General features: G+C 44.9%; 2 protein-coding genes across 2 annotated transcripts; one reads left to right on the top strand and one right to left on the bottom strand.

Moving 5' to 3' along the window:
* Positions 1 to 28,173: 28,173 nt before the first annotated feature.
* On the bottom strand, positions 28,174 to 29,042 carry LOC109738128 (uncharacterized). The gene has a single exon (XM_020297225.3). It carries the CDS (start codon positions 29,025 to 29,027, stop codon positions 28,464 to 28,466), a length of 564 nt encoding a protein of 187 aa, XP_020152814.2. The 5' UTR covers positions 29,028 to 29,042; the 3' UTR covers positions 28,174 to 28,463.
* Positions 29,043 to 34,245: 5,203 nt separating this feature from the next.
* LOC109738127 (heat stress transcription factor B-2a) lies at positions 34,246 to 35,640 on the top strand. The gene is made up of 2 exons (XM_020297224.4): positions 34,246 to 34,590; positions 34,677 to 35,640. The coding sequence occupies exons 1-2, from the start codon at positions 34,378 to 34,380 to the stop codon at positions 35,376 to 35,378; spliced, it is 915 nt and encodes a 304-aa protein (XP_020152813.1). The 5' UTR covers positions 34,246 to 34,377; the 3' UTR covers positions 35,379 to 35,640.
* The last annotated feature ends 36,449 nt before the right edge of the window (positions 35,641 to 72,089 follow it).

The following is a 72,089-nucleotide window of genomic DNA, read 5'->3' as shown; positions in this document are numbered from 1 at the left end:
TACATCTTTTGGTATTCACACTATGAATATGTGTAACATCATGTTCGAGATTCATCAAGAATAAACCATTGACCAGCGGGGCATGACCATAAAACATATCTCTCATATAAATAGAACAACCATTATTCTCGGATTTAAATGAGTAGCCATCTCGAATTAAACGAGATCCAGATACAATGTTCATGCTCAAAGCTGGCACTAAATAACAATTATTGAGGTTTAAAACTAATCCCGTAGGTAAATGCAGAGGTAGCGTGCCGACGGCGATCACATCGACCTTGGAACCATTCCCGACGCGCATCGTCACCTCGTGCTTTGCCAGTCTCCGGTTATTCCGCAGTTCCTGTTTTGAGTTACAAATATGAGCAACCGCACCGGTATCAAATACCCAGGAGCTACTACGAGTACTGGTAAGGTACACATCAATTACATGTATATCACATATACCTTTGGTGTTGCCGGCCTTCTTGTCCGCTAAGTATTTGGGGCAGTTCCGCTTCCAGTGACCACTTCCCTTGCAATAAAAGCACTCAGTCTCAGGCTTGGGTCCATTCCTTGGCTTCTTCCCGGCAACTGGCTTACCGGGCGTGGCAACTCCCTTGCCGTCCTTCTTGAAGTTCTTCTTACCCTTGCCTTTCTTGAACTTAGTGGTTTTATTCACCATCAACACTTGATGTTCCTTTCTGATCTCCACCTCCGCTGATTTCAGCATTGAATATACCTCAGGAATGGTCTTTTCCGTCCCCTGCATATTGAAGTTCATCACAAAGCTCTTGTAGCTCGGTGGAAGCGACTGAAGGATTCTATCGATGACCGCGTCATCCGGGAGATTAACTCCCAGCTGAGACAAGCGGTTGTGTAACCCAGACATTCTGAGTATGTGCTCACTAACAGAACTATTTTCCTCCATTTTACAGCTGAAGAACTTGTCGGAGACTTCATATCTCTCGACCCGGGCATGAGCTTGGAAAACCATTTTCAGCTCTTCGAACATCTCATATGCTCCATGCTTCTCAAAACGCTTTTGGAGCCCCGGTTCTAAGCTGTAAAGCATGCCACACTGAACGAGGGAGTAATCATCAGCACGTGATTGCCAAGCGTTCATAACGTCTTGGTTCTCTGGGATGGGTGCTTCACCTAGCGGTGCTTCTAGGACATAATCTTTCTTGGCAGCTATGAGGATGATCCTCAGATTCCGGACCCAGTCTGTATAGTTGCTGCCATCATCTTTCAGCTTGGTTTTCTCTAGGAACGCATTGAAGTTGAGGACAACGTGGGCCATTTGATCTACAAGACATATTGTAAAGATTTTAGACTAAGTTCATGATAATTAAGTTCATATAATCAAATTATTCAATGAACTCCCACTCAGATAGACATCCCTCTAGTCATCTAAGTGAAACATGATCCGAGTTAACTAGGCCGTGTCCGATCATCACGTGAGACAGACTAGTCAAGATCGGTGAACATCTCCATGTTGATCGTATCTTCTATACGACTCATGCTCGACCTTTCGGTCTTCCGTGTTCCGAGGCCATGTCTGTACATGCTAGGCTCGTCAAGTCAACCTAAGTGTATTGCGTGTGTTCCGAGGCCATGTCTGTACATGCTAGGCTCGTCAACACCCGTTGTATGCGAACGTTAGAATCTATCACACCCGATAATCACGTGGTGCTTCGAAACAACGAACCTTCGCAACGGTGCACAGTTAGGGGGAACACTTTCTTGAAATTATTATAAGGGATCATCTTACTTACTACCGTCGTTCTAAGCAAATGAGATGCAAAACATGATAAACATCACATGCAATCAAATAGTGACATGATATGGTTGTTGGGGAACGTAGTAATTTCAAAAAAAAATCCTACGCACACGCAAGATCATGGTGATGCATAGCAACGAGAGGGGAGAGTGTTGTCCACGTACCCTCGTAGATCGACAGCGGAAGCGTTATCACAACGCGGTTGATGTAGTCGTACGTCTTCACGATCCGACCGATCAAGTACCGAACGCACGGCACCTCCGAGTTCTACACACGTTCAGCTCGATGATGTCCCTCGAACTCCGATCTAGCCGAGTGTTGAGGGAGAGTTTCGTCAGCACGACGGCGTGGTGACGATGATGATGTTCTACCGACGCAGGGCTTCGCCTAAGCACCACTACGATATTATCGAGGTAGATTATGGTGGAGGGGGCACCGCACACGGCTAAAAGATCTCAAGGATCAATTGCTGTGTCTCTGGGGTGCCCCCTGCCCCCGTATATAAAGGAGCAAGGGGGAGGCAGCCGGCCAAGAGGAGAGGCGCGCCATAGGGGGGAGTCCTACTCCCACCGGGAGTAGGACTCCTCCTTTCCTTGTGGGAGTAGGAGAAGGGAAGGGGGAAGGAGAAAGAAGGAAGGGTGCGCCCCCCTTCCCTAGTCCAATTCGAACCAGACCATGGGGAGGGGTGCGGCCACCTTTTGAGGCCTTTCTCTCCTTTCCCATATGGCCCATTAAGGCCCAATACGAATTCCCGTAACTCTCCGGTACTCCGAAAAATACCCGAATCACTCGGAACCTTTCCGAAGTCCGAATATAGTCGTCCAATATATCGATTTTTACGTCTCGACCATTTCAAGACTCCTCGTCATATCCCCGATCTCATCCGGGACTCCGAACTCCTTCGGTACATCAAAACTCAATAAAACTGTCATCGTAACGTTAAGCGTGCGGACCCTACGGGTTCGAGAACTATGTAGACATGACCGAGACACGTCTCCGGTCAATAACCAATAGCGGGACCTGGATGCCCATATTGGCTCCCACATATTCTACGAAGATCTTTATCGGTCAGACCGCATAACAACATACGTTGTTCCCTTTGTCACCGGTATGTTACTTGCCCGAGATTCAATCGTCGGTATCTCGATACCTAGTTCAATCTCGTTACCGGCAAGTCTCTTTACTCGTTCCGTAATACATCATCTCGCAACTAACTCATTAGTCACAATGCTTGCAAGGCTTATAGTGATGTGCATTACCGAGTGGGCCCAGAGATACCTCTCCGACAATCGGAGTGACAAATCCTAATCTCGAAATACGCCAACCCAACAAGTACCTTTGGAGACACCTGTAGAGCACCTTTATAATCACCCATTTAGGTTGTGACGTTTGGTAGCACACAAAGTGTTCCTCCGGTAAACGGGAGTTGCATAATCTCATAGTCATAGGAACATGTATAAGTCATGAACGAAAGCAATAGCAACATACTAAACGATCGAGTGCTAAGCTAACGGAATGGGTCAAGTCAATCACGTCATTCTCCTAATGAGGTGATCCCGTTAATCAAATGACAACTCATGTCTATGGCTAGGAAACATAACCATCTTTGATTAACGAGCTAGTCAAGTAGAGGCATACTAGTGACGCTCTGTTTGTCTATGTATTCACACATGTATTATGTTTCCGGTTAATACAATTCTAGCATGAATAATAAACATTTATCATGATATAAGGAAATATATAATACTTTATTATTGCCTCTAGGGCATATTTCCTTCAGTCTCCCACTTGCACTAGAGTCAATAATCTAGTTTACATCGCCATGTGATTTAACATCAATAATTCACATCACCATGTGATTAACACCCATAGTTCACATCTCTATGTGACCAACACTCAAAGGGTTTACTAGAGTCAATAATCTAGTTCACATCTCTATGTGATTAACACCCAAAGAGTACTAAGGTGTGATCATGTTTTGATTGTGAGATAATTTTAGTCAACGGGTCTGTCACATTCAGATCTGTAAGTATTTTGTAAATTTCTATGTCTACAATGCTCTGCACGGAGCTACTCTAGCTAATTGCTCCCACTTTCAATATGTATCTAGACCGAGACTTAGAGTCATCTATATTAGTGTCAAAACTTGCATCGACGTAACCCTTTACGACGAACCTTTTGTCACTTCCATAATCGAGAAACATATCCTTATTCCACTAAGGATAATTTTGACCGCTGTCCAGTGATCTACTCCTAGATCACTATTGTACTCCCTTGCCAAAATCAGTGTAGGGTATACAATAGATCTGGTACACAGCATGGCATACTTTATAGAACCTATGGCCAAGGCATAGGGAATGACTTTCATTCTCTTTCTATCTTCTGCCGTGGTCGGGCTTTGAGTCTTACTCAATTTCACACCTTGTAACACAGGCAAGAACTCTTTCTTTGACTGTTCTATTTTGAACTACTTCAAAATCTTGTTAAGGTATGTACTCATTGAAAAACTTATCAAGCGTCTTGATCTATCTCTATAGATCTTGATGCTCAATATGTAACTAGCTTCACCGAGGTCTTTCTTTGAAAAACTCCTTTCAAACACTCCTTTATGCTTTGCAGAATAATTCTACATTATTTCCGATCAACAATATGTCATTCACATATACTTATCAGAAATGTTGTAGTGCTCCCACTCACTTTCTTGTAAATACAGGCTTCACCGCAAGTCTGTATAAAACTATATCCTTTGATCAACTTACCAAAGTGTATATTCCAACTCCGAGATGCTTGCACCAGTCCATAGATGGATCGCTGGAGCTTGCATATTTTGTTAGCATCTTTAGGATTGACAAAACCTCCTGGTTGCATCATATACAACTCTTCTTTAATAAATCCATTAAGGAATGCAGTTTTGTTTATCCATTTGCTAGATTTCATAAAATGCGCCAATTGCTAACATGATTCGGACAGACTTAAGCATAGATACGAGTGAGAAACTCTCATCGTAGTCAACATCTTGAACTTGTCGAAAACCTTTTTGCGACAACTCTAGCTTTGTAGATAGTGACACTACTATCAGCGTCCGTCTTCCTCTTGAAGATCCATTTAATCTCAATGGCTCGCCGATCATTGGGCAAGTCAATCAAAGTCCATACTTTGTTCTCATATATGGATCTTATCTCAGATTTCATGGCCTCAAGCCATTTTGCGGAATCTGGGCTCACCATCGCTTCTTCATAGTTCGTAGGTTCGTCATGGTCTAGTAACATAACCTCCAGAACAGGATTACCGTACCACTCTGGTGCGGATCTTACTCTGGTTTACCTATGAGGTTTGGTAGTAACTTGATCTGAAGTTACATGATCATCATCATTAACTTCCTCACTAATTGGTGTAGAAGTCACAGGAACAGATTTCTGTGATGAACTACTTTCCAATAAGGGAGCAGGTACAGTTACCTCATCAAGTTCTACTTTCCTCCCACTCACTTCTTTCGAGAGAAACTCCTTCTCTAGAAAGGATCCATTCTTAGCAACGAATGTTTTGCCTTCGGATCTATGATAGAAGGTGTACCCAACTGTCTCCTTTGGGTATCCTATGAAGACACATTTCTCCGATTTGGGTTTGAGCTTATCAGGATGAAACTTTTTCACATAAGCATCGCAACCCCAAACTTTAAGAAACGACAACTTTGGTTTCTTGCCAAACCACAGATCATAAGGCGTCGTCTCAACGGATTTTGATGGTGCCCTATTTAACATGAATGTAGCTGTCTCTAATGCATAACCCCAAAACGATAGTGGTAGATCGGTAAGAGACATCATATCTCGCACCATATCTAATAAAGTACGGTTACGATGTTCGGACACACCATTACACTGTGGTGTTCCAGGTGGCGTGAATTTGTGAAACTATTCCACATTGTTTTAGTTGAAGACCAAACTCGTAACTCAAATATTTGTCCCCGCGATCAGATCGTAGAAACCTTATTTTCTTGTCACGATGATTTTCCACTTCACTCTGAAATTCTTTGAACTTTTCAAATGCTTCGGACTTATGTTTCATTAAGTAGATATACCCATATCTGCTCAAATCATCTGTGAAGGTGAGAAAATAACGATATCCGCCACGAGCCTGAATATTCATTGGACCACATACATCTGTATGTATGACTTCCAACAAATCTGTTGCTCTCTCCATAGTTCCGGAGAACGGCGTTTTAGTCATCTTGCCCATGAGGCATGGTTCGCAAGCATCAAGTGATTCCAAAATCCCATCAGTATGGAGTTTCTTCATGCGCTTTACACCAATATGACCTAAACGGCAGTGCCACAAATAAGTTGCACTATCATTATTAACTTTGCATCTTTTGGCTTCATTATTATGAATATGTGTATTACTACGATCGAGATCCAACAAACTATTTTATTGGGTGTATGACCATAGAAGGTTTTATTCATGTAAAAAGAATAACAATTATTCTCTAATTTAAATGAATAACCGTATTGCAACAAACATGATCAAATCATATTCATGCTCAACGCAAACACCAAATAACTCTTATTTAGTTTCGACACTAATCCCGAAAGTATAGGGAGTGTGCGATGATGATCATATCAATCTTGGAACTACTTCCAACACACATCGTCACCTCGCCTTTTACTAGTCTCTGTTTATTCTGCAACTCTCGTTTCGAGTTACTACTCTTAGCAACTGAACCAGTATCAAATACCGAGGGGTTGCTATAAACACTAGTAAAGTACACATCAATAACATGTATATCCAATATACCTTTGTTCACTTTGCCATCCTTCTTATCCACCAAATAGTTGGGGTAGTTCTGCTTCCGGTTGACCAGTCCCTTTGCAGTAGAAGCACTTAGTCTCAGGCTTAGGTACAGACTTGGGCTTTTTCACTTGAGTAGCAACTTGCTTGCCGCTCTTTTTGAAGTTCCCCTTCTTCCCTTTGCCCTTTTCTTGAAACTAATGGTCTCGTCAACCATCAACACTTGAAGTGGTCTCGTCAACCATCAACACTTGATGTTTTTCTTGATTTCTACCTTCATCGATTTTAGCATCACGAAGAGCTCGGGAATTACTTTCGTCATCCCTTGCATACTATAGTTCATCACGAAGTTCTACTAACTTGGTGATGGTGACTAGAGAATTCTGTCAATCACTATTTTATCTAGAAGATAAACTCCCACTTGATTCAAGCGATTGTAGTACCCAGACAATCTAAGCACATGCTCACTAGTTGAGCGATTCTCCTCCATCTTTTAGCTATAGAACTTGTTGGAGACTTCATATCTCTCAACTCGGGTATTTGCTTGAAATATTAACTTCAACTCCTGGAACATCTCATATGGTCCATGACGTTCAAAACGTCTTTGAAGTCCCGGTTCTAAGCCATTAAGCATGGTGCACTAAACTATCAAGTAGTCATCATATTGAGCTAGCCAAATGTTCATAACGTCTGCATCTGCTCCTGCAATAGATCTGTCACCTAGCGGTGCATCAAGGACATAATTTTTCTGTGCAGCAATGAGGATAATCCTCAGATCACGGATCCAATCCGCATCTTTGCTACTAACATCTTTCAACATAATTTTATCTAGGAACATATCAAAATAAAACAGGGAAGCAACAACGCGAGCTATTGATCTACAACATAATTTGCAAAATACTATCAGGACTAAGTTCATGATAAATTCAAGTTCAATTAATCATATTACTTAAGAACTCCCACTTAGATAGACATCCCTCTAATCCTCTAAGTGATCACGTGATCCATATCAACTAAACAATGTCCGATCATCACGTGAGATGGAGTAGTTTCAATGGTGAACATCACTATGTTGACCATATCTACTATATGATTCACGCTCGACCTTTCGGTCTCCGTGTTCCGAGGCCATATCTGTTATATGCTAGGCTCGTCAAGTTTAACCTGAGTATTCCGCGTGTGCAACTGTTTTGCACCCGTTGTATTTGAACGTAGAGCCTATCACACCCGATCATCACGTGGTGTCTCAGCACGAAGAACTTTCGCAACGGTGCATACTCAGGGAGAACACTTATACTTTGATAATTTAGTGAAGGATCATCTTATAATGCTACCGTCAAACAAAGCAAGATAAGATGCATAAAGGATTAACATCACATGCAATCAATATAAGTGATATGATATGGCCATCATCATCTTGTGCTTGTGATCTCCATCTTCGAAGCACCGTGCTCGTGATCTCCATCTCCGAAGCACCGTCATGATCACCATCGTCACCGGCGCGACACCTTGATCTCCATCGTAGTATCGTTGTCGTCTCGCCAACTTATTGCTTTTACGACTATCGCTACCGCTTAGTGATAAAGTAAAACTATTACATGGCGATTGCATTTCATACAATAAAGCGACAACCATATGGCTCCTGCCAGTTGCCGATAACTCGGTTACAAAACATGATCATCTCATACAACAAATTATATCACATCATGTCTTGACCATATCACATCACAACATGCCCTGCAAAAACAAGTTAGACGTCCTCTACTTTGTTGTTGCAAGTTTTACGTGGCTGCTACGGGCTTAGCAAGAACCGTTCTTACCTACGCATCGAAACCACAACGATAGTTTGTCAAGTTGGTGCTGTTTTAACCTTCGCAAGGACCGGGCGTAGCCACACTCGGTTCAACTAAAGTGAGAGAGACAGACACCCGCCAGTCACCTTTAAGCAACGAGTGCTCCGAACGGTGAAACCAGTCTCGCGTAAGCGTACGCGTAATGTCGGTCCGGGCCGCTTCATCTCACAATACCGCTGAACCAAAGTATGACATGCTAGTAAGCAGTATGACTTATATCGCCCACAACTCACTTGTGTTCTACTCGTGCATAGCATCAACGCATAAAACCAGGCTCGGATGCCACTGTTGGGGAACGTAGTAATTTCAAAAAAAATTCCTATGCACACGCAAGATCATGGTGATGCATAGCAACGAGAGGGGAGAGTGTTGTCCACGTACCCTCGTAGATCGACAGCGGAAGCGTTATCACAACGCGGTTGATGTAGTCGTGCGTCTTCATGATCCGACCGATCAAGTACCGAACGCACGGCACCTCCGAGTTCTACACATGTTCAGCTCGATGACGTCCCTCGAACTCCGATCCAGCCGAGTGTTGAGGGAGAGTTTCGTCAGCATGACGGCGTGGTGACGATGATGATGTTCTACCGACGCAGGGCTTCGCCTAAGCACCGCTATGATATTATCGAGGTGGATTATGGTGGAGGGGGGCACCGCACACGGCTAAAAGATCTCAAGGATCAATTGTTGTGTCTCTGGGGTGCCCCCTGCCCCCGTATATAAAGGAGCAAGGGGGAGGCAGCCGGCCAAGAGGAGAGGCGCGCCATAGGGGGGAGTCCTACTCCCACCGGGAGTAGGACTCCTCCTTTCCTTGTGGGAGTAGGAGAAGGGAAGGGGGAAGGAGAAAGAAGGAAGGGTGCGCCCCCCTTCCCTAGTCCAATTCGGACCAGACCATGGGGAGGGGTGCGGCCACCTTTTGAGGCCTTTCTCTGCTTTCCCGTATGGCCCATTAAGGCCCAATACGAATTCCTGTAACTCTCCGGTACTCCAAAAAATACCCGAATCACTCGGAACCTTTCCGAAGTCCGAATATAGTCGTCCAATATATCGATTTTTACGTCTCGACCATTTCAAGACTCCTCGTCATATCCCCGATCTCATCCGGGACTCCGAACTCCTTCGGTACATCAAAACTCAATAAAACTGTCATCGTAACGTTAAGCGTGCGGACCCTACGGGTTCGAGAACTATGTAGACATGACCGAGACACGTCTCCGGTCAATAACCAATAGCGGGACCTGGATGCCCATATTGGCTCCCACATATTCTACGAAGATCTTTATCGGTCAGACCGCATAACAACATACGTTGTTCCCTTTGTCATCGGTATGTTACTTGCCCGAGATTCGATCGTCGGTATCTCGATACCTAGTTCAATCTCGTTACTGGCAAGTCTCTTTACTCGTTCTGTAATACATCATCCCGCAACTAACTCATTAGTCACAATGCTTGCAAGGCTTATAGTGATGTGCATTACCGAGTGGGCCCAGAGATACCTCTCCGACAATCGGAGTGACAAATCCTAATCTCGAAATACGCCAACCCAACAAGTACCTTTGGAGACACCTGTAGAGCACCTTTATAATCACCCATTTACGTTGTGACGTTTGGTAGCACACAAAGTGTTCCTCCGGTAAACGGGAGTTGCATAATCTCATAGTCATAGGAACATGAATAAGTCATGAACGAAAGCAATAGCAACATACTAAACGATCGAGTGCTAAGCTAACGGAATGGGTCAAGTCAATCACGTCATTCTCCTAATGAGGTGATCCCGTTAATCAAATGACAACTCATGTCTATGGCTAGGAAACATAATCATCTTTGATTAACGAGCTAGTCAAGTAGAGGCATACTAGTGACGCTCTGTTTGTCTATGTATTCACACATGTATTATGTTTCCGGTTAATACAATTCTAGCATGAATAATAAACATTTATCATGATATAAGGAAATATATAATACTTTATAATTTCCTCTAGGGCATATTTCTTTCAATGGCCAATATCATTTTGCTCCTTTGATCTCCATCTTCGGGGCACCATGATCATCTTCGTCACCGGCATGACACCATGATCTCCATCATCATGATCTCCATCATCATGATCTCCATCATTGTGTCTTCATGAAGTTGTCACGCCAATGATTACTTCTACTTCTATGGCTAACGCGTTTAGCAATAAAGTAAAGTAATTTACATGGCGTTATTCAATGACACGCAGGTCATACAAAAAATAAAGACAACTCCTATGGCTCCTGCCGGTTGTCATACTCACCGACATGCAAGTCGTGATTCCTATTACAAGAATATGATCAATCTCATACATCACATATATCATTCATCACATCTTCTGGCCATATCACATCACAAGGCACATGCTGCAAAAACAAGTTAGACGTCCTCTAATTGTTGTTGCAAGTTTTTACGTGGCTTCTATAGGTTTCTAGCAAGAACGTTTCTTACCTACGTAAGACCACAACGTGATATGACAATTTCTATTTACCCTTCATAAGGACCCTTTTCATCGAATCCGTTCCGACTAAAGTGGGAGAGACAGACACCCGCTAGCCACCTTATGCAACTAGTGCATGTCAGTCGGTGGAACCTGTCTCACGTAAGCGTACGTGTAAGGTCGGTCCGGGCCGCTTCATCCCACAATACCGCCGAAACAAGATAAGACTAGTAGTGGCAAGAAAAATTGACAACATCTACGCCCACAACTGCTTTGTGTTCTACTCGTGCATAGTAACTATGCATAGGCCTGGCTCATGATGCCATTGTTGGGGATCGTAGCAGAATTTTAAAATTTCCTACGCATCACCAAGATCCATCTATGGAGTATACTAGCAACGAGGGGAAAGGAGTGCATCTACATACCCTTGTAGATCGCGAGCGGAAGCGTTCAAGTGAACGGGGTTGATGGAGTCGTACTCGCCGTGATCCAAATCACCGATGACCGAGTGCCGAACGAACGGCACCTCCGCGTTCAACACACATATGGAGCAGCGACGTCTCCTCCTTCTTGATCCAGCAAGGGGGAAGGAGAGGTTGATGGATATCCCGCAGCACGACGGCGTGGTGGTGGAAGTAGCGGGGATCTCGGCAGGGCTTCGCCAAGCTTCTGCGAGAGGGAGAGGTGTTGCAGGGGGAGAGGGAGGCGCCAGGGGCTGTGGTGCTGCTGCCCTCCCTCGCCCCCACTATATATAGGCCCCCTGGGGGGGGGGGCGCCGGCCCTGGATCCCATCTACAAGGGGGGGCGGCGGCCAGGGGGGAAGCTTCCCCCCCAAGTCAAGTCGGGCGCCCCCCACCCCCAGGGTTTCCAACCCTAGGCGCAGGGGGAGGCCCATGGGGGGGCGCCCCAGCCCACTAAGGGCTGGTTCCCTTCCCACTTCAGCCCATGGGGCCCTCCGGGATAGGTGGCCCCACCCGGTGGACCCCCGGGACCCTTCCGGTGGTCCCGGTACAATACCGATAACCCCCGAAACTTTCCCGGTGGCCGAAACTGGACTTCCTATATATAATTCTTCACCTCCGGACCATTCCGGAACTCCTCGTGACGTCCAGGATCTCATTCGGGACTCCGAACAACTTTCGGGTTTCCGCATACTAATATCTCTACAACCCTAGCGTCACCGAACCTTAAGTGTGTAGACCCTACGGGTTCGGGAGACATGCAGACATGACCGAGACGCCTCTCCGGTCAATAACCAACAGCGGGATCTTGATACCGATGTTGGCTCCCACATGTTCCACGATGATCTCATCGGATGAACCACGATGTCGAGGATTCAATCAATCCCGTATACAATTCCCTTTGTCAATCGGTACTTTACTTGCCCGAGATTCGATCGTCGGTATCCCAATACCTTGTTCAATCTCGTTACCGGCAAGTCACTTTACTCATACCGTAATGCATGATCCCGTGGCTAACTCCTTAGTCACATTGAGCTCATTATGATGATGCATTACCGAGTGGGCCCAGAGATACCTCTCCGTCATATGGAGTGACAAATCCCAGTCTCGATCCGTGCCAACTCAACAGACACTTTCGGAGATACCCGTAGTGTACCTTTATAGCCACCCAGTTACGTTGTGACGTTTGGTACACCCAAAGCACTCCTACGGTATCCGGGAGTTGCACGATCTCATGGTCTAAGGAAAAGATACTTGACATTGGAAAAGCTCTAGCAAACGAACTACACGATCTTTTATGCTATGCTTAGGATTGGGTCTTGTCCATCACATCATTCTCCTAATGATGTGATCCCGTTATCAATGACATCCAATGTCCATAGTCAGGAAACCATGACTATCCGTTGATCAACGAGCTAGTCAACTAGAGGCTTACTAGGGACACGTTGTGGTCTATATATTCACACATGTATTACGATTTCCGGATAACACAATTATAGCATGAACAATAGACAATTATCATGAACAAAGAAATATAATAATAACCATTTATTATTGCCTCTAGGGCATATTTCCAACAGGTGGCGCCCCCCCCCCCATGAGGAGTACGAATTGGACTAGGGGAGGGGGGCGCGACCCCTCTTTCCCTCTCCTTCTCCCTCTCTTTCCTTCCCCCTTCTCTCTTCCTAGTTGGACTAGGAAAGGGGAGTCCTACTCCTACTAGGAGGAGGACTCCCCCCTCCTTGGCGCGCCCCAAGGGCCGGCCGGCCTCCCCCCTTGCTCCTTTATATACGGGGGCAGGGGGGCACCTCTGAACACACAATTGATATACGATCTTTTAGCCGTGTGTGGTGCCCCCCTCCACCATATTACACCTCGATAATATCGTTGCGGAGCTTAGGCGAAGCCCTGCGTCGGTAGAACATCATCATCGTCACCACGCCGTCGTGCTGACGAAACTCTTCCTCAACACTCGGCTGGATCGGAGTTCGAGGGACGTCATCGAGCTGAACGTGTGCTGAACTCGGAGGTACCATGCGTTCGGTACTTGATCGGTCGGATCGTGAAGACGTACGACTACATCAACCGCGTTGTGATAACGCTTCCGCTTTCGGTCTACGAGGGTACATGGACAACACTCTCCCCTCTCGTTGCTATGCATCACCATGATCTTGCGTGTGCGTAGGAATTTTTTTGAAATTACTACGTTCCCCGACAGTGGTATCAGAGCCTGGTTTTATGCGTTGATGCTATGCACGAGTAGAACACAAGTGAGTTGTGGGCGATATAAGTCATACTACTTACCAGCATGTCATACTTTGGTTCAGCGGTATTGTGAGATGAAGCGGCCCGGACCGACATTACGCGTACGCTTACGCGAGACTGGTTTCACCGCTGCGAGCACTCGTTGCTTAAAGGTGACTGGCGGGTGTCTGTCTCTCTCACTTTAGTTGAACCGAGTGTGGCTACGCCCGGTCCTTGCGAAGGTTAAAACAGCACCAACTTGACAAACTATCGTTGTGGTTTCGATGCGTAGGTAAGAACGGTTCTTGCTAAGCCCGTAGCAGCCACGTAAAACTTGCAACAACAAAGTAGAGGACGTCTAACTTGTTTTTGCAGGGCATGTTGTGATGTGATATGGTCAAGACATGATGCTATATTTTATTGTATGTGATGATCATGTTTTGTAACCGAGTTATCGGCAGCTGGCAGGAGCCATATGGTTGTCGCTTTATTGTATGCAATGCAATCGCCATGTAATTGTTTTACTTTATCACTAAGCGGTAGCGATAGTCGTAAAAGCAATAAGTTGGCGAGACGACAACGATACTACGATGGAGATCAAGGTGTCGCGCCGGTGACGATGGTGATCATGACGGTGCTTCGGAGATGGAGATCACAAGCACAAGATGATGATGGCCATATCATATCACTTATATTGATTGCATGTGATGTTAATCTTTTATGCATCTTATCTTGCTTTGATTTACGGTAGCATTATAAGATGATCTCTCACTAAAATTTCAAGATAAAAGTGTTCTCCCTGAGTATGCACCGTTGCGAAAGTTCTTCGTGCTGAGACACCACGTGATGATCGGGTGTGATAGGCTCTACGTTCAAATACAACGGGTGCAAAACAGTTGCACACGCGGAATACTCAGGTTAAACTTGACGAGCCTAGCATATGCAGATATGGCCTCGGAACACGGAGACCGAAAGGTCGAGCGTGAATCATATAGTAGATATGATCAACATAGTGATGTTCACCATTGAAACTACTCCATCTCACGTGATGATCGGACATGGTTTAGTTGATTTGGATCACGTAATCACTTAGTTGATTAGAGGGATGTCTATCTAAGTGGGAGTTCTTAAGTAATATGATTAATTGAACTTGAATTTATCATGAACTTAGTACCTGATAGTATCTTGCTTGTCTATGTTAATTGTAGATAAATGGCCCGTGCTGTTGTTCCGTTGAATTTTAATGCGTTCCTTGAGAAAGCAAAGTTGAAAGATGATGGTAGCAATTACATGGACTGGGTCCGTAACTTGAGGATTATCCTCATTGCTGCACAGAAGAATTACGTCCTGGAAGCACCGCTAGGTGCCAGGCCTCCTGCAAGAGCAACACCAGAAGTTATGAACGTCTGGCAGAGCAAAGCTGATGACTACTCGATAGTTCAGTGTGCCATGCTTTACGGCTTAGAACCAGGTCGTCAACGACGTTTTGAACGTCATGGAGCAATGAGATGTTCCAGGAGTTGAAGTTAATATTTCAAGCAAATGCCCGGATTGAGAGATATGAAGTCTCCAATAAGTTCTACAGCTGCAAGATGGAAGAGAATAGTTCTGTCAGTGAGCATATACTCAAAATGTCTGGGTATAATAATCACTTGATTCAACTGGGAGTTAATCTTTCGGATGATAGCGTCATTGACAGAATTCTTCAATCACTGCCACCAAGCTACAAGAGCTTCGTGATGAACTATAACATGCAAGGGATGGATAAGACAATTCCCGAGCTCTTCGCAATGCTAAAGGCAGCGGAGGTAGAAATCAAAAAGGAGCATCAAGTGTTGATGGTCAGTAAAACCACTAGTTTCAAGAAAAAGGGCAAAGGGAAGAAGAAGGGGAACTTCAAGAAGAACAGCAAGCAAGTTGCTATTCAGGAGAAGAAATCCAAGTCTGGACCTAAGCCTGAAACTGAGTGCTTCTACTGCAAGCAGACTGGTCACTGGAAACGGAACTGCCCCAAGTATTTGGCGGATAAGAAGGATGGCAAGGTTAACAAAGGTATATGTGATATACATGTTATTGATGTGTACCTTACTAATGTTCGCAGTAGCACCTGGGTATTTGATATTGGTTCTGTTGCTAATATTTGCAACTCGAAATAGGGGCTACGGATTAAGCGAAGATTGGCTAAGGACGAGGTGACGATGCGCGTGGGAAATGGTTCCAAAGTCGATGTGATCGCCGTCGGCACGCTACCTCTACATCTACCTTCGGGATTAGTATTAGACCTAAATAATTGTTATTTGGTGCCAGCGTTGAGCATGAACATTATATCTGGATTTTGTTTGATGCGAGACGGTTATTCATTTAAATCAGAGAATAATGTTCTATTTATATGAATAATATCTTTTATGGTCATGCACCCTTGAAGAGTGGTCTATTTTTAATGAATCTCGATAGTAGTGACACACATATTCATAATGTTGAAGCCAAAAGATGCAGAGTTGATAATGACAGTGCAACTTATTTGTGGCACTGCCGTTTAGGTCATATCGGTGTAAAGCGCATGAAGAAACTCCATACTGATGGACTTTTGGAATCACTTGGTACTTGCGAACCGTGCCTCATGGGCAAGATGACTAAAACACCGTTCTCCGGAACTATGGAGAGAGCAACAGATTTATTGGAAATCATACATACAGATGTATGTGGTCCGATGAATATTGAGGCTCGTGGCGGATATCGTTATTTTCTCACCTTCACAGATGATTTGAGAAGATATGGGTATATCTACTTAATGAAACATAAGTCTGAAACATTTGAAAAGTTCAAAGAATTTCAGAGTGAAGTTGAAAATCATCGTAACAAGAAAATAAAGTTTCTACGATCAGATCGTGGAGGAGAATATTTAAGTTACGAGTTTGGCCTACATTTGAAACAATGCAGAATAGTTTCGCAACTCACGCCACCCGGAACACCACAGCGTAATGGTGTGTCCGAACATCATAATCGTACTTTATTAGATATGGTGCGATCTATGATGTCTCTTACTGATTTACCGCTATTGTTTTGGGGTTATGCTTTAGAGACGGCTGCATTCACTCTAAATAGGACACCATCAAAATCCGTTGAGACGACGCCTTATGAACTATGGTTTGGCAAGAAACCAAAGTTGTCGTATCTTAAAGTTTGGGGTTGCGATGCTTATGTGAAGAAACTTCAACCTGATAAGCTCGAACCTAAATCGGAGAAATGTGTCTTCATAGGATACCCAAAGGAGACTGTTGGGTACACCTTCTATCACAGATCTGAAGGCAAGATATTCGTTGCTAAGAATGGATCCTTTCTAGAGAAGGAGTTTCTCTCGAAAGAAGTGAGTGGGAGGAAAGTAGAACTTGATGAGGTAACTGTACCTGCTCCCTTATTGGAAAGTAGATCATCACAGAAATCAGTTTCTGCGACACCTACACCAATTAGTGAGGAAGTTAATGATAATGATCATGAAACTTCAGATCAAGTTATTACTGAACCTCGTAGGTCAACTAGATCAAGATCCGCACCAGAGTGGTACGGTAATCCTGTTCTGGAGGTTATGTTACTAGACCATGACGAACCTACGAACTATGAAGAAGCGATGGTGAGCCCAGATTCCGCAAAATGGCTTGAAGCCATGAAATCCGAGATGGGATCCATGTATGAGAACAAAGTATGGACTTTGGTTGACTTGCCCGATGGTCGGCAAGCCATTGAAAATAAATGGATCTTCAAGAAGAAGACTGACGCTGATGGTAATGTTACTATCTATAAAGCTCGACTTGTTGCGAAAGGTTTTCGACAAGTTCAAGGGATTGACTACGATGAGACATTCTCACCCGTAGCGATGCTTAAGTCTGTCCGAATCATGTTAGCAATTGCCGCATTTTATGATTATGAAATTTGGCAAATGGATGTCAAAACTGCATTCCTGAATGGTTTTCTGGAAGAAGAGTTGTATATGATGCAACCGGAAGGTTTTGTCGATCCAAAGGGAGCTAACAAAGTGTGCAAGCTCCAGCGATCCATTTATGGACTAGTGCAAGCCTCTCGGAGTTGGAATAAACGCTTTGATAGTGTGATCAAAGCATTTGGTTTTATACAGACTTTTGGAGAAGCCTGTATTTACAAGAAAGTGAGTGGGAGCTCAGTAGCATTTCTGATATTATATGTGGATGACATATTGCTGATTGGAAATGATATAGAATTTCTGGATAGCATAAAGGGATACTTGAATAAGAGTTTTTCAATGAAAGACCTCGGTGAAGCTGCATATATATTAGGCATTAAGATCTATAGAGATAGATCAAGACGCTTAATTGGACTTTCACAAAGCACATACCTTGACAAAGTTTTGAAGAAGTTCAAAATGGATCAAGCAAAGAAAGGGTTCTTGCCTGTACTACAAGGTGTGAGATTGAGTAAGACTCAATGCCCGACCATTGCAGAAGACGGAGAGAAGATGAAAGATGTTCCCTATGCTTCAGCCATAGGCTCTATCATGTATGCAATGCTGTGTACCAGACCTGATGTGTGCCTTGCTATAAGTTTAGCAGGGAGGTACCAAAGTAATCCAGGAGTGGATCACTGGACAGCGGTCAAGAACATCCTGAAATACCTGAAAAGGACTAAGGATATGTTTCTCGTTTATGGAGGTGACAAAGAGCTCATCGTAAGTGGTTACGTTGATGCAAGCTTTGACACTGATCCGGACGATTCTAAATCGCAAACCGGATACGTATTTACATTGAACGGTGGAGCTGTCAGTTGGTGCAGTTCTAAGCAAAGTGTCGTGGCGGGATCTACGTGTGAAGTGGAGTACATAGCTGCTTCGGAAGCAGCAAATGAAGGAGTCTGGATGAAGGAGTTCATATCCGATCTAGGTGTCATACCTAGTGCATCGGGACCAATGAAAATCTTTTGTGACAATACTGGTGCAATTGCCTTAGCAAAGGAATCCAGATTTCACAAGAGAACCAAGCACATCAAAAGACGCTTCAATTCCATCCGGGACTTAGTCCAGGTGGGAGACATAGAAATTTGCAAGATACATACGGATCTGAATGTTGCAGACCCGTTGACTAAGCCTCTTCCACGAGCAAAACATGATCAGCACCAAGACTCCATGGGTGTAAGAATCATTACTGTGTAATCTAGATTATTGACTCTAATGCAAGTGGGAGACTGAAGGAAATATGCCCTAGAGGCAATAATAAAGTATTATTTATTTCCTTATATCATGATAAATGTATATTATTCATGCTAGAATTGTATTAACCGAAAACATAATACATGTGTGAATACATAGACAAACAGAGTGTCACTAGTATGCATCTACTTAACTAGCTCGTTAATCAAAGATGGTTATGTTTCCTAGCCATAGACATGAGTTGTCATTTGATTAACGGGATCACCTCATTAGGAGAATGACGTGATTGACTTGACCCATTCCGTTAGCTTAGCACTCGATCGTTTAGTATGTTGCTATTGCTTTCTTCATGACTTATACATGTTCCTATGACTATGAGATTATGCAACTCCCGTTTACCGGAGGAACACTTTGTGTGCTACCAAACGTCACAACGTAACTGGGTGATTATAAAGGTGCTCTACAGGTGTCTCCAAAGGTACCTGTTGGGTTGGCGTATTTCGAGATTAGGATTTGTCACTCCGATTGTGGGAGGGTATCTCTGGGCCCACTCGGTAATGCACATCACTATAAGCCTTGCAAGCATTGTGACTAATGAGTTAGTTGTGGGATGATGTATTACGGAACGAGTAAAGAGACTTGCCGGTAACGAGATTGAACTAGGTATCGAGATACCGACGATCGAATCTCGGGCAAGTAACATACCGATGACAAAGGGAACAACGTATGTTGTTATGCGGTCTAACCGATAAAGATCTTCGTAGAATATGTGGGAACCAATATGAGCATCCAGGTTCCTCTATTGGTTATTGACCGGAGAGGTGTCTCGGTCATGTCTACATAGTTCTCAAACCCATAGGGTCCGCACGCTTAAAGTTACGATGACAGTTTTATTATGAGTTTATATGTTTTGATGTACCGAAGGTTGTTCGGAGTTCCGGATATGATCACGGACATGACGAGGAGTCTCGAAATGGTCGAGACATAAAGATTGATATATTGGACGACTATATTCGGACACCGGAAGTGTTCCGGAGAAGTTTCGGATAAAACCGGAGTGCCGGAGGGGTTACCGGAACCCCCCGGGGAAGTATTGGGCCTTAGTGGGCCTGAGGGGAGAGAGAGGGCAGCCCAGGAGGTGGTGCGCCCCCTCCCATGAGGAGTCCGAATTGGACTAGGGGAGGGGGGCGCGGCCCCTCTTTCCCTCTCCCTCTCCCTCTCTTTCCTTCCCCCTTCTCTCTTCCTAGTTGGACTAGGAAAAGGGAGTCCTACTCCTAGTAGGAGGAGGACTCCCCCCCTCCTTGGCGCGCCCCAAGGGTCGGCCGGCCTCCCCCCTTGCTCCTTTATATACGGGGGCAGGGAGGCACCTCTGAACACACAATTGATCTACGATCTTTTAGCCGTGTGCGGTGCCCCCCTCCACCATATTACACCTCGATAATATCGTTGCGGAGCTTAGGCGAAGCCCTGCGTCGGTAGAACATCATCATCGTCACCACGCCGTCGTGCTGACGAAACTCTTCCTCAACACTCGGCTGGATCGGAGTTCGAGGGACGTCATCGAGCTGAACGTGTGCTGAACTCAGAGGTACCGTGCGTTCGGTACTTGATCGGTCGGATCGTGAAGACGTACGACTACATCAACCGCGTTGTGATAACGCTTCCGCTTTCGGTCTACGAGGGTACGTGGACAACACTCTCCCCTCTCGTTGCTATGCATCACCATGATCTTGCGTGTGCGTAGGAATTTTTTTGAAATTACTACGTTCCCCGACACGAGGATCCCTACTTTCCCGATCATGTGTATCAACTCGATAAGGCACTCTATGGCCTTAAACAAGCCCCACGTGCGTGGTATGACCACCTTACCGAGTTGTTACAAGACCGTGGATTTGAAGTTGGGCTAATCGACCCCACTCATTTTACTAAGAAGGTCAAAGGGGAGTTGTTTGTGTGCCAACTATATGTTGATGATATAATCTTTGGTTCCCCTAACAAAGCTTTCAATGAGGAATTTGCCGCTCTCATGACCTCAAAGTTCAAGATGTCTTCCATGGGAGAGTTGAAGTTCTTTCTCGGGTTCGAAGTGAAGCAAAGAAGAGAAGGAACCTTCATCAACCAAGCCAAATTCACTCAAGACATGCTCAAGAGATTCAAGCTAAGTGATGTCAAGCCGGCTTCCACTCCAATGCCCACCAAGTGCCAACTTAACATTGATCCCAATGGTAAAGCGGTGGATCAAAAGGTATATCGTTCCATGATTGGATCCTTGCTTTACCTTTGTGCATCTAGACCGGATATCATGTTGAGTGTGGGAATTTGTGCACGGTTTCAAGCCGCACCTAAGGAAAGTCACTTTGTGGCGGTCAAGCGAATCTTTCGATATTTGGCTCATACCCCAAACTTTGGCCTATGGTACCCAAGAGGAGCAAACTTCAAGCTTGTAGGGTATTCGGATTCCGATTGGGCGGGGGACAAAGTGGATAGGAAGTCCACTTCCGGAGGGTGCCAATTTCTTGGTTGCTCTTTGGTGAGTTGGTCTTCCAAGAAGCAAAGTTGTGTGTCTCTCTCGTCCACCGAAGCGGAGTATGTGGCCGCCGGCAGTTGTTGTGCACAACTTCTTTGGATGAGGCAAACTTTAAAGGATTACGGTGTCACTTGTGACAAAGTGCCTCTTTGGTGTGACAATGAAAGTGCCATCAAGATCTCTCTCAACCCGGTGCAACACTTCAAGACGAAGCATATTGAGATTCGGTATCACTTCATCCGGCATCACATTAAGCGAGGGGAGATCGAGCTCAACTATGTCAACACTCATGATAACCTTGCAGATATTTTCACGAAGCCTTTGGATGAAGCAAGATTTCGCGAGTTAAGGCATGAGCTAAATATCATTGATTCGAGCAATGTGACTTGAACCCTTGCAGACCTCACCATACTCAACTTGATGTCTAGTTTAGATGTAGGCATGGACATAGGGGGAGTGTTGTTCTCTCAATGAACTCTCCCTCCCCCCATTATGCATAAATTGATCAACTCTTTCACATTAGCCATTTTTATGGTACTTGTGCTTCAAAGACGAGCTTTGGTCATGGGCCCAAGGATAATTCTTCGCGGTGCCATACCAATCGTCTCAAACATAGGTGGCTCCGGCCACCGCCCTCTTCTTTGAGAGGTTGTGTTGAGTGTCTTAGCCCTTGTCGTCTCTTGTCTTCCATTCGTCGTGTCCTTCTTGTGTGAGTTGTCTTGTGTGTCAGCGTGTTGGGTTCCCGTTCGCTTGAAGGTTTCTGTGCAAAGGCCTTGTTTTTCGTGTTTTCGGAAACGTGCATTTTCTTGAGCTTGCGGTACTACCGCGGCACGCCACGGTACTACCGTATGTAGAGCGCATGGTACTTCCGCACCCAGCGCGGCAGTAATTTTTTACTGCCGCCTGGACGAGCGGTACTACTGCCTCGGTGCGATACTTCCGCCCAGGTGGTACTACCGCAATGAGGTGCGGTACTACCGCGCTGTCGAAGGCGCGTGGGGGTTAAGGATGGGCAGGGGGAGTTCTAACTCCCCCATACCCATTCGTTAGTTTTCCCCATGCCGTCTCTCTCTCTCTCTCGCTCGCTCAAGAACGGCGCCGGAGTCCCTCGCCGGATCTCCGTCTCCGGTCGCTCTCCTCGGATTCCGACCGGTGGGATCGTTCCCCACCACTTCCTCTTGCCATGGAACAAGGTTTCTCCCCAAATCCCTCTCTCTTTTGTTCGTTCCTTTGCCTCTAGGTTTTTGGGGAGATGCATATGTTCTTGAGATTTTAGGCCAAATCTATGCAAGAGTAGGATGTAGGAGAGTAGTGTTGCGTAGAAATTATACTTGATATGTTGTCCCGTGGTAGATTTGATCAACCGTAGTACCGCCTCATTTTCGCGGTTGTTCTCAGATTCAAAGTGGTTCGGATCTGATGCCGTGCGGTACTACCGCACCTCTTGTGCGGTACTACCGCGTGTGCGGTACTACCGCACGTCAGGTGCGGTACTACCGCACGAGCCATGGTACTAAAGTCCTACTACCGCCCCTAGCCCCGGTACTACCGCGCCTTCACGCGGTACTACCGCGACTAGGAGCAGTACTAAAATTTTAGTACCGCGCGATCTGGCAGTACTACCGTTGTTGTCCAATCTTCCTCTTGGCAGTTACCACGTATGCTTTCTACATGTTTCCCTTGCTTTGCTGAGGTCTTTGCATTGATTCTTCTCGCTTCTTGTGTGTGCTTTTTGCTTTGTGTCTTAGGTGGTGGCTCCGGTGCTCCTGCTCGTCGTTCCAATCCCAGTCGTGACACTGGCTCCAAGCGTCTGCGCAATCAAGATGAAGCTCCAGAGGGCTCCAGTGCCCCCAAGCGCCATGTCAAGTCCTCCGCTAGCAAGTACAAGGAACCCGCAAAGGGCATGGACGAGATACCTCTTTCTGAGTTTATCTCTAGAAGGCAGATCAACCCGTATGTGAATGCCCGTGCTATCTTCAGAGGCAATGACCTGTTTTGGACCAAGCAGCAGACTCTCATCTACCTGGATGTGATCAAGGCCAAGCAAAACACCTATGTGGAGGTCAAGTGGATTGACATGAATCACATGAGGCAGGACAAGCACCGTGCTTATTTTGGAGAGGCTCTGGACTTGGTGGAGCAGTTTGGCATTGAACATGTGATCTCCTTCCATCTGGACTATGACCCTGAGATTATTTGCCAGTTCTTTGCCTCAGTTCACTTTCACTCTGGGAGGATCGAAGGATGACCTAGATGACCAATGGACGTCAGTTGACTGCTACCTGGAAGGACTTCATGGATTTGCTCCACGTACATGATGAGGGGCTCAACACACTCGTTGGTGTTCGCCCTCATGCCAACCCTGAGTCAGCCAACAAGAACAGGCTACAGCAGTATTATGTTGCGAAGACACTTCCCAGTGGCAAGACGACGTGGGTGCCGCACCCATTTCTGGACATCATGTATCGCATCTTCCGCAAATCTCTTTTCCCTCGCATTGGTAACAAGGACAAGGTACATGCCTATCTGGTGGATATGATGCTCCTGTGCGAGGAGGCGCGTGTGTCTCAGTCTCAACCTCTTGATGTCTCACATATCATGTGGTGTGAGCTTCGGTTCACGGTGTTCAACCGCAAGGTTCCCATCTATGGACCGTACCTGTTTCTGTTGATCTCCAAGACTTGGGAGAAGCTGTTCTCCGGTGATGAGTTCCTTGCTCCAGACTGGGTTCGTCATGAGTCCATCAGTCTCCGTGTCAAGCCCAAGTGGGCCAACACTACTACTCGTGCTGAGGCGACTGCTGCTCAGAGGGCTGTTGATGGGGAGGAGGCTGAGGCGGAGGATGCTGGTGGGGACCGTGCTGCTGGGTTTGCCCCTCGCTCCTCTGAGCCCTCGTGGGCCAAGAAGCTGAAGGACAAGATGAAGACTCTGTTCTGCATGCAGGCAAAGGGGCAGTATAGGACTCACGTTGCTTCCAAGGAGAGTCGCCGCCGCGACAAGAAGATCATGAAGGTCTTTGGTGAGGCAAAATCCAGCGGGTCAGAGAAGCACATCACCCCAGAGGCAGAATGGATGGCGAAGCAAGGCTTCAAGTGGTCTGATTCTGAGGAGGATTTCGAGGAGACCGTCCCCGCTGCCGAGTCTGATAAGGAGCGTGCGAGTGATTACTCCGCTTGAGTCACCACTTGTGTGTAGGTGTCCTCTCTGCCTTTTTGGCGTCTTGATGCCAAAGGGGGAGAGAGTGTAGGATTTGCGAGTCGTTTTATCGTGTTGCTTCGTTTGCGTTTGGTCTGTCGAACCTCGTTTGCTTTGGTTTGGTTTGCGCTTGTGAGACTTTTCCTTCATATGGTGTAAGACATATGCACTCTATCGTTTCTTAGTGAGCTTATGATATTTTGTGCTATTTATGTTATGCTCCTGTATGCTATCTTGCTTAGTGTTAGCCTTTTATTACAAGATATGCCTTGTCTGTAAAATATAGGGGGAGTGTTGATCCTAGTATGTGTGCCGTGCAGTCCAAAGCACCTATCTAGTTTGCACACATCTAGGGGGAGCCCGTCTATATTTTAGAGATGTGGGGTTTGCCTATGCTCTATATCTTTTCCCTTTGTGCAAATCCCGTGTTGTCATCAATCCACCAAAAAGGGGAAATTGTAAGGGCATATTTATCCTTAAGGTGTTTTGGTGATTGATGACAATGCTTTTGCGGACTAATCGCGTGCCTTGAGGTTTTCAGATGTTTCATCGCTAGGCACAAGACGGTTTGGTGCCCCTCTAAGACTATTGAAGACGGCATTTTTCTACGTTTCTTTTCGGTGGAGTTGAGTCGTAGGAAAGCCGTACTATTAAGAGGGGGTCCGCTTCAGAAAGGTTCGGATGGAATCTTCACGTACACGTTTTCTTCCTTCACCACCTTTCCCCTTGCACTTTGGAGCATTCTCCGTTCACCTCATTTCTATGCAAAAAGAAGGATTCCTAAGTGTTGCTGTTCTGGGGCATGCGATAGTACTGCTCTACGGAGCGGTAGTACCGCAGGCCCCTGCGGTAGTACTGCAGGCCCCTGCGGTAGTACCGTAGGCGCCCGCGGTAGTACCGCTCCTACGGAGCCGCACTACCGTGGCCTCGGACCAGACTCAGCTGCTCGTGCGGCTGTAGGGGCGGACGTAATTTTTTACATCCGCGCCCTACGCGGTAGTACCGCCCCATGCCCGCGGTAGTATCGTGTGTTCTGGTCTGGCACAGGCACATGAGCGGAAGTAGGGGCGGATGTAAGTTTTTACATCCGCTCCCTGAGCGGTAGTACCGCATGCCATGTGCGGTAGTATCGTGTCGGATTTTTGCATCGATTGTTTTTCAGCGAAAGTAGTCACGGATGTATTTTTATTCATCCGCGCCCTTCCCAGGCTAGGCCATTCCTGCGTTGCAGTAGTATCGCAAGGGGAAGCGATAGTACCGCCCTCAGCCTCTGTGCTTCAGGCCTGACCTAGTTCCTGCCGTTGCAACGGTAGTACTGCGGTCACTCGCGGTAGTACCGTGTGGCCTTGCGGTAGTACCGCTTGTCAGGGGCGGTAGTACCGCAGGTCGCGGGCTGGTTAAGTGGATAACGGTTGGATTTGATTCCCTACTATATAAGGGGCGTCTTCTTCCTCTAGTTGACTACCTCTTTCATTCCTAAGCTCCATTGTTGCTCCAAGCTCTATTTTCGCCCGATCTCTCTCCCTAGCCAATCAAACTTGTTGATTTGTTCGGGAGTGCTTGAGAAGGCCCCGATCTACACTTCCGCCAAGAGAAATCCGATTCCCCCACTAATCCCTAGCGAATCTTGTTACTCTTGGGTGTTTGAGCACCCTAGACGGTTGAGGTCACCGCGGAGCCATAGTCCATTGTGGTGAAGCTTCATGGTATCGTTGGGAGCCTCCAATTAAGTTGCGGAGATTGCCCCAACCTTGTTTGTAAAGGTTCGGTCGCCGCCTCCAAGGGCACCAATAGTGGAATCACGGCATCTCGCATTGTGTGAGGGCGTGAGGAGAATACGGTGGCCCTAGTGGCTTCTTGGGGAGCATTGTGCCTCCACACCGCTCTAACGGAGACGTACTTCCCCTCAAAAGGAAGGAACTTCAGTAACACATCCTCGTCTCCACCGGCTCCACTTTTGGTTATCTTATCCCTTTACTTGTGCAAGTTCATTTGTGTTTTATCCTTTGGCTTGCTTGTGTGCTTGTTGTTGTTGCATCATATAGGTTGCTCACCTAGTTACATATCTAGACAACCTACTTTGATGCAAAGTTTAATTTGGTAAAGAAAAGCTAAAAATTGTTAGTTGCCTATTCACCCCCCCTCTAGTCAACTATATCGATCCTTTCACACGGTCATCTCCCCGGTCCGAAGATGGAAACTGGCCTCCAACGATCAATAAGCGCGATGATTGCTGCAGCATTGAGGGGTGGCGTCGATCGGGTGACCAACTGAATGAAAGGGAGAAGTCCTGTCTCCCTTACATACAGTGTGTACCGCTCGTCATAGCGCATCCCCCCAAGGTTGACCCCGTGAGACCGAAGCTTCAGAGGTGCAAGCTCCTACAAACAAATAAATCATAAAATTACATATAGGGCATTTATGTTTCAAATAAACACGAAATTCATAACACCGGCCACTTTCATTATTACCCGCTGCTCCACCGACATAGCGTACGACCGGTGTTGATGGTCCCAGTGATCATCGAGAAGCCAAACCATCCTAACAATTTCAAACAAAGCTTTCTTGTCAACACGATTATCTTTTGAATACAAATAAACTAAAGTACGCCTACTATATGCAAAATTCAAAGCATATGTATCCAAAGCATTCTTGTCAATACGAATATAATTTGAACACAAATAAACTAAACTAGACCTACTTCATGCAAGATTAAATACAAATATCTTTTCCATATAAAATAACATGTCAACCTATGTATCCAAACCATATCTTTTCAATAAAATCAACTAAACTAGGGTTGCAAAATTAGGCATCTAATACATGCAAGATTCTAATACATGCAACATTCTAATCTAATCTAATCAAACAAGGGTTCCCCAAAATCTTCAAAATAGCGTACATTATATGGATAGAAAGAAGGGGATCGGAGGAAAGTACCTTCTAGGATGGATTGGTGAAGGAATCCATGGACCAAATCGTCAGGTCTGAAGGATTTGGGAGAGGGGATTGAGAGGGGGAGAGGAGAGGGCCGCCGCCGCGTGTTTCTGTAACTGCTGGTGCAATGGGGTGGGTGGGGGAGGAGAGGGCCGCCGCGGCTGGATAAGTCACAGTGCAGCGCCCGAGCGCTAGGCGCTGCACATTACATGTGTGGCGCCTAGCTCGAAGGCGCTGCACTGATGGGTGCGGGCTCAGGGGCTGCCACGATGGATAGAGGTGCAACGCCTCCGTGCTAGGCGCTGCACCGTAAGGTGTGGCGCCTGCGTGTCGGGCGCCACACAAAAAGGTCAGCCGCGTGAAATAGTTTCACGGGCAGTTTATTATGTGATTTGATTTCGTCCCAGGTCAAAATTGTTAAATTTGCCTCCACCGGCGGAGCTCCAAGAGAGTAAAATCATGTCGTGGCCCGCCCAACCCATGATATATTTTTGTATACACACACCGAGCCCGGCCCATTGTAGAGCTTCAGCCTCGCTCGCTTGCATTCCCTTCACAAGCTTGCATCCCGCATCGCCTTGACCGGATCCCGTTCGCAAACCAGCACACAAAAAGCTAGGGCAAAGATGCACAACCACATGAGATTCTCGAAAAAAAGGTGCACAACGACAAATGAGCGTGGAGCCGAGCCTTCACTGAGAGCCAGGGAGCAGCACACTGAGAACCAGCACACAAAAGCAAGAAGCACCGCTGGTCTGTTGCACAACGAGCACAGTTAAATTTCCTTTCCCCGTTCAATTCTCATTGCCAAAGTACCAATTTTCCTACAGACTGTAGGCTATATATCACTCTGAAATCCAATAAATTGACGATTCAACAAGCTGAAATTTAGGTACTACAAACACAAACAATTTTCCTGTAGCATACAATTTAATGTTGAGCATGCCTGGTGGTAAAATGGCATGGCTTATTTTGTTCTCCATCTCGAGAAAGAAACGAAACAACAAAATTTCTCGACAGAGCCGAGCTCTCAGCAGTCAGCACCTCCCGCGCTTCTTCACTGGTTCCTCCTAGTCACTTCCGGAAGCATACAGATCAGCGTCCTCCAAATCGTCGCCGTCGGAGTCGTCGTCGGAGTCCTCGTCGCACGACATATCGTCGAAGAAGTCGCCGTCGTCGTCGTCCTCCTCCTCCTCGCTGACCGTCTTCGTCTCCCGAGACCTGCCGGCGTACCCGCGCCGGGCACACATAGCCGCCGCGGCGGCAGCAACAGTTGGCTGGAGGGATGACCGCGAGGTGCCGTTGACCACCGCCGCCGCGGCAGGCCGAAGAGGCACCGCGCCAGTTGGGAGCCCCGGGCGGGTGGCCGACGCAGCGAAGCGGCGGGTGGCCATGGAAGCGAACCTTACGGCGGCGCGCTGCATGGCGTACGCCGTCGGCGCGTAGGTGTGATGGGTGCAGCGGGTGGGTTGGTGCCTTGGTGGAAGGTGGCGGCTAGGGTTTCGAGGGAGCTTTGGGTACGGCGCGGTTGGGCTTTTAATGGAGCGGGAGTGCGCAAGATGCGAGGCCTCGGGGCAAGATCGAGAAACGTGGGCGCGCTGACGCCTGAGCGCCGGGCGCCGGCTTTCCCCCATCAAGCATGTGTAGGCTTTTACGTTTTCTTTCCATTTTAGAGGAATTCGGTCATGGCTTGGGCCGGTAGTGCTGTCGGGCTTTGGAGGTGTAATTGGGCTTGGGCCTGAAACATTATTCAGCTATGGAATGAAGTTTCTCTCAAAAAGAAAAACTATGGAATGAAGTATCTAAATCAGTTGAATGTTAAGTTTGTCTCAAAAAAAAGTTGAAAGTTAACTTTGTCTAAAAAAGAAGTTGAATGGTAAGTTCCAGTGGAAAAGACTTGGATGGTAAGTCTCATTAAAAAAGGTTGAATGGTGAGAGTACACTCAAAAGAAAAGTTGGATGGTGAGTGGTGGCCTGTTCACCATGAGGCATCACACAATTTTGGCATGTGTACAAAACAACAATACTACACACACAGAATCTTCACAGGGTTGTTACATGGTTGTTAGAGGTGGCAGTTTTTGATTGGGCTTTTGTGTACAAAATCCTTAGCCGATTTTGGTTCGTCTTCCTTGGCAACATTCGCCAAAGCATGGCAACTAAAACAGCCAAATATTGACTACAATATCTTTTACGAATTTGCTAAAGCTCATGTGGCCAAATTTTAGAAAATACAGTCGATATCTTAATAGTCTGATTTTGGTGATTTATGTTCATTCAAACAAAACGGTGACGAATACGAGCCTGAACCAAGTTGGAGACGAGAACGATGAGGTTCAGAGTGACTGCCGATAACGATGGAGATTCATGGTTGCGGTGCAAGGGTTAGTTCATCGTAGGGAATTTGTGGTGAAGGGAATGAATCGAAGGGTAAAACCATCTCCCGAGGTTAAAGGGATGGCCAAGGGGTGATGGCAAGACGTGGTAGCCCTTATATGACAAAAGCTTATGGAAGAAGATTATTGGGCAGAGGTGGTGGCTAAAGGTAGAAGAAAGAAAACATGGATTTGGATAGATTAAAATCAACAATATCTGAATTTTTTGACCAATAACATATAAGTAGTCCTAAATTTATAATTTCTATGAAGTTGATTTGGCCTTAAAACTCAAATTTAGTTAGGGAAGTACCAAAAAATTCAACGGCTATCGGATAGTGGTGTTCAAAAATTGAGTTAACATTATATTCAGAATGTTAGTTATATTCAAATTTTAAGTTGATGTTCCATGTCCAAAGTTCATATACTAGCTACTTCCACAACATGTCTATAACCAAATGGGCCATGATGTCTACTACGCAACTTTATTCTCGTAGACTCGCGTTGGGCCTCCAAGTGCAGAGTTTTGTAGGATAGTAGCAATTTTTCCTCAAGTGGATGACCTAAGGTTTATCAATCCGTGGGAGGCGTAGGATGAAGATAGTCTCTCTCAAACGACCCTGCAACCAAATACAAGAAATCTCCTGTGTCCCCAACACACCCAATACAATGGCAAATTGTATAGGCGCACTAGTTCGGCGAAGAGATGGTGATAAAAGTGTAATATGGATGGTAGAAATATATTTTTATAATCTGAATAAATAAAAACAGCAAGGTAACAAATAGTAAATGGGCACAAAACGGTATTGCAATGCTTGAAAATGAGGCCTAGGGTCCGTACTTTCGCTAGTGCAATCTCCCAACAATGCTAATATAATTGGATCATATAACCATCCCTCAAAGTGCGATGAAGAATCACTCAAAAGTTCCTATCTAGCAGAGAACATAAGAATAAATTGTTTGTAGGGTACGAAACCACCTCAAAGCTATTCTTTCCGTTCGATCTATTCAAGAGTTCGTACTAAAATAACACAAAGCTATTCTTTCCGTTCGATCTATCATAGAGTTCGTACTAAAATAACACCAAAGCAAATTCATATTCATAAATACTCAATCCCACACAAAAAACTTCAAAGAGTGCACCAAGATTTCTACCGGAGAAACAAAGACAGGAACGTGCATCAACCCTATGCATAGATTACCCCAATGTCACCTCGGGAATCCGCGAGTTGAGTGCCAAAACATATATCAAGTGAATCAATACGATACCCCATTGTCACCATGAGTATTCAATTGCAAGACATATATCAAGTGTTCTCAAATCCATAAAAGTATTCAATCCGATAACAACGAAATCTCAAAGGGAAAAACTCAATTCATCACAACAAGATAGAGAGGGGAAAACACCATATGATCCGACTATATTAACAAAGCCCGCGATACATAAAGATCGTGACATCTCAAGAACACGAGAGAGAGAGAGAGAGAGATTAAACACATAGCTACTGGCACAAACCCTCAGCCCCGAGGGTGGACTACTCCCTCCTCATCGTGGTGGCCGCCGGGATGATGAAGATGGCCACCGGTGATGATCTCCCCCTCCGGCAGGGTGCTGAAACAGGGTCTAGATTGTTTTTTGGTGGCTACAGAGCCCTGCGGCGGCGGATTTTCTGATCTAGGTTAACCCCGAGGGTTTTTGGAATATTTGAGAATTTATAGGGCGAAGAGGGGGTGTGGGAGGCCACTGAGGTGGGCACAACCCACCTGGGCGCGCCTGGGCCCCCAGGCGCGCCCTGGTGGGTTGTGCCCCCCTCGGGGCACCCCCAAGTGCTGCTCTGGCCCATCGGGAGTCTTCTGATCCATAAAAAATCCGCAAAAAGTTTCGCGGTGTTTGGTCTCCGTTTGATATTGATTTCCCGCGATGTAAAAAACATGCAAAAAACAGCAACTGGCACTTGGCACTATGTCAATAGGTTAGCACCAAAAAATGATATAAAATGACTATAAAATGATTATAAAAGATCCAAGAATGATAATATAACAGCATGAAACAATAGAAAATTATAGATACATTGGAGACGTATCAAGCCACCTATCAGACACCAGTTATGACCAAACGTGCCACCTTCAGAAGCCCAACTAAACCCTAGAATGAATCGAGAGGGGAACAAATCCAATGGGGGCGACACCCTATCTATGTTGTCAACCATCATCAGAGGACAAAATCAACACAAAAATGAACCATGTCGATAAGATACCCACAAAATCCTAACCAAAATTGTGCCAGAGAGGGGTGGGAGAATAAAAAGCTTGGACGATGAGAACTCGTCGTACAAGGGGGGGGGGCTTCTTCACCGGGTCGTCGTGATCGAGGTTTTGTCTATCTTTCAAGGTGAAAATTATTGTCATGTTGTGCCACACCATTGCCGCCTACGGAGAATCGGGAGAGAGAGCGTGAAGAAAGAGACACAAAATGTGCCAGCAATCAAATGGATATGACGAATATACGGGGACCTATGCACAAGTATGCACAGGCTGCCAGATGATTCGACTGTTTGAGGGCATCTATGTGCAATTTGAATAAATCCAGGGGGTCTTCAGAAAAAGATTTTCATGGCCATGACAGTCACCCGCTCTCGCCCACTACGGGTGGGGCCAGTGCCTCGCTTGCGTTCCATGTACACATAGTTGACGACAATAGATGTAAATGACCCCAACGTGAACCGTTAGCACATATTTCATGGACCAGAAAAAAAGTTTTTCATGGGAGTAAAGTGACCCACATCTCTTGCAATTCAGAGTCATATACCTTGGCGTGTGTCATTCTTTGCCCCCCCCCCCCGCCCGCCCTCTGCCCTTGTTCCATCCTCTTTCTTGAGGGACGTTGTCTATTATCGTCAACACTGCCTCTAGCCCTCTACCGCGTCAAGGCAGTGTGTTAGCCTTTCTAAAATACTTTCCTTTAGGCAATATGGGCACGTTTGGCTGATGATGAAAAAAAACCTACCAATTTGTAACGAGGGTCAAAAAGTCGGCTCTTTAATTGTTACCAAAATTTTAGCTTGTCCTTAATCACCAGGCAACTGTAGTTCGTTCTCCTTTCTAAGATAACATGCCAATTAAAACATGATGAAAAAATTGACTACTTAAAGGTCTGGTGGTTTTGCTAGGCTTGCAACTGAAACTTTTAGATTCCGCACTCACTTTTTAAACAATGTGTTTTTTGTGTGACTAATGCTCATGAAGCGTGAAATGACGTGAGCGAAGACGGTCTAGATTGGCCTGGAGGCGATAAAGATGCGGAACATAGGTGATGATGAAGGTTTGTGGCCGTGGTGTAGGGGTTAGTCTGAGATTGAAGAGAAGAAAACTATGACCCTGAGATTTAATAGATTACTGAGAGATGATGATAGAATTGAGTACAAAGATTTGACGGATAAAGGTGTGAGTGGCTAAAGGTTGAAGAAATAGAACCGTTGATTCGGATCTATCAAATCAACTAGAGTCGACCATTATATCTACTAAATCGATTAGAGTCGACCATTATTTTATCTTACAATCAGTCTAAAAAGTTTTCAGACTTACTCCCTCCGTTTACTGTCATAGGATGTTCTACTATTTTTAATCACTTTTATATATTTTAAGGTGTTCTACTATTTTTAATCAGTTACATGTTTATCGAAAAAGTCTTTCACCTCGTTTTATATATAAAGCCATGATCAACAACATTTCGGAACAGACACACTCCACCACAACACACACCCAAGGCGGGATACATAGGCGCCGAGCGCAGCAAACTACACTTAGCACTACAAGAGCAACCGGAGGCTCCACCAGTGAACACGCCACCACGAAGAGATGAAGCCGCATACGGCGAACCGTGGGCTTCAAGACGGGCCTTCAGGAAGGTAACGACACCGGAGCGTCGCCACCGCCCGATCCGAGGATCAAAGTTTCCCCAGGAGCCACACGACAGGCAATGAGAGCTGCGACAACGCCTTCAAGAAGGGAACGAGCTACGCCGCCGCCAGTCCATCCGAAGATAGAGCAGGTTTTCACCCCGGCCAACACTCACCGCCATCGAACGCTGCACCCCGACTACCACGCCACCCACACGATCATGGCCACCGGGCAACACCAAACGACGAGCTTTGCCCATGAGCAACGCGCAATCAGTTACACGTTTTAGTGTGTCTGTTCACTCGTTTTAATTTTATAGTAGTGAAAGGAGAGTGTGTCATATAAACAATCTCATTTATTATTTTCTTTGTAGGGTTGCTTAAAACTGAAACAACATCGTAAAAAAACTCAAACAATAGTCAAAATATTGGCTACCCAAACCGTCCTTCACGTGGCCGACTTGAATCTCAGCCCGTCTTGAATCCCGGATCCAGCAGCGCCGGTTCTAGAAACATCGCCACGTGGCCGACTAGAAAGGATCGGAACCTTCCAGAACCCGCTGGATGCTTCTCGCCCCATCCCCAGCCTATCCCCATCACAAAATCCCCATTTCTAGACCATTCCTTCCTTTCCTGTGCAACCAAACCAAATCTCGCCGTCTCCTCTCGCAAGAGCACCACCAGAACCATCGCCCTCAACCAACTCATCAATGGCGTCGCCGGCGCTGGGGGCGGGGACGCCGCCGTTCCTCACCAAGACGTACGCGATGGTGGACGACCCGGAGACCGACGACACCATCTCCTGGAACGAGTCCGGCACGGCGTTCGTGGTGTGGCGCCGCGCCGAGTTCGAGCGCGACCTCCTCCCCAAGAACTTCAAGCACAGCAACTTCGCCTCCTTCGTCCGCCAGCTCAACACCTACGTACGTTCCGTCTCCGCCCACCCACCTCTCTCCGGCCAGTTCGGTAGATCCAGATTACCAAGGGTGCTGCTGCGTTTGTTGTGCAGGGATTCAGGAAGATAGGCCTTGACAGGTGGGAGTTCGCCAACGAGTGCTTCAGGAAAGGGGAGAAGCGCCTGCTCGGCGCGATACAGAGGCGGAAGGGATCTGGCGCCGGGGCGCCGGCGCCCGCGATGATGGCGACGCCGATTGCGACGGCGATTCCGATCTCACCCACGCCGACGAGCTCCGGCGGGGACGCCGCGGTCTCGTCGTCGCCGCCGCCCGGGCTGGCGCTGGTGGCCACCGGCGCGATGGCCGAGCTGGAGGAGGAGAACGCGCGGCTGCGGCGCGAGAACGCGAGGCTGGCGCGGGAGCTCGCGCGCGCGCGGCGCGTCTGCGACGGCGTGCGGCACCTCGTCTGGCGGTATGACCACGGCGGGGAGGAAGTGGGGGAGGAGGACGAGAGGCACGGCGCCGCAGGCGCGAAGCCGATGCTGTTCGGCGTCGCGATAGGGAGCAAGAGGTCGCGCGAGCACGGGCACGGGGGAGGGGATGAGGGAAATGGGGCAGAGGAGGACGGCGAAGACGACGAGGAGGAGCAAGAACACGACGACGACGGCGTCGACGAGAGGCACGCCGCCCGGCGAGAACAAGGGAAGGCTATGAGGACGGAGCGGTCGGATCTGAATGTGCTTTCGCTGTCCGTGCGGGCGGCGGCGGCGGCGAGGCCTGACGGGGGCTCGCGTGATCGTAGCGGAAGCCACTAGCAGGATCTAAATCCACCTCGCGTCCTCGCGTGATCGTAGCGGAAAGCACTAGATTAGGATCTAAATCGTGTACCACTCTAGCTCGCACTATGATGTCTTTGTGTCTTGACGTGACATGAATTGCATTGCTGGTAGCACAATGTAGAATCAGCAAAGCCATGTAGAACAACTGGTAGATTGTTTGGTAGTTAGGGCCTGTCTGATTTCCATGTAGACCTAGGGTTGGGAAAATGAGAAGAGTTCGATGCCATGGTTTATTGTAGAGTTTTCTTCTTTCTTTTTGCAAAAACGCCAAGGTCATATTTAAGTAGCACAAACCCATAGAACCCCTATAGAAACTAGCGACAAATTTGACCAATAGACGAAATCAAATCACAGAATGAACTATCCGTGAAACTATTTCACGCGGCTGAACTTTTTGTGTAACGCCCGACACGAAGGCGCCACACTACACTGTGCAACGCCTCACAGTTAGGCGCTACACAGCCAGCGTCGCACCCGTGTGATCCGAAAATTACTAAGTCAGTGTGCAGTGCCTGAGAGCTAGGCGCCACACTATACAGTGTAGCGCCTAGCTCCCAGGCGTTGCACTAGTGCAGCGCCTAGCTCCCAGGCGTTGCACTAGTGCAGCGACTGAGAGCTAGGCGCCACGGGTCAGCCGCGTGAAATAGTTTTACGGACAGTTCATTCTGTGATTTGATTTCGTTTATAGGTCAAATTTGCCGAAACTAGCAAAATAGTTTGTGAAGAAAAAAACATCACACTCTCCTAACCCAATAATCATGACTCAGGACCCTAATAGGTACACATCCTTTCTTTCAACACATGACATCCCATTTGTGTTGTTAGTTATCCTCCTTCGCACTCTCGTCGATGGTTATAGATGGTTTGTTTCGTCTCCAACCCTGATTTTGCTGAGGTGTTTATTTTCAATACAAGTCGATATGAAAGAAAAAGAATCATGCGTTGTTCATTAAGGTTGCACCGTAAGTAGCATTTTTAAAATGATTAACAGATAAAATAACATCATATTTAGATTCTACATATTTTTATAATCAAAATTCATGTATAACATGTTGAATTTGAAGTTAGGTTCAAAAGATATGGATATTTTAAAAAGCATTTGATATGTACTGTGGGTTTATTAACCCAATTATTACGGGGTTTCCCGCTAAGGTGAAAAATTGACTTAAAACTGGTTTGCGGGTTGATTATGAGAAATATGAGGAGGTTTCCTACTAAACCAAAAATCTAACTTAAAATTGGATTGTGGTTTAATTATCAGAAACATCAGGGTTTTTTTTATAAAATAGTACAACAGACCAGGAATATCTATTTCCTTTATTAATAGGTATACCATTATATAGTGTGTGAGTAAGTTTAAATATGTATCGTTGGATGAACTCAATCTGCTGGTCAAGACGTGGCAAATCCAGGGCGCTCTACCTCTGGTTGCGGCAAAGGTGTTGCCGGCTGATGGTGGCTCAACAAGCGTCCTTGCTGGTCTGGCCGGGAGTGCTTCCCGGCTGGACTTTGATGAAAATGGAGCTGAATCAAAATGGGGCCGCTGGAAAAGAATGTATAGAGAGGAGCAAGTGGAGCGTGCTGCTGGTCATGGTGTGTGTGCCAAGCATGTCAAGTTTGGGGTTCCCACTCCCCCAAATAGTGGCAGCGAGTTATCTAGTCGAAAGGTCGCCTATGCTGCCATCCTAGAGAGCACGGCGGGAAGTAAGAGGCGTCGTTCTGAAGATTAAGGCTTAGTTTTTACTATGAATAGCAATAGCTCTGAGAGTTTAGAGTATAAGAGTGAAAATGACATCTCTGTAACTTGTAAAAGAGTGTGTGGTGAGAGGGTTGAGGCTGTAGTAGGTGTCGATGGGGCTATGGTTCATGTAACTAAAGAGATAGATGGGGGAGAGGAAGATCTTCAGGAGAGGAGGAGAGAATCCGTGGGAGAAGAAAAGGAGGAAGGTGGCACTCCTAAGGAAGCAAACAACCCTGGGGCTTCCGTTCAACCGACGGGCGCGTTTGATGACGCCCGTTAGGAGCCATGAAAATTCTCAGTTGGAACTGTCGAGGGCTGGGACAACCTTGTATGGTTCAAGAGCTTGTGTGTCCGACTAAGACGCACCGTCCCAATGTTATCTTTCTTTCGGAAACTAGGAAAAATAAAGAGTATGTTGAGCTTTTGCGTTACCGGTTGGGTATGAATAATGTGTTTACTGTTTCTGGCCATGGTAAAGGTGGAGGACTAGTCGTGTTTTGGGATGGAGCATATTCTTGTGGGTTGAACAAAAATGGTGAACATTTTGTGGACATGTACATCAACAAGGGTGATGGTACAAAGTGGAGGTGCACATTTATTTATGGAGAGCTTAAGGCGAGCCAGAGGTATGTTATGTGGGAACTTTTGAGGCGGATTAAACCTCTTGGTGTTGGACCTTGGTTTATGGTGGGGGATTTTAACGAAGCTATATGAAAAAATGAACATGTCTCTCGACATAAGAGATCTCCTAGACTCATGGCTAACTTTCGTGAAGTTCTGTCTGAGTGCAATTTATTTGATTTGGGCTTTCAAGGTGCTCCGTGGACATATAATAATATGCAAGAGGGCAACAAGAATGTTAAGGTACGTCTTGACCGTGAAGTGGCATGCCCCCTTTGGTCTTCTATTTTCCCTCAATGTAAGGTCTCCCATATTATTAGCTCCAGATATGATCATTGCCCCATTTTATTGAGTTGATGGGTAATGCTCGGGAGGGGAGGTTTGCTAGAGAGTTGAAATATGAATCTTACTGGGAGAGGGAAGGTCGTGTTTTGGATGAACAGATTAATGATTGTTGGAATAGAGGATCAAATATTAAGGATCTGAAAGATGTTGCTAATAATTTAGAAAAATTAATGAAATCTCTTCATGGATGGAGCCGGGTGCATATTGTGTATCTGCCTAAGAAACTTGACGGGGCTCGTAAGAGACTAGACATTTTGTTAAATAGAACTGATCATTCTGCTGTGTTGGAAAGAAAGAGAATTCTAGGGGAGATGGATGAACTTCTTATCAGGGAAGAAATATTATGGAAGCAGAGATCTTGTCTGGACAAGATTAAAGGGGGAGATCGTAATACAAAATATTTTCAGCGAAAAGCTTCCTGGAGAGTGATACGTCTCCAACGTATCTACTTTTCCTAATGCTTTTCCTCTTATTTTGGACTCTAATTTGCATGATTTGAACGAAACTAACCCCGGACTGACGCTGTTTTCAGCAGAACCACCATGGTGTTGTTTTTGTGCAGAAATAAAAGTTCTTGGAATGGAACGAAACTTTGCAAGGAACTTTTATACAATAAACAAGAATTTCTGGAGCCAAGACCTACCGGAGAGGGGCCCCTGGGTGGGCACAACCCACCAGGGTGCGCCCCTCTCTCTTGGTGCGCTCAGGTGGGGTGGCCCCGCAGACCCTGAAACCAACGCTATAAAATCCTATTTTTCCAGAAAAAAAATTAGGGAAAAAGAATTATTGCGATCCACGAGACGGAGCCGACGTCACCTTATGTTCTTCATCGGGAGGCCAGCTCTGGAGTCCGTTTGGGGCTCCAGAGAGGGGGATCTTCGTTCTTCATCATCACCAACCCTTCTCCATCGCCAATTCCATGATGCTCCCCACCGGGGGTGAGTAATGCCTTCATAGGCTCGCTGGTCGGTGAGGAGTTGGATGAGATTCATTATGTAATCGAGTTAGTTTTGTTAGGGCTTGATCCCTAATATCCACTATGTTCTAAGATTGATGTTGCTATGACTTTGCTATGCTTAATGCTTGTCACTTTGGGCTCGGGTGCCATGAACTCAGATCTGAACCGTTTATGTTATCACCATTATATCCATGTTCTAGATCCGATCTTGCAAGTTATAGTCACCTACTACGTGTTATGATCCGGCAACTCCGGAGTGACAATAGTCGGGACCACTCCCGGTGATGATCGTAGTTTGAGGAGTTCATGTATTCACTATGTGTTAATGCTTTGTTCCGGTTCTCTATTAAAAGGAGGCCTTAATATCCCTTAGTTTCCAATATGGACCCCGCTGCCACGGGAGGGTAGGACAAAAGATGTCATGCAAGTTCTTTCCATAAGCACGTATGACTATTTACGAAATACATGCCTACATTATATTGACGAACTGGAGCTAGTGCCGTATCGCCCTAGGTTATAACTGTCTCATGACGAATATCATCCAACAAGTCACCGATCCAATGCCTACGAATTTATCTTATATTGTTTTTGCTAAGTTACTACTGCTATCATCACTGTTACACTTGCTACAAAATTACTGCTATCACTGTTACTGTTACCGTTGCTACCGTTACTACTACTAAAACTATCATATTACTTTGCTACTGATTACTTGCTGCAGATAATTAATCTGCAGGTGTGGTTGAATTGACAACTCAGCTGCTAATACCTTCAAATATTCTTTGGCTCCCCTTGTGTCGAATCTATACATTTGGGTTGAATACTCTACCCTCGAAAACTGTTGCGATCCCCTATACTTATGGGTTATCATAGAGCAAAAAAATCTATTTCGGCTCTTAGGAAGGATGATGGTTGTCTCACGAAAATCTCGAGGAAATAAAAGGTATGACAAACTCGTTTTTAAACAACTTTATTCTTGTGATGCTTCGGTTGATCCATCGCACATTATTTCATTAGTCAAGCCCCGTGTGACTGATGGCATGAATGATGATTTATGCAACCTTTTACGGAAAAAGAAATAAGTGATGCCTTTTTCAAATGGGACCGCTAAAAGCGCCAAGGCCATATGGCTTTCCTGCGAGGTTTTTTCAGCGGAATTGGGGTCTAATCAAAGATGATATTGTCAAGGCTATGCAGCAATTTTTTATTTCTAGAATTATGCCTGATGGTATTAATAATACAACTATTATTCTCACCCCGAAGATCAAGAATCCTCAAACAATCAATGATTTCAGGCCGATCAGTTTGTTCAATGTTATCTATAAGATTATTTCCAAGTGTCTTGTTAACAGGATGCGACCGCTCCTCGATGGTATGATGTCCCCTACCCAAAGTGCGTTTATTCCGGGAAGGTTAATTTCTGATAATGCTTTCATAGCCTGAATGTATGCATTCGTTAAGTACGCTTAAGGATTTAAGAGGGGGATATTGTGCTTATAAGTTGGACCTAGCCAAAGCCTATGACCGTGTGGATTGGCAATTTTTGCAAAGTATGATGGGTGCGTTAGGTTTTGCGCCGCAATGGATTAAATGGGTTATGAGTTGTGTTACTTCGATGAAATTTGCGGTGCGCTTTAATGGTCAATTGATGTAGTCGTTCTTACCTTCTCAGGGGCTCAGGCAGGGAGATCCTTTATCTCCTTATTTGTTCTTATTTGTGGCTGAGGCGCTTTCTTTGTTGCTTAATAACGCATGTGCCAGGGGAGTTCTCCAGGAATTCAGACTGACTAGACAAGCTCCTGGTATTTCTCACTTGTTATTTGCAGATGATAGTCTGCTATTTTTCAAGGGTTCTTTTGATCAAGCTTTAGCAATTAAAAATATTCTGACGATGTATGAGAAGGGAACTGGATAGATGTTAAGCCCTGATAAGTGTTCCATAATGTTTGGGAAAAATGCAGCTTGGAGAAACAAGTGACTATTATGGTTATCTTAAAAATTACCGTGGAGGGGTTCGAGGATAAATATCTTGGATTACCAGTCCCAGAGGGTAGAATGAAGGCTGGTATGTTTAAGTATACTAAAGATATTTTTTAAAGGCTTTCTGACTGGATTGAAAAATATGCTTCTTGTGGAGTCAAGGAAGATTTAATCAAAACAGTAATTCAGGCTCTACTTGTGTACGCTATGGGGATTTTCAAATTTCCGGCTTCCCTTTGTGAGGAGTTATCCTAGATTATAAGGAACTTTTGGTGGGGAAATGAAGAAGAAAGAAGAAAAACTCATTGGTTGGCGTGGGACAAACTAACAAGACCAAAAGGTAAGGGTGGATGGGTTTCCGTGATCTCAGGCTTTTTAATCAAGCTCTTTTGGCCAACAGGCATGGCGGTTGTTGGTTTATCCGGATTCCCTACGTGCGAAGTTGATGAAGGCAAAGTATTACCTTCAGGGGCATACTCTTCATACGGTCTTTCCGCATGCTAGTTCTGTGACTTGGCAAGGTATTACACATGGCCTGGAACTTTTTAAGAAGGGGATCATTTGGCGGGTATGTGATGGATTTAGTATTAATATATGGAGGGATAATTGGATACCTAGGAGGCATGGCCTAAAAATCTCAGCTAGAAGGCATAATACCAAGTTGAAATTGTTACATGATTTATTCATGAGCGGGCAAAAGTGCTGGGATGAAAATTTGATCAAGTATCCATTCTATCCACATGATGTGGAGGAAATTCTTAAGATTCGTATTCAGGCCTCTAGGGATGGGGATTTTGTTGCGTGGCACCATGAGAAGAATGGTATATTTTCTGTTAAAAGTGCGTACAATTTTGCGCTTAATTTGAAGGATAGCCAGGATCCTGTTGGCCAATCTAGTGGCGAAGCAAAGGGGGGAAAAGGGATTTGGGAGATAATATGGAAGGCTAATATACCTTAGAAAATCAAGATTTTTGCGTGGCGAGCTGCTACCAATAGCTTGGCAGTCGAGATGAATAGAGTCAAGCACCATCAGACTGATTCATGTATGTGTTCTATTTGTGAGGTTCAAGATGAAGACATCTTTCATGCTCTAGTGAGTTGTTCTAAAGCTCGTGCTCTTCGAATAGCCGTGAGAGAGTGGTGGAATATTCCGGATGAAGAGTTCTTCAAGTGCACAGGACCAACTTGGTTATTGATTTTGCTGGCACAATTGGGTTTGCGGCAAAGGGAGCAAATCTTGTTTCTTTTCTGGCGAGCATGGCATTTGAGAAATGATTTAATTTTTGGGAAGGGGAAAGAATCCGTTAATGCCTCTGCACATTTTGTGGACAATTTTTGGACCATTTTCACGTCCAATCATGACACCGCTCAATTGGATGCTAGCAACAAAGGTAAGGAGAAGGTGCGGAGTTGTAGAGGATTACGCACCATTAAAAGATCATGTGGTGTGGACCCCTCCCCCTAATGGTTATATCAAGATCAATGTTGACGCCAGTTTTGTGGACAGTACTAATGCAGCCAGTGTGGGGGTGTAGCTCGTAATTCATCTGGAGAAATTTTTGTTTCTTTGTGGGACTTTATTGATCGGTGTACCAGTGTGAATGAGGCTGAGCTCCGTGCCTGCCTCGCAGGACTTTATATAGGTATCACCCTTCACCAATCTATTATTTTAGAGATTGGCTGTGCTTTCGTACATTCATTTCTTGCAAATGAGAAGCTTGACAGGCCCCCTCTGGCTGATCTGATGAATGAGGCTCTTAGTATATCTAGGATGATCAAAAAAATTAATATCGCAAAGATAAGTCGGACTGCCAATGGGGTGGCGCATGAGATTGCTAAGTTTAGCTTTAGTACTAGGTCCGATGGGATTATTTTAAATTCCGTTCCGCCCTGCATGGTGTATGCTGTAACGAATGATTGTAAGAACTTTTCTTTGGCTTAATTAATATATGGGGTGTTTTTCAAAAAAATACTGACCATTCGATTTCTTATCAATTATGATTCTGCCATGTGTACTATCTAGAAGTTTCCAATAATTATTAACTTATTCTAGAATCTTTCATGCATGATCTTGCTCTAGTAGAGTTTCTCGCTTGAATAAAGGCGTATCCATTTATGATTTATTATAGATCTTCATGCATGCTCTTGCTCCATTAGAGTTTCTCGCTTGAATAAAAGTCTATCCATTTATGATATTACTTGTGAATTTTTTACTCAAGATTAAAGACTTCTGATCAACCATTTCTTACAATCCATATATCTTTACAAAGAATTTCAATCAAATGTTGCAACACTATCCTCTCATATTCATGAACTTAACCATTGAGGTGCATACATATAATGTGTTATATATACGTATTGGAGCGCTATGCAGCTAAGGTTTTCCCTTTTCAATAGATTTAACTATCATTAGTAACAAATTTGTATCTTTAACTTTATGCATGTAATATGTACGTGTCAGTTGTTTGTCAACATTGTGTTCTAACAATATATCCAACTCACGTGAAAAGCACGTGCAACTCACTAGTAGGTATAGACTAAAAATACAACTGAATTATTGAGGGTGTCGAAGTCTTCCTTCCCATGTGTCTCAGTGGAGTTATATTGTAGAGTTTCGTAGAAAAAAATTTATTGTGAAGTTAGGCTCAATGATGCTAAATTTGTTCTTTCAAAATTGCTTGCAAAAAACTCTCAAGTATTTTTTGCATGCCAAAGCATTTCATAGAGAAACAAAATCTATGATATTGGCCCTATGAAATAAAATCATCTAATTAACGAGTCTGTCTCCAATTTTGGTTATTATGTTGGGGAAAAGTGTGGGTGAGGGTTTTGGTGGCCGAGCTAAATGGAGGCCCCTATCTCGTGCAAATATTAGGGCATCCGGATCCGCACCTTCTGACTTTTCTGTTATACACCCTCCATTTCAGAATATAAGGTGTATTGCTTTTCGTGCAAGTCAATCTTATTTATGTTTGACCAAGATTATAGAATAAAATATCAACATCTACAATATAAAATAAATAAAATATGAAAATACTTTTCATGACAGATCTATTTGGTACTGTAAATGTCGATACTATTTTCTAAAAACTTGGTCAAACAAGCACGCGTTTCACTTTTCAAAAAACTAATATAACTTATATTATGAAATGGAGGGAGTATATACGGACACTGTTCAAGGGAAATTCACTTTTGTTCTGTAATTGTATGTCAGCCTTCGTTGTGAGCGATGATTGCAGGAACATAATGTCCGTGGTTGATGGATGACAGGTGTGATTTCCTCCTTCGGCGTCTTAGTCGTGGTGGGTGCTACTTCTTGAGCTTGCGTTGGTTTTTCCCTTCAAGAGAAAAGGGTGATGCAGCAAAGTTGAGATAAGTATTTCCCTCAGTTTGAGAACCAAGGTATCAATACAGTAGGAGGTACAAGCAAGTCTCCAATCTATGCACCTGCACAAACAATCAAACACTTGTACCCAACGCGATAAAGGGGTTGTCAATCCCTTCACAGTCACTTGCAAGGATGAGATATGATAGAGATAGATATAAAAGATTACTAAAACATAAAACAAAGTAAAAACAAATAAATTGCAGCAAGGTATTTTTGGGTTCTTTGGTTTATAGATCTGAAAATATATGATGGAAAATACACCCGGGGGCCATAGGTTTCACTAGAGGCTTCTCTCTTGAAAGAAAACATACGGTGGGTGAACAAATTACTATCGAGAAATTGATAGAAAAGTGCAAACTTATGCCGATATACAAGGCAATGATTATGGATATAGGCATCACGTATGTGTCAAGTAGACCGAAACGATTATGTATCTACTACTATTACTCCACACATCGACCGACTCCTGCATGCATCTAGAGTATTAAGTTCATAAGAACAGAGCAACGCTTTAAGTAAGATGACATGATGTAGAGGGAGAAACTCAAGCAATATGATGAAAACCCCATCTTTTTACCCTTGATGGCAACAATGCAATACGTGCCTCGCTACCCCTACTTTGTCACTGGGTGAGGACATCACAAGATTGAACCCAAAACTAAGCACCTCTCCCATTGCAAGAAGAACCAATCTAGTTGGCCAAACCAAACCGATAATTCGAATAGAAATACAAAGATATCAAATCATGCATATAGGAATTCAGAAGAGACTCAAATAATATTCATAGATAATCTGGTCATAAATCCACAATTCATCAGATCTCGACAAACACACCGCAAAAGAATATTACATCGGATAGAACTCCAAGAACATCGAGGAGAACATTGTATTGAAGATCAAAGAGAGAGAGAAGAAGCCATCTAGCTACTAGCTATGGACCCGTAGGTCTATGGTAATCTACTCACGCTTCATCGAAAGGGCAATAATGTTGATGTAGAAGCCCTCTGTGATCGAATCCCCCTCCGCCAGGGTGCCGGAAAAGGCCCCAAGATGGGATCTCACGGGAACAGAGGCTTGTGGCGGCGGAAAAGTATTTTGGTGGATGCTTCTGTTGGTTTGGGAATATTTGGGAATTATAGGCCAAGAATTAGGGTTGGAGGACTCCCATGGGGCCTACAGGCCAGGGGCGCTCCCTAAGGGCTTGTGGAGCCCTCGGGACTCTTCTGGCCCCCTCTCCAAGCTCCGTGGATGTCTTCTGGTCCAAGAAAAATCATCGTGAAAGTTTTATTCCGTTTGGACTCTGTTTGATATTTCTTTTCTGTAAAACTCAAAAACAAGGAAAAATAGAAACTGGCACTGGGCTCTAGGTTAATAGGTTAGTCCCAGAAATAATATAAAATAGCATATTAATGCATATAAAATATCCAAAACAGAGAATATAATAGCATGGAACAATCAAAAATTATAGATACATTGGAGACGTATTAAGCATCCCCAAGCTTAATTCCTACTCGTCCTTGAGTAGGTAAATGATAAAAACAGAATTTTTGATGTGGAATGCTACCTAACATATTTATCCATGTAATCTTTTTTATTCTGGCATGAATATTCAGATCCATAAGATTCAAAACAAAAGTTTAATATTGACATAAAAACAATAATACTTCAAGCATACTAATAAAGCAATCGTGTCTTCTCAAAATAACATGGCCAAAGAAAGTTATACCTACAAAATCATATAGTCTGGCTATGCTCCATCTTCATCACACAAAGTGTTTTATCATGCACAACCCCGATGACAAGCCAAGCAATTGTTTCATACTTTTGGTGTTCTCAAACTTTTTCAACTTTCACGCAATACATGAGCGTGAGCCATGGATATAGCACTATAGGAGGAATAGAATATGGTGGTTGTGGAGAAGACAAGAAGAAGGAGAAAGTCTCACATCAATTAGGGGAATTAACGGGCTATGGAGATGCCCATCAATAGATATCAATGTGAGTGAGTAGGGATTGCCATGCAACGGATGCACTAGAGCTATAAGTGTATGAAAGCTCAAAAAGAAACTAAGTGGGTGTGCATCCAACTTGCTTGCTCACAAAGACCTAGGGCAATTTGAGGAAGCCCATTATTGGAATATACAAGCCAAGTTCTATAATGAAAAATTCCCACTAGTATATGAAAGTGACAAAATAGGAGACTCTCTATCATGAAGATCATGGTGCTACTTTGAAGCACAAGTGTGGAAAAAGGATAGTAACATTGTCCCTTCTCTCTTTTCTCTCATTTTTTTATTTTGGGCTATTTGGCCTCTTTTTTCTAAAAAAATTCCGGAGTCTCATCCCGACTTGTGGGAGTATCATAGCCTCCATCATCCTTTCCTCACATGGGACAATGCTCTAATAATGATGATCATCACACTTTTATTTACTTACAACTCAAGAATTACAACTCGATACTAGAACAAAATATAACTCTATATGAATGCCTCCGGCGGTGTACCAGGATGTGCAATGATCAAGAGTGACATGTATAAAAAATATGAACGGTAGCTTTGTCACAAATACTATGCCAACTACATGATCATGCAAAGCAGTATGCCAATGATGGTGCATGTCATAATAAACGGAACGGTGGAAGTTACATGTCAATATATCTTGGAATGGCTATGGAAATGCCATAATAGGTATGTATGGTGGCTGTTTTGAGGAAGGTATATGGTGGGTTTAATACACCGGCGAGAATTGCGTGGTACTAGAGAGGCTAGCAAAGGTGGAAGGGTGACAGTGCATATAATCCATGGACTCAACATTAGTCATAAAGAACTCACATACTTATTGCAAAAATTTATTAGCTATCGAAACAAAGTACTACACACATGCTCCTAGGTGGATAGATTGGTAGGAAAAGACCATCGCTCGTCCCCGACCGCCACTCAGAAGGAAGACAATCAAAGAATAAATCATGCTCCGACTTCATCACATAACGGTTCACCATACGTTCATGCTACGGGAATCACAATCTTTTAACACAAGTATTTCTACCAATCCACAATTACTTGCTAGCATGACTCTAATATCACCATCTTTCACTACAGGAATCAGGAACTTTGTCGTCAGCCATGGCGGACGGCAAAAGCACACATGGCGGACGGCAAAGACCTTTGCCGTCAGCCAGCTAACGGCAACACGTCCGGCTGAACAGGCTATGACAAAGGCTTCTTTGCCGTCTGCTGGCGGACAGCAAAGATACAAAGGTCTTTGCCGTCCGCTGATAACCCACAAGTATAGGGGATCAATTGTAGCCTCTTTCGATAAGTAAGAGTGTCGAACCCAACGAGGAGCTAAAGGTAGAACAAATATTCCCTCAAGTTCTATCGACCACCGATACAACTCTACGCACGCTTAACGTCCACTTTACCTAGAACAAGTATGAAACTAGAAGTACTTTGTAGGTGTTGTTGGATAGGTTTGCAAGATAATAAAGAGCACATAAATAACAAGTAGGGGCTGTTTAGATGAAGACACAACTAAATTAGTTTTAGTAGAGAGTTTGTTGTCACGAGAAAGTTATTTGTCCCTAGGCAATCGATAACTAGACCGGTAATCATTATTGCAATTTTATTTGAGGGAGAGGCATAAGCTAACATACTTTCTCTACTTGGATCATATGCACTTATGATTGGAACTCTAGCAAGCATCCGCAACTACTAAAGATCATTAAGGTAAAACCCAACCATAGCATTAAAGCATCAAGTCCTCTTTATCCCATACGCAAACAACCTACTTACTCAGGTCTGTGCTTCTGTCACTCACGCCACCCACCATAAGCAAATCATGAACATATTGCAAACCCTACAGCGGGGATCCCTCACGCTTGCGCGACACGGAGAGCACTATAGGACAGCACCAATAATAAAACATGCAACTCAAACCAATCTTGATCATCAAATAGCCCATAGGACAAAACGAATCTACTCAAACATCATAGGATAGCCATACATCATTGGGAAATAATATATAGCATTGAGCACCATGTTTAAGTAGAGATTACAACGGGTAAGAGAGAGGTTACACCGCTGCATAGAGGGGGGAAGAGTTGGTGATGATGGCGGTGAAGTTGTTGGTGAAGATTGCGGTGATGATGATGGCCCCCGGCAGCGTTCCGGCGCCACCGGAAGCAAGGGGGAGAGGGCCCCCCTTCTTCTTCTTCTTCTTCCTTGACCTCCTCCCTAGATGGGAGAAGGGTTTCCCCTCTGGTCCTTGGCTCCCATGGCATGGGAGGGGTGACAGCCCCTCCGAGATTGGATCTATCTCTCTGTCTCTCTCTGTTTCTGCGTTCTCTCTGCCGCCCTTTCACCGTTTCGTGTATATATGGAGATCCGTAACTCCGATTGGATTGAAACCTTCGCCATGATTTTTTTTATACCAAAAATTAGCTTTCTTGCGGCCGAAGAAGGGCATCAACCGCCTTACGGGTGGCCCACGAGGGTCAGGGGCGCGCCCAGGGGGCCAGGCGCCCCCTGCCTCGTGGCCACCTCGGGCACCGTCTCGCGTTGATTCTTCTTCCGGAATTCTCTAAATATTCCAAAAATATTCTCCGTCCGTTTTTATCCCGTTTGGATTCCGTTTGATATGGATAGTCTGTGAAACATAAAACATGCAACAAACAGGAACTCGCACTGGGCACTGGATCAATATGTTAGTCCCAAAAATAATATAAAAAGTTGCCAAAAGTACATGAAAGTTGAATAATATTGGCATGGAACAATCAAAAATTATAGATACGACGGAGACGTATCAGCATCCCGAAGCTTAATTCCTGCTCGTCCTCGAGTAGGTAAATGATAACAAAAATAATTTTTGATGTGGAATGCTACCTAGCATAATCTTGATCATTTGTCTAATCATGGCATGAATATTAAGACACGAGTGATTCAAAGCAATAGTCTATCATTTGCCATAAAAGCAATAATACTTCAAGCCTACTAATAAAGCAATCTTTTCAAAATAACAAGACGAAAGAAAGTTATCCCTACAAAATCATATAGTCTGGCTATGCTCCATCTTCACCACACAAAATATTCACATCATGCACAACCCCGATGACAAGCCAAGCAATGCTTTCATACTTTTGACGTTATCAAACCTTTTTCAACTTTCACGCAATACATGAGCGTGAGCCATGGACATAGCACTATAGGTGGAATAGAATATGATGATGGGGGTTATGTGGAGAAGACAAAAAAGGAGAAAGTCTCACATCGTCGCGGCTAATCAACGGGCTATGGAGATGCCCATCAATTGATGTCAATGTGAGGAGTAGGGATTGCCATGCAACGGATGCACTAGAGCTATAAGTATATGAAAGCTCAAACTGAAACTAAGTGGGTGTGCATCCAACTTGCTTGCTCATGAAGACCTAGGGCATTTGAGGAAGCCCATCGTTGGAATATACAAGCCAAGTTCTAAAATGAAAATTCCCACTAGTATATGAAAGTGATCACTCAAGAGACTCTCTATATGAAGAACATGGTGCTACTTTGAAGCACAAGTGTGGTAAAAGGATAGTAACATTGCCCCTTCTCTCTTTTTCTCTCATTTTTTTTCTTTTTTTGGGCCTTCTCTCTTTTTTTGGCCTTTCTCTTTTTTTATTTTTATTTTTTCGTCCGGAGTCTCATCGCGACTTGTGGGGGAATCATAGTCTCCATCATCCTTTCCTCACTGGGGCAATGCTCTAATAATGATGATCATCACACTTTTATTTACTTACAACTCAATATTACAACTCGATATCTAGAACAAAGATATGACTCTATATGAATGCCTCCGGCGGTGTACCGGGATGTGCAATGATCTAGCGTAGCAATGACATCAAAAAACGGACAAGCCATGAAAACATCATGCTAGCTATCTTACGATCATGCAAAGCAATATGACAATGAATGCTCAAGTCATGTATATGATGATGATGGAAGTTGCATGGCAATATATCTCGGAATGGCTATGGAAATGCCATGATAGGTAGGTATGGTGGCTGCTTTTAGGAAGATATAATGAGGCTTATGTGTGATAGAGCGTATCGTATCACGGGGTTTGGATGCACCAGCGAAGTTTGCACCAACTCGAGGTGAGAAAGGGCAATGCATGGTACCGAAGAGGCTAGCAATGATGGAAGGGTGAGAGTGCGTATAATCCATGGACTCAACATTAGTCACAAAGAACTCATATACTTATTGCAAAAATCTATTAGTCATCGAAACAAAGTACTACGCGCATGCTCCTAGGGGGATAGATTGGTAGGAAAAGACCATCGCTCGTCCCCGACCGCCACTCATAAGGAAGACAGTCAATAAATACCTCATGCTCCAACTTCGTTACATAACGGTTCACCATACGTGCATGCTACGGGAATCACAAACCTCAACACAAGTATTTATACAATCCACAACTACCCACTAGCATGACTCTAATATTACCATCTTTATATCGCAAAACTATTGCAAGGAATCAAACATATCATATTCAGTGATCTACAAGTTTTATGTAGGATTTTATGACTAACCATGTGAATGACCAGTTCCTGTCATCTCTCTAAATAGATATAAGTAAAGCAAGAGAGTTTAATTCTTTCTACAAAAGATATGCCCACGCTCTAACAAATATAAGTGAAGCAAAAGAGCATTCTACAAATGGCGGTTGTCTAAGTGAGGAGAAACAGGCAATCCAAACTTCAAATGATATAAGTGAAGCACATGAAACATTCTATAAAGCCATATTCAAAAGATTTAAGTGAAGTGCAAAGAGCATTCTATAAATAAACCAAGGACTATCTCATACCAGCATGGTGCATAAAAGAAAAATGAAAACTAAATGCAAAAGACGCTCCAAGATTGCACATATCGCATGAACGAAACGAATCCGAAAACATACCGATACTTGTTGAAGAAAGAGGGGATGCCTTCCGGGGCATCCCCAAGCTTAGACGCTTGAGTCTCCTTGAATATTTACTTGGGGTGCCTTGGGCATCCCCAAGCTTGAGCTCTTGCCTCTCTTCCTTCTCCTCACATCGAGACCTTCTCGATCATCGAACACTTCATCCACACAAAACTTCAACAGAAAACTCGGTAAGATCCGTTAGTATAATAAAGCAAATCACTACTCTAAGTACTGTTGCAAACCAATTCATATTTTGTTTTTGCATTGTGTCTACTGTAGTATATAACTTTTTCATGGCTTAATCCACTGATATAAATTGATAGTTTCATCAAAACAAGCAAACTATGCATCAAAAACAGAATCTGTCTAAAACAGAACAGTCTGTAACAATCTGAACATTCACCATACTTATGATACTTGAAACATTCTGCCAAAATTAGGGAGAATAAAAAATTTGTATAGAAATACAGTGCAAAAAGAATCAGAACCATTTGACGTTCCAGTAAAAAAATGTAAAATCGCGCACTACAGCCAAAGTTTCTGTCCTGCACCGCACAAACCAACAAGCATCGTAAACATCCTAAAGGCAAACCTTGGCACATTATTTTTATTTTTAAACTACATAAAAGCACACAACAGAAATAAATGACTCTCTAAAACTTCCGGGTTGTCTCCCTGGCAGCGCTTTCTTTAAAGCCATTAAGCTAGGCATATAGTGGTCAAGTAGTGAATCCACCCGGATCCCAAGGTATATCAAAGCCAATTTTAATTAGCAATGATTTGTAATTTAGTAGTGAGCACAAAATAACATATACCATGCAATGACGAAGTCTAACTCTCTTCCTATGCATCGGCGTGTCATAAAAGAACAATTCATGCACACATAGTAAAGGCCAATGCATAGTATAAACAGTTTCTTGCAATTTTATCATGTTGGAAACATAGAGAGGTGGAGATATAGTTCCTCTCTCATAATAATTGCAAGTAGGAGCAGCAAGCACATGCATATTATATTCATCAAAATCATCATGTGCAACGGTAAAAGGCAACCCATCAATATAATCCTTAATAAAGGCAAACTTCTCCGATATAGTGTAGTCGGGAGAATTCAAAAAGATAATAGGACTATCATGCGTGGGTGCAATAGCAACAATTTCATGTTTAACATAAGGAACTATAGCAAGTTCATCTCCATAAGCATAATTCATATTGGCATCTTGGCCACAAACATAGCAAGCATCATCAAAAAGGGATATTTCAAGAGAATCAATGGGATCATAACAGTCATCATAGCAATCATCCTTCGGCAAGCACGAAGGGGAATTAAACAATGTATGAGTTGAAGAGTTACTCTCATTAGAAGGTGGGCACGGGTAGCTAATCCGCTCTTCCTCCTTTTGTTCTTCGCTCTCCTCCTCATCTTTTTCATCCAATGAGCTCACAGTTTCATCAACTTCTTCTTCCATAGATTCCTGCAAAATATTAGTCTCTTCTTGGACAGCGGAGACTTTCTCAATAAGTGCATTAATATCGGAATTGTATTCATAATTATCATAGCAATATTGGAGGATAGCTAAATTTTCAGGTCTATAACCAGCATCATCAAAATCTTCAAACTCTTTAAACATAGATTCAATTTCACAAGCACCCATAAAAGCAACAAATTCTTCTATTTGTTCCACATCATAGTAATCATATATACCATTAGCATAAGAAGCTAAGGTTTTATTATCATTAAATTTGCATGAAAAGGGAAGGTGTGGAGCCTTCATCCTAGAGCAACAAGTATAATCATAACTCAAGCATAGTTGCCTAGCATACCACTTCAATATATGAATTTGATCCCATAATAGTTTCCCTTTTTGAGTCAAGCGATAATCCCTAAAGTATTCACGTTGATCCAACGTTACTCCCATTACATAGTTGAATGGGGTTTTCTCAGGATTATCAAAGTAGTACATAATATCTTTCACATAACCAGCATCGCGGGTTTTAGGAGGTTCCCCATCTCCATGAGTAGCAAGTACACCTAATTTTTTGGTATTTCGTGTTCCATATCCATAACTAAAGATAAAGAACAACTAAGAACAGCAAATAAAAATTACTTAGTGATAAAGCAAACAAGCACACACGAGAATATTCACCCCACGCTATTGCTCCCCGGCAACGGCGCCAGAAAAAGGTCTTGATAACCCACAAGTATAGGGGATCAATTGTAGCCTCTTTCGATAAGTAAGAGTGTCGAACCCAACAAGGAGCTAAAGGTAGAACAAATATTCCCTCAAGTTCTATCGACCACCGATACAACTCTACGCACGCTTAACGTCCACTTTACCTAGAACAAGTATGAAACTAGAAGTACTTTGTAGGTGTTGTTGGATAGGTTTGCAAGATAATAAAGAGCACGTAAATAAAAAGTAGGGGCTGTTTAGATGAAGACACAACTAAATTAGTTTTAGTAGAGAGCTTGTTGTCACGAGAAAGTTATTTGTCCCTAGGCAATCGATAACTAGACCGGTAATCATTATTGCAATTTTATTTGAGGGAGAGGCATAAGCTAACATACTTTCTCTACTTGGATCATATGCACTTATGATTGGAACTCTAGCAAGCATCCGCAACTACTAAAGATCATTAAGGTAAAACCCAACCATAGCATTAAAGCATCAAGTCCTCTTTATCCCATACGAAAACAACCTACTTACTCGGGTCTGTGCTTCTGTCACTCACGCCACCCACCATAAGCAAATCATGAACATATTGCAAACCCTACAACGGGGATCCCTCACGCTTGCGCGACACGGAGAGCACTATAGGACAACACCAATAATAAAACATGCAACTCAAACCAACCTTGGTCATCAAATAGCCCATAGGACAAAATGAATCTACTCAAACATCATAGGATAGCCATACATCATTGGGAAAATATATAGCGTTGAGCACCATGTTTAAGTAGAGATTACAGCGGGTAAGAGAGAGGTTACACCGCTGCATAGAGGGGGGAAGAGTTGGTGATGATGGCGGTGAAGTTGTTGGTGAAGATTGCGGTGATGATGATGGCCCCCGGCAGCGTTCCGGCACCACCGGAAGCAAGGGGGAGAGGGCCCCGCTTCTTCTTCTTCTTCCTTGACCTCCTCCCTAGATGGGAGAAGGGTTTCCCCTCTGGTCCTTGGCTCCCATGGCATGGGAGGGAAGAGAGCCCCTCCGAGATTGGATCTATCTCTCTGTCTCTCTCTGTTTCTGCGTTCTCTCTGCTGCCCTTTCACCGTTTCGTGTATATATGGAGATCCGTAACTCCGATTGGATTGAAACCTTTGCCGTGATTTTTTACCAAAAATTAGCTTTCTTGCGGCCGAAGAAGGGCATCAACCGCCTTACGGGTGGCCCACGAGGGTCAGGGGCGCCCCCCTGCCTCGTGGCCACCTCGGGCACCGTCTCGCGTTGATTCTTCTTCCGGAATTCTCTAAATATTCCAGAAATATTCTCCATCCGTTTTTATCCCATTTGGATTCCGTTTGATATGGATATTCTGCGAAACATAAAACATGCAACAAACAGGAACTGGCACTGGGCACTGGATCAATATGTTAGTCCCAAAAATAATATAAAAAGTTGCCAAAAGTATATGAAAGTTGAATAATATTGGCATGGAACAATCAAAAATTATAGATACGACGGAGACGTATCATCCGCCAGCCGACGGCAAAGAGCCTGGACGGCGCACGTGTCAGCTTAGGCCCGTTAAGGGGTTAACGGCGTTCATTGCCGTCGGCTGGCGGACGGCAAAGACCTTTGTATCTTTGCTGTCAGCCAGCGGACGACAAATAACATTGAATCATTGCCGTCGGCCGGCGGACGGCCAAGCATGCCACATGGCAGCACCTGGGGGGCTGGCCTATTTGGTAGCTTTGCCGTCAGCTGGATGACGGCAAATATTAAACGTTCTTTGCCATCCGCTAGCGGACGATAAAGCAACAAAATAGGCAGCCTACTGCCCCAGGTTGCACGGGTAGCTGACACGTGGCTTTTTTGCCGTCGGCTAGCTGATGGCAAAGCTCTTTGGCTTCCGCCAGCTGACGGCAAAGAGTCTATATAGCCCCTGTTTTTTCTTGAAACCATTCAATTTGACAGAATTTCACATATATATATACACACACACATATGAAAATACTTTCGACAAGCATACCAACACATATACATACCAAATCATATCCCTGCCATATGGATATGATCATCCAACACATATACATGGCAAATGGTTTCATCCAACACATATACATAGCCAACATATCCAACAACAAGCATACAATGGTTTTATCCATACATACATATATAGGTAGCAAGTTTGACATTGTTCATCGTACAAAATCAAAACAAGAAGGAAGCATAAAGAGAAGAGTAGACTCCATCAATGCAAGCTTCCTCATCTAAAGCAAATCTGCAAATTGGGAAAGAATCAAGTTAGAAGAAGAAGAAGACTATCTAGAAAAAGAAGAAGAAGAAGAAGAAGAAGAAGATTTTTTTTCTTCTCTTTCTTTTTCTAAGTGTAGGTCATTTTAGAGCTAAGCTAGGTAAATGGGGCATTTTGGAGCTTACTAAAGTTATTATGTCATTTTCGAGGAAAGGAAGGTAAGTCTATATCATTTTGGAGGTAACAAAGATTATCATGACATTTTTTAGGAAAGAAAGCAAAGTATAGCTCATTTTTTTCTAACTTAGGTAGTTATGCCATTTAGGAGGAAAGTAAGCTAAGTATGCATTTATTAAGCAAAACACTAGAGAAAACTTACCCTCATCACAACAAATGCGATGAAGATCGCAACTAAGGTAAAGATTGATCCAACGGCATAATGATACCAAGCCTCATTATCAATGGCATATTTTCTAATCTTCTTAAGCTTCAGGCGCATTCCATCCATCTTCAAGCGCATTGCATTCATCTTCATCTTGTGATCATCGACGACATCGGCAACATACAACTCCAATGTCATCTTCTCTTCTTCAATTCTTTTAATTTTTTCTTTCAAATACTCATTTCCTTTTTCAACTAAATTTAACTTCTCGATAAGAGGGTCGGTTTCAAATTCCGGTTCACATACCTCCTAGATTAAAATATCTCTATGTCAACTTGATGGCCATAATTGTCATAAACGAGAAATGCAACAAATAGTTACGAAAGAGAATTTACCACATCTGAATCATAAAGCGGGCGAGGGCTGACGGGGACGGACATCAAGACCATGGCACTATGTATAAGAAACAATCATACAAAGTAAGAAAAATGTACAAGTAACTATATAAATCATACAATCATACAAGTAACTATATAAATCAAGTACAACATAAAAAATGAATACCTAATCATAATCTGGTTCAATAAATTCTTCGGGATCAATAAATGCATCATCATCATCACTATCAGTAATGACGTGCTCATCATCATCATTAATAAATGCATCATCATCATGTGGAAGGCCACCTCTACGTAATCTGTCAAGCATTGACAGGTCATCCACAGCAGTAACCTCTTCTAGTTCAGGCTCTTCTTATTCCGGCTGAGGGGTGAAGTCGGGTTCACTATCGCTGTCTACTTCAATGTTCTGGGGTGAAGTAGAGTGTTTCTTGAAATGTTTTTTTGGAAAGACACGTTTCTTGTAAGAATTCTCCTTCATATGTGTCTGGGTTAATGTGAGGTGCATAATCATCTTCATTGGGGGAGGTGGTCTAACACGTGGCGACACTTCATAAACGACATCCCACCCTTTGAGATTAGGATCACTTTGACAGGCCCACGGTAGATAGAAAACTTGGGTTGCCTGTTGAGCCATCATATAGACATCGGGAACATCCAAATGGGTGCTTTGATTGATTTCCACTAGCCCTATATGTTCATGAGTCCTTCTAGTCTCCTTCGGTTGGAACCAATAACATTTGAAGACTACGACATTTGGTGGGTTTGCACCATAGAATTGAAGTTCATAAATTGCTTCAACTCTTCCATAATACTCGGTATCTCCTTCCCCGATAGCAAAGACACAACAATTTGTAGACTTTCGGTCGGCCATAGATAGCTCTTTGCCATAGGTACGAAAGCGATACCCGTTGATGTCGTATTTGTCAAATGAACAGACCTTATAGTCAAAACCATTAGCGACTTGTCTCAATTCGGCGTCCATAAGCTCTGAATTAGCCTACAAGTTTAATACAAAAGGGATTATTGCATTAGCCACAAATTAGACGAAGAAATGAAATTGTCTAATAGAAATTACCGTTTGTCTGAACCAAGAGATGAAACCGGGATAGCCGCGTCCATACTTTGCCAGAAGCTCATACTCTTCGACGGAATCCTTTTGGATCACCGCTCCATACGAGAATATGGCGACGTATCGACTGTATCAAATTTATCCGGGAATAAGAGTAGTTCAAAGGAATTAGAAGTTGCGAAACAATGTACCGAGAACTTACTCGATGTATGGCCGCACTTCTGTTAGGTTGGTGAAGATATACAACAAAATGATCTGCCATTCTTCGAAATCCAAAGTTAAGGAATTAGAAGCACCGGCTGGTGCAAGATCCCCTTTGAATAGGCTGAGGTTGGATCCACCGTTTTTAGGTTCGTCGGCATTGTACCGAGGCTTCGGATTATGCAAATGATGATTTTTAGCTTTGTAGTGTGCTGTCACGAAGTTTGCCGCCTCCTCAGTAATGAATGCCTCAGCCATCAATGCTTCAATTCTACGTTTATTTTTACATTTTGCTCGTAGCGTCTTCTACATCCTCTCAGTGGCGTAGCACCAACAATTTTGCACAGCCCCCCCCCAATCTTGCCTCGGTTGGGAGATGCAAAATCAAGTGCTGCATTGGATTAAAGAAGCCCAGCGGAAAGATCTTCTCTAACTTGCAGATCAACTCCGGCGCCAACTTTTCCATTTCTTCTAGCAGGCCAGGTGATAGTTCTTTCGCACAGAGAACACGGAAGAAATAGCTCAGCTCTGCCAGTACTAGCCATTCATCCTCAGGGATGAAGCCACACAACATCACCGGCATTACCCGCTCAATCCATATGTGCCAATCGTGACTCTTGAGACCAAATATCTTCAATTTATCAAGACTCGCTCCCCTCTTTAGATTCGCTGCATACCCATCGGGGAACATCAACTGCTGTTGCACCCACAAGATAATTTCCCTCATAGTTGGCCTTCCAAGATTGAACCATGCCTTTGGCTTCGTCCAGTTCTGCTTTCCTTTCAGTTCTTTCATGTTTTGTAACGGCCTATCACATAGCGCCTCCAGGTTGACTCTAGCCTTAGTATTATCCTTTGACTTCCCATCTATGCCGAACAATGTACCAAAAAGTACCTCGACAATGTTCTTCTCAGTGTGCATCACGTCGATGTTGTGTGGGCAAAGGAGGTCTTTGAAGTAAGGCAGATCCCACAAGCATGTCTTGTGAGTCCAGGCGTGTTTCGAATTATACCCCTTGAAATACCCTGGACGCTCTGGATCTGGCTCGAGAGCGTTTAACTGATCTAGTGTCTCTTGGCTTGTCAACGCAGGTGGTGCAGAGTTTTCGACAACTCTACCTCTGATGAAGTGCTTCTTGTCTTTCCTAAACTTATGGCTAGGATCCAGGAACTGTCTATGCATGTCGAAGCAAGAAAACTTGCGACCGGCCTGAAGCCAACGAAACTCAAGAGCTCCCTTGCATGTGGGGCACGGGAACCTTCCATGCACACACCAGCCAACGAATAGCGGATACGCCGGCAAGTCATGCGTCGAGTACATGTACCAGACACGCATTATGAAGTTAGTTTGCTAAAGGCATCGTATGTCTTGAACCCATTATCCCAGGCTTCTTGCAATTCGTCCTTTAGTGGCTGCATGCACACATTCATATTCTTCCCCGGATAGTTGGGCCCTGGAATTATCAATGTCAGGAAAATGTTCTTTCTTTGCATAATCTGTCCGGGGGGGAGAGATTGAGTGGAAAGACAAATACGGGCCACAACTGTATTGGGCTGCCGTCAGACCAAACACACTGAACCCATCCATGTTGATGCTGACTCGAGGATGCCTCGGATCTACCGCTTTGTCATCATGTAATGCATCAAAGCTCTTCCATGCTTCACCGTCCGATGTGTGCACCATCATCAGCTTCCCATCTGCATCTAGTTGGGTTCTTTTGCCCGTTTTGTGCCATGTCATCTATCTTGCCGTCTCTTCGACCATGAAAATACGTTGAAGTCTTGGTACGATTGGCATATACCGAAGAACATTAACGGGGATTTTGGTCTGCGTCTTCTCACCCATACCGTATAATCTGGCGTAAAACCCCACTTCTGCAGGTGTTTGCCCATTTCATCCTATGTCCTCTTGTGCCAATTGTTGCACCCGCCGCAGGGGCACCATGTTGTCCTCTGGCCATCTGCAAATGCGGCTCTCAGAAACCCCTTGGTTTTTGTTAACCATTTAGTGGTCATGTCTTTCTGACTAGTGTGACCGGTGTACATCCACGCACGATCAGTCATCTTGCCTAGCTAATGGACACATAAGAAATATATATATATATATATAAATCAACATGTATATATTCATCAGTTAATGGAGTTTGTCACTTTTATTACGTCCATGCAACCTAGACGCTAATAGGTAAAGATAGGTCCTAATCCCACCCGAATATGTGTAGATTGGGTTCGTTTTCCATGCTTTGCTCCGGATCCGACGCAAAATTTCGGCAGCACCTCCCCGCTGTTCTCCTGATACATTTCTTGGCAATAAGCAGAGAGGATGTGTACCCTGAGAACAACAGGGAGGCACTGACAAAATTCTACATCGGATCCAGAGCAGAGCATATGGGAAAACGAACCCAATCTACACATACTCGGGATGTCCATGGATAACGTTGGACAATTCGAAAGAATCATGGTTATAAATATGCAAATGCATGCATATTTATAGATGTAACCCTTTCGAACAGGAGACGCATAGTGGTCACGCATACTGATGATTGAAGACATCTATAGCTAGCAAGTTTCATCGGCACGAAGACCGGAACAGAGCAAATCAAGGGGGGATGAGATGTCATTTGTGCTAACCCACGAACGCAGGGGCGGAGGTCGTCGAACACTAGACCCTCGCGTGACGAAAAAACTGCACATTTAAATCGAAAGATGAGTTTGATAGCAATATTGTTTTTTCCATCAACCTAACTAAATATTTACAACAGGACGAGCGGGTTAGGGGTTCCTCGGCGTTGATAGAACCCTAAATAGCAAGTACCATCGGTGCAAGATACATGAGGCGCTCGGCGTTGAACACTAAATCCACGTCCCACAAGTGACGCCGGCGTCCGGCGTCCCGCAACAATAGTTCTGGTTGCCGATGATGGTCGAACACCTTGGCAAATTTGTCTGGCAGCCTCTACGATGAGGATTAAAGCCAAGTTTTGAAATTTCAAACAACCAAACCGACTTGATTCAGTTTGGGTGTTTCAAGTTTCAACACTTAGCTTTCAATTGTCATCTCTGAGGCTGCCAGACAAATACACAATGGCGTTCGACCGCCATCGACGCCGAGAACTGTTGCTGCGGGACGCAGGACCCCTGTGTCACTTGTGGGACATGGATGTAGTATTCGACACCGACGGCCACATGTATCTCGCACTGACGATACTTGCTATTTAGGGTACCATCGACACCGAGGAACCCCCTAACCCGCTCGTCCCCGGGTAAACTAAATTAGCATGCATTCAATAAGCAAAACTACATCCACTACAAAAAAAGACACATCCGTGACATTTTGGGCCAAACGAATTTTTTTCTGTCATACTTATGACACTTCTATGACGATAATTGTGACAAAACCCGGTATCATCATAGATGTGGTGGGGTCCTACTTCTATGACAAAAAATCATGACAGAAAATGGGCTTTTCGTCCTGGGCGGGCCAGAGACGCAACTGCATGACATTCTTTCGGCCGTCCATGACGGAAAAAACCATGGTAGAAGCGAGGGCGAGGAAAATATCGGGGTGTTCCCGATTACGGTGGGTGGTCGGGGCCGAGCGATGCGCGTTTCTCTCGTAGACGCACGCGCGTGGGTGCGAGGCGTTGGGCTCTAACTGAACCCGAGCGAGGCGTTGGGCTCTAACTGAACCCAAGTGATTGCACTGCAGGCTACGCATTACTGAACCCGAGCGATCGATCGATGGCTGTTAACTGAACCCGATCGAGCGATTCCTTCGCTACTGCTGCTAACTGAAGCCGATCGATGCTGCCTCTGGATGAACAGTGAGGGTTGCTGGGGGGTTTGGATGAACAGTTCCCGGTGGGGGTGGATGAACAGGACCCCGTGGTGTTGCCTCTGGATGAACATGACCCCGATCGATCGAGCCGGTTGGGGCTGGATGAACAGGACCCCGTGGAGGGCAGGATGAACAGGACCACCCCGTGGAGGGCAGAATGAACAGTAGCCCGTGGAGGGGTGGTTGAACAGTAGCCCGTGGAGGGGTGGTTGAACAGGAGCCCGTGGAGAGGGTTGGTTGAACAGTAGCCGGTGGAGTAGCGCGTGGTGGAGGCTGGATGAACAGGAGCCCGTGGATGAACAGTCGCAGGTGGAGGCTGGAGGAGGTCGACGGTGGATGAACAGTAGCCCGTGGAGGCTGGAGGGGGTCAATGGTGGAGATGAACAGTATCCCGTGGAGTCCCGTTTTGCGGTACGCCACACCCCTCCCGATGAACAGGACCCCCGTTTCGACCGTAGCGCTCCAACACAAGTCCGTTTCCTCCGTTTTGCGGTACGCCACACCCCTCCCGATCAACAGGACCCCCGTTTCGACCGTAGGAGGTCCGTTTCCTCCGTTTGCGGTACGCCAGACCCCTCCTGATGAACAGGATCCCGTTTCAAACGTGGCCGGTCGAACACAAGGCCGTTTCCTCCGTTCTGCGGTATGCCATGCCTCGTTTCCATCGGCTGTTCCGTCCAAGCCCACCCGATGAACACGACGACGCATTCCATTCTGACCCAGCCGGTTGGCTCCCCATGAACACGACGACGATGCTGTTTCTCCGTTTCGACCCAGCCATGTACACGAGCCCTGGCCGTACGTATGCGCGAGTAGGCGTTCGAGACCCTGCCCGTATGTACGTACGTGGCCGTATTTTCTTTCTTGCACACTGGCCGCTGTACGTACGTGTACATGCCAGGTGCGCGCCTCTACTACGACACGTGCGCGCCTCTACATCGACTAGTATGTACGTACACGTTCGCGACCAGAATGACAATGCTACATACGCTTCGACCAGGTGGGTCCCGACTGTCAGGCACTTCCTTGCCTGCGAAGATGTAGCTGGTGGGTCCCAGCAGTCACGGGGGCGAATCATTTTTTTGCCCGGACGCACTTCCTTGCGTGCGAAGATGTAGCTGGTGGGTCCCCGCAGTTAGGGGGAAACGTTTTTTTCGTGAAATACGGTGGCCCGTCAGCTAGAGGAATAATTATTTTGCGCGTAATAAGGAGGCACTTCCTTGCTGCGGCTGTGGACCCAGCTGTCAGCCTCTCCATGTACAGTCCACGTCCGATGGAAGCCATTCCTTGACCACATTGACCACGCCGCGCCGAGAGCACCAGGGCAGTGGACGACGGCGAGGCCTAGGAAGGGGATGACGCGGAGCCGGGGAAGACGCGGCAGTGGAAGCCTGCGCGGAGAGGAGTACGAGGGTTCACTGGTTCGGCTGCGGTGTGAGGCTGCTGTCGCCGCAGGGCCTGGCCAGCGGTGGAATAGTAGGGGGCGGTGAGTTCTTCGTGGCAGCACAGCCGGCCACGGGAGGCAGGAGCATGCGGCACGACCGGCGCTGCTTTGGGCGGCTGGAGCAACAAGACCAGAGGTTGAAGAAGCACTACGGCAGTTGGATGGACATCATACGGTCACTGGAGCTAGAATCGTGCATATTGACTAAGTTGACAAAGCCCTCCGTCCCCGTCAACTTAGTAGGCCCACAAGTCAGCCTGCCACTATATTGGGTCCCAGCTAGCAGGGGGAGTATTCATTTTTTTGTGCGTAATAAGGACGCACTTCCTTGCGTGCGAAGATATAGCTGGTGGGTCCGAGCTGTCAGCGGCGGTAATGTTTTTTCGCGAAATACAGAGGCCCTTTCGGTGGGTCCCAGATGTCAGGTGGAGGAATCATTATTTTGCGCGTAATAAGGAGGCATTTCCTTGCGTGCGGCCATGGACCCAACTGTCAGCCTCTCCACGTACAGTCCACTTCAGATGCATGTCGGTTGTTGACCACGTTGACCAGGCCGCGCCGGGAGCACCAGGGCGGTGGACCACGACGAGGCCTAGGAAGGGAACCACACGGAGGCAGGGAAGACTCGGCAGTTGTTTCCCACGCGGAGGGGAGTACGACTATACGAGGGTTTACTGGTTCGTCTGCCGTCGCCTGAGAATAACAACAGGTGTGGGTGAGTAGAGGGATGGCTAGGCCAGCGATGGGAGTACGGTGGGGCGGTGAAGCCTGCGCGGCAGCACAACCGGCCGCGGGGAGGAGGGAGCAGGCAGTCCTGTCGGCGCTTGTTTGAGCGGCCGGAGCAGGAAGAGCAGAGATTGAAGAAGCACGACGGCCGTTGGATGGACATCCAACAGTCACTGCTTGTGCGTCAACCTTTTTTTAGGAAAGCCTCAAATCTGTGGAAAACAGCATACAACCCATCTGCCATTATTTCTAATAATTTACAGCCCATTTGCTAATTCTGAAGGTTTTTTTGGAGCCCATATTCTTTTTGTTAGCATTACAGCCCATATTGTGGCCACGGTTAAAAAATTATACGAAATGTTGCATATTTCGGTGCGGTCCGAACTATTTTTAATCCCGAAATTTCGAGTCACATTCAAACTGATTTAAAAAATAAATGTATATCAATATAAAATCCAACAAATTGTCCACGAATAAAAATTAATGCAATTTAAAATCTTGAAATGAAAAAAGAAATTTGAAAGTAATTACTGGTTTGATGTGTTTTAAAAATGTACAGCCCATTTCTCATTACTGATAGGCCATTTTCTCGTCCAGCCGAATGAAGCTCTCCTCATCTTGAAAGATTTGCAGCCCAATAGGCCTGACAAAGCGACTTACTTGGCAAAACACAAAAAAACTGGGCTAGCCATTTTCAGAAAGAAAAAAAAACTACTGGGCTGGTCTGTGGTAAACATAAAAGAGAAGGCTGTCTAGACATGCCAGAGTGCCCCGCACAGCCCAGTTGACACCCTGCTTTCGTCTCAAAAACAAATGAGATAAATGCCACAACAAATATGGCGATTCATAAAAATGCCACTGCAATTTCCAAACTTTGAAAAATGCCACTGCAATTTTTGCAAACTTTGGAAAACGTCACTGCAATTTGCAAACTTTGAAAAACGCCACTCCAGACTTCAAAAAATGCCACTGGGGATGGCATGAAATGGCATTTTTCAAAGTTTGGAAATTGCAATGGCATTTCTTAGAAACACCAGATTTGGAGTGGCATTTATCAAATTAACCCAAAACAAAAATAACTGGGCGAGCTGCTGGGTCCCTGATGTCAGTCGCTCGTTGTGCAACTCTCTCATTTATTGACTACGTTGACAATGGCATGGGACCCAGATGTCAGAAATCCATTACGAGGAGCCATTTTCTTTATTGGATTGAAATAAGGAGGCACTTTACTTGCGTACTGCCATGACCTTGGCGGGTCCCTGCTGTCATCCTCTCCACGTACAATCATCTCCTGGTTGTGTACACGTCAACTTGGTAGGCCCACAAGTCAGCCACTAAACCCGTGGAGGACAAATACAACCCATTTAAAAAAATAACAGCCCATTCCATATGTTCAAACGGAAAGTTCAACATTCAGAGCAAAGTAACAGGTCTGATCCACATATAGAGTACTGAACTTCCACGTTGACAACCATCATAGCCAAGTTAATTATCTACTTCCACTAATACTCTAGTAGCGTACAAGTACTAACTTACTCTTAGCTAACTAGACGATACCGGCCACCATCTGCGGTACACGCTAAACGCCGGCACCAGCGTCCTCCGCCTCGCCTCGGACTTGCCAGACGTGCGATAGGGCACGTTGCTCGCACGCGTTGGCCCTTTCCATGCCGGTGTGGTCCACCGAAGCTTCGGCTTCTAAGCGGGAAACCCACTTGACGAGCTGGTAGTAAAAATCAGCGTCGCGAACGCGTGCGTGCCCGGCAGCCTCTAGGGCTATTTGCCGGGCGCCGGCCTCCACGTAGTCGGCCCACGTGCGGGCGCTCTGCTCGCGACTCAGAGTGTCGGTGCGCTGCTGCTCCATGTCCCGCTGGCGGCGCAAATCGGCGATACGCTGCTCATCCGCCAAGCGGTCGCGCTCCAACAACTCCTGCTCCTCCGCCAGGCGGTCGCGCTCCAACAATTCCTCGATCTCCGCATTGCCATCTAAAGACCGATAGAATGCCTCCTCCCTCCGTCTGCCTTCCGGTGAAAAACCGAACACTAGTTCCGGCGGTGACCGCCTCCGGCCATGCCTATCGCGGACGGGCAGGGGCATGGCGGACGTGGCGAGAGCGAGGATAAGTGGCAAGCAACGTCGGGCCGGTGGGGGCTTATGAGGATAGGGCGAGTTGGGTCACGGTGCCACCATAGAAGGCCGAGAAAAGTACTTATAAGCGGAAGGTAGCGCGACGGTCATCGGAATTCAATGCATAATGAAGCAGGCATGGCTTAGCACGCCAGCTTGCCGTGGAAAACTAGAGAAACTGAAATTCTGACAGTGCCGTCCCGTCCGTCCGTGCTGGGTCGCACGCCGGCATTACGGTCAAACGAGTGCACTCGAATCATCTCCCTCCTTGTCAATAATGATTCCACGGATTTAAAAGGCCCGCAACAATTATAGCGCATCTTTTTTCGCATCAGTTAGCTGCCTTAATTACGGCCGGCTGCATGCGGGCACTCAAAATCGCTCGCAGCCAGTACGCGGAGCAGCATGCAACGAGTCACAGCCGAGGGCATTAATTGATGAACTTTAGCTGGGAGATAAGGCATTTGCGAACGTTTTTTCTAGCAGTTTCTTCAAATTCGCATGGCATTTTCTTCAGAGCAGCTTGTTAGTTTCTTCAGAGGTAGGCATTTTTATTCAAAAATCTGCCACTTCGGATCTTGCGTCGCAACTAAAACAGCCAGGAGCGCATTAGTAGGCTAGCTAGTGATCGATCGGTAACTTGTAAACACTGAGCGAACAGATATAAGGAACTGTTAATGCATCTCAGTGATTCACAGATCATATACAAATATGTAGCTCCAAAAGCAAAGATCAGCCACAACTAAAACCAACTAGTACGATTCCCATACATAAGATCAACATGTTAATGCATCTCAATGATTCACAGATCATATACAAATATGTAGCTCCAAAAGCAAAGATCTAGAAAAAACATATGTTCTTCCTACTAACATGGATGCTTCTCTTGGCCAACATTCAGTACAGACTGAATGACAAATTTGTTTGTGAAGTCTACAATTCCTCTTGCAAACGTAAGTGGTTTCACCAACAACTGGAACCATGGGAATGAACCACACATGATGGAGGAACATCCACTGCAATATGATTTGGTCTTCTCTTGATCACACAGCGAGGCTATTTTCGGAATACAAACTTTAACTTAGGCAAAATGATGCCCATTGTATAATCAGACCAAAGCAATGAAGCACCTAGTGTTGGCCAATAATTAGTACAGTACTACTTTTCTGCAGTCCATGAAGTGACTATCCAATCTTTCTGTGTCTATTTTCAAATGGTACTGCATGCAGTGACTATACTATTCTCTTGTGCAGTTCAACCAAAATTGCGGTCACTTTGTGTGTTTGCTAAATAGCAACGGGCAGACATCTCTGTCTGCACAAATATCAAGCAGCTAGTAAACATATACCCCACCTTGTATTTTCGGTTTAAACATGTCTCTTCCGCTTAGATCTGTCATGTTTTGCACTGGACAATTTGATACAGTCATATTTTGCCCTGCACAATTTCATACTGAATTGATTTGCTTGTTCAGAGCAGAAATATAGCGCCTATTCTTCATCAGACCAAGGATATCCATGTTCGCAGTGATGGAAGAGGTGAAATCGATACAACCGAAATTGAGCATCCAGTCATTGAATCATGTCCTGCACCTCCAATGTAGGTCCACCCTGCCAATAAATTCACATGCAAACCACTAGTATTACTATCTAATGGCAGTACAAAAAGAGTAGCAAGATAGTAGCAAACCATGTACCTTCTTAATGAACAGCTCATAGTGCCACCAATTGGATATAAAGGTTTGGGAGAAAACATGCTCCTAATGTTGAACCAGTTGGACTTTTTGTGCAGTTCCACTAAACTCGAGCATCCCTGTTTGCATAGATATTGAAAGTGTGATTACTATAAAAGTGGCACTAGTTGAAGCATAGACTCACAAATATAAGCATTCCAATTTCTTAATGGGAAAAGGTAGCAAGACTGTTTCTAACCACCTTTTTGAAGGAATAAATAAGGCAACAGAGGCTGATGTCAGAAAGACATATATAGTTCTTTCTGAAAGAATGATCGATTCCCGACCTTTCCTCTTCTTTTTAGCATATTTTGTGCAGTTTAACTAAAATAAAATGCCATCACCGCCTTGACAATTCAGTGACACTGTACAAAAGGAAATGACTTAACATTACATCATGATGTCAGGTATGTAGTCGACAGGCATTAGAGACAAACTTACTGACCTCCTCCGAAAACATAATGAACATTAATTTTAACAAAGGTGTGACTAGCTTTACCGGGATAATTTGAGTGAACTCTACACCCTCTGTTCCTTAATATAAGAGGTTTTTGCGGTTCAGTTTAAAGTACCCAAACGTCTACTAGTATTTAGAAAAACAGGTAGTAGTTTTCTTGAGCACATATCTGGGAAAGCTTGCCACCCTTTATTTATGTCCATACGTTAATGCAACACCATTCGAAATTTCGAATACTACAAATATACACTAATCCAGTGGCTAGTGCAACAGTAGAGTAGTTATTTTATTACAGGGTATAGTACAATGGTTTTACTGAACAGATTTCAATAAACTTTGGCACTGGAAGATTTCTATAAGAATTAACAATACAAAATGTAAAGGTAACACGTTTCAGCATTGGTATACTAGCTGTGCATGAGCATTAAACCAAATACAAAAGTCTGAAGGTAACTAGCATTATTAACTAATGACAGTATAAAAAAATTGCAAACCATGTACCTCCAAGGTAAATATCATTTCGAACTCGGGGGGACCTTAAAAATTGCTATCCCAACCTTGATAATCGATCAAACATAAAAGCTTGATCGAACGAATCAAGAGAACAGCCGGAGGAGGAGGTGCCCACTCTTAACCTTTCCTCTTGTCTTCATAATTTTTTGTGCAGTTTAACCAAAATAAAATGACATCAGCGCCTTGGCATTTTGGTGACACTGTAGAAAAAAATTAACTTATCTCATGAAAGTGAGGTATGTAATCTATAAGCATTAACAGTGCAAAAATCTGAAGGTAGTAACAAGTTTCATCGTTGGTATACTGGCTGTGCAACATCATTAGAATGCCTTAGTTGAAAAATCTTTAATACATCCACAATCAACAGCTAACCCTGAAATAATCCAGTGACATTAAATGGCATTGCTTAAATTTATCGGTGGCATTAGACTGAGTGCGGCATAGGTTAAATGTGGCATCACTTTAGCAGTAGCATTGCTTGAATTGACTGCTGGCGTTATACTAACAGCAAAAAAGTTAGACTAAGAGCATGCGAGGCCCATTCGGACAGTGGGCGCACCAGTACGATGTACCTCCACGGACACATAGAGTGGTGAGGGAGGTATGGTTGCCCAGAGCAACAATATCCAGGCAGCATATGTGGATTACGTCCCATTTTTGTTATGTTTAGCCACCTTTTTCCTATGTGAGGACAACAAACCGATCGACCTGGTCATTCTCTATTGCGTTGTCATGCCTTTCTACCCTTCTTCAACCAAGAGACACGAGACTCGTTCCTTAGCTACTGATTTTCCCCTTCTCAACCTAGATGCGGGTTCGATGCCTACTCTCTTGGACAGTACAGTCTCCCTTCCTTTCCTTATTCAACCTAGACATGGATTAGTCTGCATGAAGTAGGGTTTCCTTTAATAGTGCAAATTAAGGTTTTCGTCTGCGTGACCAGCAGAGCAGAGGATAGCAAATTGGGAAGATGGTGGAGTGGAAAAAGATCCACATGCAGCGACATGGCAGATGGGGCAATAGAACAAGGGTATGGTTCGAAAAGAGGTAGCATACCTGAGGGTCGGCGGGAAGTGGCTTCGCTCGTGGTCATCGTCCTCCACACGCACTACGACAGCGAGCTTGGGGACGGAGGCCATCCCGCGTGGGCGATAGGTCTGAGAGGACGGCCTTGTCGTCAGTGCGTGACCTCGCTCGCCGACGACGAGTGCGTCAACACTGCACGTCCTTTTCTTCCCCGGCGGATCTGTGACCACCGGTGAGGAGGGAGAGAGAGGCCGTCTTTTTTAGATCTGGAGAGAGGGTGATAGTGTGAGAAGCAAGTGGGCAACCCTTAGCAAGAAAGCTCTGAAGCTCCAGCCTATATATCTTTTTTATACTACTAGTACTAGAGGTGGAGTAGTGGTAGAGTAGTTTATATTTTCTCTGCAAACAGTACCAGTTAGTCGTGCTTCAAAACTGAACGGCACGCCATTAAAAAAATAAAGTCGAGAAATAATGCGGCACCTCGGGCCAACACGGCCAGATCGCATTTTGCACGAGAAATTACACACGATGTTTCGTTGACATGTGGTCCCGTTCCAACATGTCAGTGAGATGATGGCGAGTCCTTTTGTAGAACTTCCGAAAGGACGTGTAGGTCGGGGCGCCTCTTCGTGTACCGTGGCAAACTGACAACCGTCCACCGACTCTTCGCCTTCCCCTCTCGATTTGGAACTGTTGTCGCACGCTCTTCCTCCCTCCTCCATTTGCCTTCACCCTTCCTTCTACCATTGTTCGATCGTCTTCTCGATGGAGGGAACAAGCCGGAAACGACCCCGTTATTCTTGCCCCGATCTAAAAGATGACGTGGTGGGGGAACTCATTGATCGGTGCGACGTCATCACCTCGGCTAGCATGGCAGGTTCGTTCAAGACCATTCTCGACTCAACTAATAACATCATTACAAGGAACCCAAGGGTCCAGGAGTGGTTTGATCTCCCTTATCTTCTTCGCTATAAGCCTGTTCGCATGGGCGCGGACGACGGAGGCCTCGCCTTGTGCAAGTTGATGCCGCTTGATAATGATACGTGTTATGTCAAGATGCCATCGCTTAAGGGTAAGTCCTGGGCTGGCGCAAATGGAGATTGGGTTGTTTATATTGGGTACAATTGTGAGTGGGAACTTGTGAATGTGTACACTCGTCAGCGGATTCCACTTCCAAAAATCTCCGAGTGCCCTGAGGTTGAGCACACAGATGATCTACGTACGTTCAAATACGATCATGGTGACTGTCGTCTACTGAAGATAGCAATTTTTTGAGTTCCCAACCGCTCTTGGAATTACAAGAACTATCAAGTTGTTGCTATCTTCGACAAGCTTGTTCCCGTCCTTCGGGGTTCGACTGGATGGATATTGCTCAAAAATCAGTTTCTATACACGGATGTGTACTGTGATGCAATTGAATACGAGGATCTTGTGTTTGCTGCCACCACTCGTGGCACTGTTTTTGCATGGGGTCCTCGTAGTTTTGGTACGTTTGTCTTCCACCATAATTATAATTGTTTCATCCACATGCATGCGGGTTAGCAAGTTTCCCTTTACTAATTAACCTTCTTCTTGTGTTTCCAAGGTCCTGTGAACATTCCACCACCTATACTTGAAAAAATTTATAAGCAAGGGGCAGATGACGATGGTGATGATCACGAGCATGAGGAGGAGCGAAACTTATATACTCAGTGGCGCCTGGCAACTAATTCCGACGGATCACCTCTTCTTGTCTATATACAGTGCACTCAGACTGTTACTACTGAGGAAGCAGGTGTTGTCTCCCATGGTCACTCTCTCCTGACCTATTCCAACACCCGTTGCATGGTATTCAGGACAGATACTAGTGTGCTAGCGCCAACACCTTCTCCCTGGTTCAATATTGATAGTCTTGGAGCAAACTCGCTCTTCCTTGGACCAAACTATCCAATGATGGTGAAAGGCGATCCAGCTGCTGTTGACACAACGTTACTATCATTTATGAGAAGCAAATGTATCTATACCTCAGACATTTCGGTGGTTCCCTACCCTGGTCCTGATATATGCCGCTTCAGCCTGGATGATCAGTCCTGCGTTGCTCTCGATATTGACAATAGCTGGCCCTTCCCAGAGCACCTATGGTTCAAAGCAAGCGTTTCCAACGCCGAGGATTGGTTGAGTTGAAGTTCATTTCATTGCTTGTTATTTGTTGTGTGATGAAAACTTTAGTATTTGCTAGAATGTTTTGTTGGAAATAATCTATAATCCAACATGTATCCTTGTTGTCGTTGTGTGTTGATGACTTGTTGTATTTAATGAATGGTACATTTCAGTTGCAAATGCATGTCATAGACTCAATTTATGAATGGTTTTCGAGTCACTTCTTGGAGTGTGAGTACCGTAGT

Source organism: Aegilops tauschii, chromosome 2 (genome assembly GCF_002575655.3).
Source record: "Aegilops tauschii subsp. strangulata cultivar AL8/78 chromosome 2, Aet v6.0, whole genome shotgun sequence".
In the NCBI taxonomy this organism is placed as follows: Eukaryota; Viridiplantae; Streptophyta; class Magnoliopsida; order Poales; family Poaceae; genus Aegilops; species Aegilops tauschii.
The sequence above is the reverse complement of the archived record's forward strand: the minus strand, read 5'-3'. Positions and strand labels throughout refer to the sequence as shown.

What these genes read in the sequence shown, in the direction of transcription:
- LOC109738128 (XM_020297225.3), bottom strand. Translation starts at nt 29,027, where the DNA reads ATGGGGGAAAGCCGGCGCCCGGCGCTCAGGCGTCAGCGCGCCCACGTT.
- LOC109738127 (XM_020297224.4), top strand. Translation starts at nt 34,378, where the DNA reads ATGGCGTCGCCGGCGCTGGGGGCGGGGACGCCGCCGTTCCTCACCAAG. An exon ending in TCCGCCAGCTCAACACCTAC is followed by an intron (nt 34,591 to 34,676) that starts GTACGTTCCGTC and finishes TTTGTTGTGCAG; the next exon opens with GGATTCAGGAAGATAGGCCT.